The sequence below is a fragment of the Nelumbo lutea genome, chromosome 6 (genome assembly GCF_056320005.1).
Source record: "Nelumbo lutea isolate HS-2025 chromosome 6, American lotus-T2T, whole genome shotgun sequence".
NCBI lineage: Eukaryota > Viridiplantae > Streptophyta > Magnoliopsida > Proteales > Nelumbonaceae > Nelumbo > Nelumbo lutea.
The window spans coordinates 34,883,661-34,946,973 of NC_142689.1; the positions used below are offsets into that span (position 1 = coordinate 34,883,661).

Consider the following 63,313-nt stretch of genomic DNA (forward strand, 5'->3'; position numbering starts at 1 on the left):
GTTTCTTCATCCGTTCATGGATCCAAGTTTAATTGGACCCGTTTCATGCTCTTGTGTCTCTCTCAAGTGGGTAGCATGTTGGTAGCGTTTTGTGGGTAGCAGATCTTGACACTTTTGCAATAGACAATATTTGCTGCAATCATCATTGCATGTAGCGGTGAAAACGGATCGAAATTTTGAATTGAATATGGTAATATCCGATTTTGAATCGGATTAGAAAATCGGATATCCGAATTCGATTTAATATCTGACAGATATTAAAAATTAATATCTGAATTCGAATTTGATTAAATATTTGAATATTTAATCCTGATTCGAATTCAATTAATTAATTATTTTAGATAATTAATAAATATATAAAATAAATATTTTATTGATAAGGTATATAAATATATTAATTATTAATTATAAATTATATAAAATATTTCATATATTATATATAAGAATTAAATAATTGGTCGAATTCAGATATTTATCGAATCAAAGATCATATCCGAATTCGAATCCGATTAACCATTCAATAAGAATAGGATATCCGAGTTTAACTAATTAAATATTTGAATTATCTAAATTCAATTCGATTATATCAAATATCAAATTTAAAATCGGATTTTCAAACACAGTTGACACCCCTAATTGCCAAATCGACTCTATCATATTATATAGGTTATGGGTGTCATTGTATGTAATGTGACCCAATTATATAAATAGGTTTTTCTTATAAAAATTATATAAATAGGTTTATTGTCAAATTACGGGATAAAAATATAGCTGTCTATTATAATTGGGTCTTGTTGGGTAAAAATCAATAGTACCACTTACATATTTCTATATGTTATTATTTGGAATTAATAGGGTATAAACCAGACCGGATTGGCGGGTAATTTAAATCCAATAATAAAAACAGGTTTAAGGTTCGAGACTTGATTAAGCCTAAGGTCAACATGGTCAGAAGACTCAGAACTCAGAAGAGGTGAACTGAAACCCTTTCAACAGGACTAGACACTGAGACAGTGATGTTTTCATCTATCAACATTTCTAGGGTGCAATTTGGAGGCACCCAATGTATGTCTCAACCTAAAAAGTTGATACCATGATCAAGCGTCACTCAATTCGACCTCGAGTCTGTAACAATTTCTTGTTTCTAACAAGGCTTTGTCTGTAACAACACTTTATTTGCTCAATCTTTTTTCCTTTCCACAACTAACAATTCATCCTCGCTCACTTACCTCATGAATCCATCAACCTAAACTCCACTCCAGTTCTAGCAGCCTAGGTTTTGTTTTTTTTCTGGTTCTCTCTCTTAAACCACCTTTTCCATCATCTAGACCCCACCGGATCTTCATTGGGATGTAGCTACCAACCAGTCTCACATTTTCGTCACCAAGCCTGTTCTGCCACCAAACTACCTTGTTTTTGTTCTTTGCCTGCGCTCGACTGTAGTGAGATTCCATCACCTTTTACAAAACTCCCTTCTTCACGTGAGCATTTACTAAGGCTGAATATGTCTCTGAAAGGAAAAGAAGTCATAAAACACCCTGAAGACTTCGAAACCCTCTTTTTTCATGCAGTAAATGTTGTAGATGAAAATCAAATTGGTTCAAAGGAAGGGAAATCAATACAAGATTGGTTCGAAGGAAAAAGCAGGGAAAGGAAGGGAAAGACAGGGAAATCAATACAAGATTGGTAAAGGTCTCCCTACCTTTCCTTTTCCCTACATTTTCCTTCAAATCAAACATAGCATAAAGGGTCGCATTTTCCCATGTCAACATGTTACAGAAGAGTTCCTCACCAACCAAGTTCAATTAGTATCTTGGAGTTCTCTTTTGCAAACCGTAGTGATAAACCCACAACACTTGAAGGTGGGCCTTGGTTCTACCGCTCGAGCTGGATCTTACTAGAAGAATGGCAGGACTCTACCACAGGAACTGTTGACAAGATCTGGACTCAGAGAGTATGGTTTCAAATCCACATGCTTCCTCGAGCTACTGTTGAAGACAGTTGAATCTATCTCCTCGCAAGTATTGCAGGTACCTTAATTCCAAATCAGGAAAGAACTCCCACTGGCCAACTAATACGAGGCCTATATGTACGTAAGAAAATTATCATCGACCTCAAACGTCCTCTACATACAGGTCATTTCATTTTCTTTTGAGGGAAGCCAATATGGAAAAGATTCTGTTATGAACAACTTCCGCGAACATGTGCAAATTGTGGACTCATTGGGCATATTTGGACAAACTGCAAAAGATTGGATCATTCCACTCCAGGTTACAAACAATACTTGGACTCTCACACCATTGAGAAGCAGTTTAATATTCCAACATATTCTGCACAATCGTCGAATAATCAAGGAGCATGCAAATCCTCCATAACGAGCAAGGTTCTGATGAAGACTCAGAAGATGACTCAGGTGGCCGTAAGAGACAGTGCATCGAGCATTCAGGTGATCTACTGGCTTTGGTCTCCAGCAACTCACCATCACCCATGCAATGAGACCCCGCTGAGTTCAACTATTCTCATCATGACAATAGCCACCAGCAGCCACCTGTCTACCATGCGCATTCATGCGCCCTGCATATGCAAGGAAATGCCGTTCTAGCGCGCCATGCATGTGCCACGAGCAGCCACCCTCCCCATCATGACCTTAGCCCTAGCTTCCATCATGCACTTCCACCCTGATCCTAGCCCTCAACAGCCATCTGGTGATCATGCACCATCATGCAATGTACACGCCCAGCACCAACGCAACCTTGCCAAGTTGCCATGCTATGTGATGCCCATGTACAGTCCCAAAAACCAATTCTTATAGCACACTATCCCACCAAAACCGGGGGCTTGGGCACCATCGACTTGCTCATCAGTAAGAGAAGAAAGACATGGGAGGCCACAAAACTATCATATGGACTCCTCTTCAAATGTCTTGCTGACAGTTCATAAGGGGCAAATGTCTGATTTAAAACTGGTTCCTCCAGAAGATATCTTGGTCCGCACTACAATACCGTATCCGAATCCAACTGAGCCACCACCACAACCGTTACCCACTTGGACTACTCCCTCTCATCTGGACTAAGAATCCATTCCTGGATTTGGTACAGCTACGATCCCAATGATATCCGGTGTGGGAATTGACCCAACTGCAGCAACTTCACCATACCCATCATCATCACTTGCAGGTCCTATATAATAATAGATACACTTTATCATTTTCATTGTGGTTCATATATTATTATTTGCTTTTCAATATGAAAATCATTGAGCAAATGACCAGAAGAAGATTAGAGATCTTAGCAGACTAAGGAGACACGAATAGCCAAAAACATTATTTTTTTATGAAACAAAACTTTCTCCTAACAAGAGTTCTTTCCTTTCCAATATGTAAATATTCTTCAAGTGGTCAATTAGGAGGATTACTCTGCTGTTGGTCAAACTCCATATATGTAAATATTCTTCAAGTGGATAACCATCTGATCCATCTCGAGATTACAAATTATCCTCCAAACAGCAAATGGCATCTATTACTATTCTATGGTCATCTAGTTCGCCACCTTCGCAAGGATCTATGACAGCAGTTAATGTAGACACAAGCAAACACCAATCTACCTTGACTCCTAATTGGAGACATTAATGACATTTATAAACTAGATGACCACAAGTCTTTTAAAAACAGCAAGCCTTTTCTCTCCAAACACATGCAACAATTCATAAGCACCCATGATTTGATTGACTTTGATTTTGTTGGATCTCCATTCACATGGACCAATAGTCAATAGGGGGTAGACAAAGTCATGGAGAGATTGGATAGGGCCTTGGCAATGGCCATCATGGTGCCAGTTATTCCCAATCACCCAGCTTCGCCACTTTCCAGTAAATACCTCCGACCATGCTCCCATTTCCATCAATACCTCTCTAGTGAAACCTAGAAGGAAACCTCACTTTCACCTACATTTCTGGACAGATTATTCACAATGTAAGCAGATAGTTTCCGATTCTTGGAGTCAATTGGTCCAAGGCTCTCTTGCTCGTCAAGTTATCACCAAGTTGAAATACTATGAATCAGCCCTCAAATCTTGGAATAAAGACCACTTTGGTCTAATACAAAACCACATTCTCAAGCTATTGGATCGAATCTCAGCTCTCCAAATGAACACCACAGATAACCAGAGCCATGAGCAATTTCAGTCTCTCACATAACAATATCATTACTGGCTCGAGAAAGAAGAGCAATTATGGAGACTCAAGTCTCGAGAGTTGTGGCTTCAGGAGGGTGATAAAAACACAAAATACTTTCACCATCTGACAAATAAAAAAATTCAAAAAATAATATAGATTAGCTAAGAACCCCGGAAGGCTCCTAGACATCAGATCGTACACCCATTGTTCAACTATTTAAGAAATCAATATTGGATATTGGAGGACAATAGGAGACATTCAATCCAGGCATGTTATCTTCTATTCCATTTCCTGCCTTGTCTCCATCCCATAAGGAATCATTGCTGCTTCCACCCACTTTTGAATACCTGACAATGGTGATCAAACAACTGAATCCACACAAGGCTCCTAGCCCCAATGGGTTCACCCCATATTTTTATCAGCACTTTTGGGAGCAGGTTGGTCTAGATATCTTTGAAATGACATTGAAAATCTTTAACACTGAATTCTTGTCCAAAGAGATCAACAATACGAATTTGGTGTTTATAACAAGAAACAATCAGCCAATGGATACATCAAGTTCCTGCCCTATCAGCCTATGTAATGTGCTTTACAAAATAATAACAAAATGGATGGCTACATGCCTCTAACTAATCCTCCAAGAGTTGATTTCACCCTTTCAATCAGGATTTCTCAAATGAAGTCAAATCTCAGATAGTGTTCTTTTGGTCAGAGAGATTCTTCACAAAATGAAATAGCGAAAAAAGGGCAAGGGTTTCATAGCTCTCAAACTGGACATGTCCAAAGCTTTTGATCGGATGGGATGGTCATTTTTATGCCATGTTCTTCAGAAGATAGAGTTTCCAATAAAATGGTGTAACATGGTGTACCAATGCATATCCACTGCTACTTTCTCAATCAAAATAGCAGGTGAATCATATGATCACTTCAAATTGAATCGAGGAGCCTGGCAAGGTGATCCCATTTCCCCTTACCTATTTATCATAGGCATGGAAGTTCTCATACAAATGTTATGCCAAGCCTCCACATTTGGACAATTTGAAGGAGTAAAAATCAGCTGCAGTAGTTCTTCCATCACTCACCTCATCTTTGTGGATGATTGCATTATTTTTTGTAAGGCAGAAGTAGCTTAGGTTTTCTCTTGTCAATACCTTGTAGTCCTTTGAAGCCATATCTTGTCAAAAAATAAACTACTCCAAGCCAAGCATCTTTTTCAACAGGAATGTACCCCAACATCATCGGAGATTCTTCTCCCATATTCTCCATGTAAATAAACCTCTACTAGGATCCAAATATCTTGGCATCCAAGTTGGCAAATATACCCATTTCTGTGGCTCTCATAAGGAGGCTATTGAAAGGGTACAATAAAAAATCGGCTCTTAAAGTTCTAAATTATTATCACAAGCAAGTGGAACCACATTAGTTGAATTTGTTCTACAAGCTATTCTTGTATACCTCATGTCAACATCCATTTTGCCAAAGTCAACCACCTCATCTCTTGACAAAATGACAAGAGCCGTTTGGTGGGGTGATTATCACAAAACTTCTCATCATACCATTGCTTGGAGGAAGCTTTGTTAACCAAAAAATCAAGGACACCTGGGTTTTAGATCTTTTGGTACCATGAATCAAGCGATGTATTTTATAAACAGATATGGAGGCTATTAAGGTTTATGGAGCAAGCAAATCAAATCTAGGTATTCTCTAAACACCTCTATTTTCTCTGTAGAAATAGGCAAATGTGGTTCACAATGGTGGCAACAAGCATGTCGAACGGCATTATTGCTAAGATCCAATCTACTGTGGTCAATCAAGGATGGTACGACAATATCAGCTTACTATGACCCTTAGATACCTACATTGCTCAGTCAAGTACCTTCACCTCCTTTTTTAGTGCTTGTTTGCACGGGCTATTTGGTTTGGTGTACAGATTTGATTGAATCCCTCCAATATAGGCCAGGATCCGATTCACACTATCATCACTAACTGGTTTATGGGGCTGTGTGCAATGTTGGGTAAGCAACAAGCAATAGTAAGTCTAAGCAGATTTGATTTGATCATTTATCATATATGGGAAGCAAGGAATAATAAAATATTTGATAATATCTGCCCAGATCCTATGCAAGTGGTTAAATTAGCATTAACGTTCCAGTTGGAGTATCCAACAAATGGGGCTAGGCCACTTCAACACCAACCACTATCTTCTAATAATATACCATGCTTATTTACTGATGGCTCTTATGATCCAGCTTCAGGTGCTGCAGGATGAGGTTTCATCATCCAACATGTCACTGAATGATATACCATTGCAGAAGGTGGACCTTCATGGGCTCTCACAAGCTATGGCGCTAAAATTCAAACCCTGTTAAGAGGATTACAAATGGCTTTCTCTCATGGCACCAGATCGAGTTGCTCATTGGATTGAACAACTACATAGAAGCCATTTGTGCATATTGTAAGACAAAATAACTAGGCAGCACATCTTTTTGCTTACTTTTCATGTAAGGGTCAAATTAGGGTGCACTACAACTTGAGACAATCCCCTTATGTAACTTTTTCTATATGAATATATTCATTTCCTTTTGATTAAAAAAAAAAGCCTAAGGTCAAGTCGGATCTTTTCAACCTATGCCCAACTAACAGTAAAATCTCACATATTTGGATTGGGCAAAGGCCCAAGCCGGTCACCGATGTATATCTATATGTGTGTCAGTGTGTGTTTTTATTTATATGTTTAAAGAATAAGAAAATTCGAAGATTTGGGCTATCTCCAAGGACCAAAAATGGAAGGCATTCTGTATAAAAATTAGGGGCTGGGACGCTTTGGGCTCATGTTGGATCCACCCAAATTGAACCCTTAATAAGTAGTTCTGTACATTTAGTTATTGGGTTTGGATGTACCCTAACCGACATTAAACCCGACCCTTTGACAGCACTACCAATGTAACAAGCGATCCACAATAAATGGAGTTCACTTTTGTTATGACACTGCTGTAGTGCAGGACTAAAACATAAAATCATGGCTTTAAAAGCATTGGAGTGGGCCCATGCTGAAACAGTAAATCAAAGACTGATTCGTGTGGGAGAAATGAAATGAGATCGGCTTTGGTTAGGGCAAGCCCTTACTCAACACCATTCCAATATTATTGTAATCTTGCATTGAGAATATGTACCCATGAAGTAAAGCATATAAGTAGGGATATTTCCAAATCTTAATGCAAGGCTGTAAAAGTTGTTCGAACGGGCTTTGCTCTGATCAATGTCGGACTTGAATGAAATGAAAATACGTTGGTAATGAAAATTAAATTGTATTACATGAATAAAATACATTGGGAGAATGACTGTTCAGCTCATCGTCATAATTCTTAGACCGAAAGTATAGTTGGGGTAGGTGCTAATTCAAAATTGATGTCAATTCATGGGCAGGCATTGATGTATAAGGTGGGGGTATTTGGTATTTTGAATTTTTGTAGATTTGCAATGGAATTCATAATTCTGTAGTGAGCTGCATGATACCTTTTCAAAACACATTCTAACCCCCTACCAATTTGATCTAACACCATACACTTCATCCTGAGATTGAAACCCACCATAAAAGTGGGACCTACCATGTATGAGATGTGCAATGTAAGATCATTGGCCATGATGTGGTTTGTTCATGTTTCATATTCAATGGGATCGCAAGGGAGTGCATGGGAGGAAGTCACATTTGCACCCCACAACACATCCCAATCTTATACTGGAGTTGTTCCCAATTCATGGTAAGATGTGCATGTGGGGCACATATGTGAACTCGCCACTGTGGTCGTAACAGCAGATGTACAAGGTCAATTGGCCAACTTCAGGGGTGAGCATAATTTGGTTGAAACCAAAGGTTTTAATGTTTTTGGTTCGGTTATTTCGAAAAATCAGTTTAGTTTTGGTTTTAAAAATCGGTTTGCCAAATTTTAGTTTTCGGTTTTGGTTGTGAGATTTAGTAGTTTGGTTAATAAAAAAATCAAACTTTTAGGGGGTAAATTGGTAAAGAAAACTGATATAATGTTTTTGGTTCGGTTATTTCGAAAAATCGGTTTGGTTTCGGTTTTAAAAATCGGTTTGCCAAACTTTTGGGGTAACTTGGTAAACATAGTGAAGCCCAATGGTTATTAGCCTTAGGCCAAAATCCATTACTATTCTTAGCCATTTGAATCTTTAAGTACATGTATTTTTTTTTTCTATTTTTCCCTTTTAATTTTTAGTTCTTCCTCGTATTTTTGTTAGTCACCGGATTCTTTAAATTTTAATTTTTAAGTACTTTGCTTAAACTTTGTAGTGTAAATTTCAGATGCATTTGCACAAATGCATAGGAATGATAATCAAATCAACCGAAGTAACCGGAAAAAGTTTTGATTTAATTAATTGGATATTTGCAAAATTCGGTTTCTATCAAATAAGTATATCGGTTTTACAAAATTCGATTTATTCAGTTCGATTTTTAACCGAACAACCGATGATCACCCCAACATCACCCAAACAATTTTTTTTGGGTAAAGATGAGTATGAAATATGATGAGTTCTAATAATTGGCCCACTTATGATAGTGGGTTTTCTCGACGTGTATAACATATGATGCCGCTGGATATACCACTTATTTCTTATCCGTCTAAAACCGAATGGATTATTATCGGAATTCTCTAAGCCGTAGATCTTCGGAAAATTTTATCAATCTCAAAAGTAAAGGTTCTAATTCAACCGTGTTAATTGCGCGAATAGTCTTTCGCCATAGACTTCAGCCGGTGAGGATTCCACACAAAGAACCTAATACAAGATTTTTCGCAGGTCAGTAGAGCATGCAGGTTGCTTGCTGCTGCAGCAGACGAAGAAAAAACATGGAAAAATGAAAGTTGTGGATCTTCATCATTCCCGTGGATAATCTTATATTGTTATTTGAACAACGACTCGTAAGCAAGTAAAATCAGTTTCTGTAATTTGATAGCTTTTTCTTTTTTTTTTTTCTTCTTCGCTCGAATTCTTATCTCTAATTTAGTATATAAGAAATTCTGTTTTTCTTTTTCTCCTTTTCTCTAATGTTCTTGGGAAAACATCAAAATGAGCTTCCGGGAATCTCATTTTATTGAATTTTTTATTTTTGCCATTACCTGACACCTTAATTCTTTATCAAAATTTTCTGTCTTTGAGTTCCTTAAATTTCCTGTTGCTTACATATTTAGACCTTTCCAAATAGTAATGTGGGATTTCAAATTTTTAATATCTGAATCTATTTAATTTACTTTTACCTTTTGCTTTTAATTGGAATTATGGGTTCTGGGCTTTTGTCAATTGGGGGTTTTCAAACTTGATTGTTGGTTTCATCCATCTATAAATTTTTTATTTTTGCCATTACCTGACACCATAATTCTTTATCAAAAATTTCTGTCTTTGAGTTCCTTAAATTTCCTGTTGCTTACATATTTAGACATTTCCAAATAGTAATGTGGGATTTCAAATTTTGAATATTTGAATCTATTTAATTTACTTTTATCTTTTGCTTTTAATTGGAATTATGGGTTCTGGGCTTTTGTCAATTGGGGGTTTTCAAACTTGATTGTTAGTTTCATCCATCTATAAATGATATTTGTGTGCTGGTTTCATTTACCACCCGTTGTCTGCATTATTTCTGTTTTCCGTATTTAGAACTTGTGAAGAGACAAGTTTCAAGAGTTGGCATCGGAGTGAATCAGAAATATAAGTGGGTTATTGTTAAAGTATGCCATAAGCTAGTTTATTTTAAGCAAACCAGGCACTGATACTAATGTGATCTTGAAAATTTTATTCCCAACTTATTATTAAAGTAGCTTTTTTTCCTCGTGCAATTATACAAGTAGTTAAAATTTAATGTTCCTAGCGCAATTTTTCCATCAAAAAACTTGGTTCATTTGTCTTCCCGACTGCGCTAACTAATGCACTATTAGCAAAGAAAATCTCTATTTCAAAGTTTGTCTGTATGAAGTAGTTACCTTTTAAATTCACCTATCTCAGATTTGATCAAACCTGTGGTTTGTTTGTCTTTCAGGCTGCAATTCTGCAAATGAGTTCTTAACTTATGTGATACGAAAATAGATGAACTACTGAATACCAATTTAACAAATACTGGTAGAAACACAAAAATTTGCTAGAAAGAATAACCATGGATCAGAAGATGAATGTGTATATTTGGGACATGGATGAGACACTTATATTGCTGAAATCTTTGTTGAATGGGACTTATGCTGAGGCTTTCAACGGTTCAAAAGACATCAAAAGGGGCATAGAAATTGGAAAGATGTGGGAGAAATATATTCTCCAAGTGTGTGATGACTATTTCTTTTATGAACAGGTAGTTTTGATGTTTAAACTTGCCTTATTTTCCTCATTTTGGCACTTGTGCCTTTAATTTGACATTTTCATTTTCTCTACAGATCTTGTTTCTAGAATTACTTTTCTTGTAACTACTGAAGTTTCTCAATTAACTTTGGCTTCATTTTGGGACTTTATGAGGCAGATTGAGAATTACAATATGCCATGTCTTGATGCTTTGAACGAGTATGATGATGGGCTGGATCTGTCTGATTATGATTTCAGCAAGGATGGCTTTGGCCCTCCATATGATGATCCCAACAAACGGAAGTTGGCATATCGACATCGTATCATTGCTCATAAGTATGAACAGGTAGTTATAATAGATACCCTTTTAGCATTTTCTGTGACATTTCTAGATTATATTAGAAATTGTGAAAATAATTGAGATAATAATTGGTTCAAAGTCATAATTCTTGCTTCTCCTCTGCATATTTATTTACTAAATGATTTATGGAAGGCAAATAACTCTGCTCTATCTATGATTTTTTTCGGGGAAAGAATCTATGATTTAACATGGCATTTATATTCATGACTTCAATTCATATTTTTTTTTCCCATCTATATGGAGGGTAAGGAAGGCCTTCTGATAGCGTTCTTATTTCCTCCATTTAGCATTCAACTCAATCTGTCCTGTGTTTGCTTTGATACAACTTTTTATTGCAACTGTTAGAAAGCTTCTTTTTTTTTTTTTTGGATGAGTGCTACTGTTAGAAAGCATTGTAAGAGAATAGATGAGCAAATTACCGTATTCTAGAGCTAATAGACATGTGAAGCAGGTATTTTAAGGGTGGGAAACATGCACCTCTTTGTGAGCAGTCTTTGGCAATTTTCAACAGATAACTGAGGTATGTACATGGGCTGGGAATGGCACATGTCTTAGTTCCATAATCCCATTGCAGACCTTCGTAATAATTCCCAACATTAAAGACAGCTGTTGTAGTACCAGTTTTGGAAACTTAGGATATTTCTGATTTCTCGAATCACACTTTCTGCATGGTCCGGTAAAGACAGAGTAAGAAATAAAATTTCAAAAAATGAGGAAAAGGCACAGAAGCTTTCTAGGAAAGCTATAAATAGGGGCAGACCCCAAAATAACAGGAGAATGAACTCCAGCTTCCAGACTTGAGCTGAGAAACCTCAGTCTATTCCCAACTCAGATCAGATCAGTTCCAGGTCTCAGACCGCAGGCCTTGGATTTCAGGTCTGAGTTTGCCTCAATGTTCTTCCAACTTCCAAGTATTGTGCCTTAATTTTTATTTACTCATTTGTGATAATATTGTGAATCTTGTACTTTGCCCCACTCTCCAGGATTCTCTTGGATGCAGGGGTTTCTCTTGAATTTTCATCATCAGCAAAGTCCCTACGCTTGTTGCTAATGATCTAAACAAGAGACTAGTCTGCAGTGGCTTCTAGGATTTATTTTGGCTTTCTAATACATAAATGTTAAATGGTCTCTATAATAAGATATATATTTTCTTCTTGAAAAATGTGTAAATAAGATTTGACTCAGGATCTTTTGGAAACCTGGGTCCATTTGGACTAGGAGGGGTCTTTGGAGGACATGGAAGTGATATACTGTTGTTTCTTGGTGCACTAAGCAGGATTGGAGATGGTGATGGTCATAGCTGAGATGTTAACCCTTCTTGTTTAGATTGTGTTGAAAATATGGAGTTGCCTCTTGGATTTTATGTTACAGAGGTTGGTAAGAAAGTTTGTAAGTTGAAGAATGCTTTGTATGGTTTGAGACAATCTCAAAGAGCATGGTTTGATAAATATAAATTTGCTTTAGAAAAGTTTGGTTATGTTCAAGCACAATTTGATCACACTCTTTTCATTAAGAGGGAAGGCTCTGCTTTGACTCTCCTAGCTGTGTATGTTAATGACATTGTTGTGACAATGAGTGATATTAATGAAATTAATTCTCTTAAAGATTGCTTAATCAAGAATTTGAAGTAAAGGATCTGGGCAAGTTGAGGTATTTCTTAGGGATTGTAGTGGCAAGGTCCAAGCATGGCGTTTTTTTTTCCTAGAGAAAGTATGTTCTTGATCTCTTGAAAGAAACAGGAAAATTGGGGGTTAAACTTGTAGATACACCTATTGAGCCAAATCATAAGATAACTGCAGAAGATGGTGAACCCCTTGAAGATAAGGGTATGTACCAATGACTTGTGGGAAAGCTTCTCTACCAATGCCTAACCCGTCTTGGCATTTCTTATGCTGTCAATGTTGTTAGTCAATACATGCACTCTCCCAAGACAACTCACCTCCTTGCTATTGAAAGGACTTTAGCCTACTTGAAGAGGTGTCTTGGCTGAGGTATACTTTTTAAAAACAATGGCCACATGAAGATAGAAGTATACACTGATGCAGATTGGGTAGGATGTATTTATGATAGGAGATCTACCTCAGGGTATTGTACTCTTGGGGGAAATCTAGTTTTTTTGGAGAAGCAAGAAACAAAATGTTGTTGCTTGCTCCAATGCTGAAGCTGAATTCAGGTCTATGGCTAATGGTGTTGCTGAAATGTTATGGCTGATATCACTCCTTGGAATTTTGGGGCACCCTTATAGTTGTGCATTACATTAAAATCAATTCTAATAAAATATGATTAAGGGACCGAAGAGAGATACAATCAAGTTCTCTTTCTCCTCCCTCTTTTCTTCCTCTTTTCTTCCTCATTCTTCCTCTTTCTCATGAACTTCTTCTTTCTTCTTCCTTCTTTTATTTCTTCTCTAAATTTAGATTTGTTTTTTTATTGGAAACGGTAACTTCATTAATACAACTTAAGAATAACTTTCCAGAGTTAAGTACAACTGTCAACCCCTAAATAGGTGTTGAGCCCCCAGTATTCTTTATTACAAAACTGCCCAGAACATCCTCTCCCTCACAGTCTCTTGTTTAGCCAACGTGTCAGCTAAACCATTAGCTGATCTCCTTGTCCATTTGAAGCATGCACTGATCTCCCTTGTTGTGTCGAGGATTTCCCTTATGGGTTGTCTATAAATCCAGGCTCCCAACTTACCAGATTGCAGCCACTCAATCAACAATTTAGAGTCTCCCTCTATCTCAATTTGGTGTAACCCCAATTGTTTGGCATATCTTACACCTTGAAGCAAGGCCATCACCTCCGATCTCAATGAGTCCCCCACTCCTATTGGTCCTAAAAACATAGCCACAATTCTGCCATTTTCATCTCTGAGTACTCCTATACTTGAAGGGCCCGGGTTACCTCTAGAACTCTCGTCAAAGTTCAATTTCACTCTTTGTTGTGTTTGCGGGGACCACAATTCTTGCACAATAGGTTTTATGGAAGTTGTAGATGCCACCACTTCCCAATTCCTACAAATGTCTTTAGTTGAGAAGTCTTTTAAACAAATCCAAAGTTTTCAACTATTGAATAGTCATAATGATTATCCTTTCTACAATTGCCTCATTGGATTTCTCCACTCCTTTAAAGATTCTGTTGTTCCTTTCTTCTCAAACTGACCATAAGATAGCTGTTCTTGTGGCTCTTCACATTAATCTTCCACGCCTCTTCGGTTGCCTGAAAATGCATGGGTCAAAAAGGCTTGCCATGTCTGGGGGAGGTGTCCACCTGCAACCAAAGATAGAAGAGAATCAGGCCCAAATAAAGTACACAAATGGACAAGAAATTAATAGGTGTGTGATCGTCTCACCAGAGCCCAAGCAGAGGCTACAAACATGGGGTGATAGGCATAAATTTGGCATTTTTCTTTGCAACATATCTAAAGTATTTATTTTTGGGAGAACCACCTCCCAAAAAAAGCCTAAATTTTTGGGGGTACAGGCTGGCACCAAATCTCCTTTGTTTGAAAGCTCCTTGCAGGGTTTGATGATTGAATGAGGACATCAAAGAAGGAGGAACAAGTGAACACGCCAGATGGGGAGGGTTTCCAAATTCTACTGTCCAAACAAGATTGATCAAGGTAGGTTGACCCTAGAAGGTTAATTAATTCATCCACCATTGCCATTTCCAACTCCTTTAGACCTCTTCTCAAACCCAGGTCCCAAGAATTATCAGTAAAAACTGAAGAGATCACTTTTCTTTTATTTTCTAATAGTGAATAAATAGAAGGGAACCTTTCACTAAGGGTAATGTCTCCAACCCAGACATCTTCCCAAAACAACACTTTATTTCCTGTACAAGCATCAAATTTGACATAAGGAAGGATGAAAGGTAAAATACCATGAATAACTTTCTAGGGAGAGCATTGGGAAGTCCTAGGGTCGACTCCTGCATCCCAACCATTGTCTGCCAATCCATGAATGCTAATAATCACTCTATGCCAAAGTCTATCCTATTCCAACGGCAATCTCCATAACCATTTCCCCAATAATGCTATGTTTCTTAGCCTAAGTTTTCCTATTCCTAGGCCCCCTTCATCTCTATCCACTTCACTAGGTAGTCTTTTTTTTGTGTCTCCTAGTTCCCAAAGGAAGTTCCTCATAATCTTTTCTAGTTGGTTTGCCACTTTCACTGGTATCCTAAAGCGAGGTTCAAAAAATTGACACATGTCAGCCCGTATTGGCTGATACGTATCGTATCGGGAGCTTCCCGATACGCCCCTACAAAGGGTGTATCGGGGTTTTGGTCGGTTCAGGGGTGGACGGACCTTAAACTGCCCCTCCGAACTGGATTTGAAAAAAAACTAAAAAAAAACAACCGATACTGCCCGATATGCCTCTACCAGCATACCGGGTGTATCGATATTTTGTTCACGAGCGTTGGCGGGTCCTGGAGTGCCCGTCAAGGGCGCTAGCGCATACCCCCGAGGTGATCATCACCACCTGCACCTCACATCTCGGCACAGTGGAATGTGTAACCCGCCTGCTGGCCCATTTAACTACATTTGTTCCTGTAATCCTTAGCCTAATAGAACGCAACAGCGAGGGACAACCCATCCATACAACCAGCAGGGAGGATGGCACTACTGGCAAAGACCGTCTGGCGAAAACGCCACAGGGGAGGCTGGGTCATTTGACAGAAATGGAAGGCTTTTTCCAAGCGGCTCATGAATTCTTGGAAAAAGAGGGAGCGCCCTAACCTAATAGGTTAGGTTTTACACATACCCTATTTAATACATTAAAGCATGAGTGAAGGTTTTACACATACCTGTTGAAACTCTGACCTGCTGCTTCAAATTACCACAATGAGAGGTAGCTTGATTTACACCTTTCCAATTCTCAGCCTTTTCGGTTTCCTTATTCATGAAACTTCCTAATTTTCTCTGTTCTCTTCTCTTTCCAAGGTTTCATCAAGACCAGGTTTTGGCCACATGAGCTTCATGTTCTCTATTCTTTCCTTCCTTCCACCGTTGAGCTTCCACAGAGGAAGCTTTCCAAGCTTTGAACATCTGACTATCTGAGAAAACATCTACAGACCATGGGATGAGTTCTGGCTTCGCTCCATTCACCTCTATAAGCACAGCTTGGAGATCTGAAGCATCCACAGTTGAGAATTCCCCACTAGACAACTTTACGATTCTGTTAAAAATTTCATCCGACCATAGATGATAAGGCAGCCACAGAATTCTCATCTCAATGCTATCTGTTGGGTTTACAGTTTTCTCATTGCAACTTGGGGATCATCTTCCTACCACTGCCATTCCTTGCTTTTGTTACTGCCAAAACAGCTTCAAAGTTCGACCAGGGATTTCTACAAGAAATCACAGCCTTCTGCCCATCAATAGGTATAATCTGCAGCATTTCTGATACCTTCAAAATTTCACCCAGGGTTTTCCAATCTGTAACATCCTTACTCATGGATAATACTAATTTGTTCTCCCACTCTGTTTTGGATTTATTGATCCACATTCTCATTGACCCTAATCTTGCATCAATCTGAACATCCTTATCCGTATTGGTTCCCTTTTCTTGTGTTTCCTTCCAGTCTGTTAGTTCCATCTTCTCTTCAAGATTCTTTTGACCCTCTTCATTTCTGATTGGAGAACTTTGTCTTTCATATACTAACATCAGAAAATCCTGCATTGCTTGTATTAGTTTATCCCAACCCGAGGCTTCTCTCCCTTCAGGGAAGCAAGTGAACTGTTTCAGGCCCTCTCCATAATATTCGTATATATCCACAAATCTTCCTTTTTTGTTTTCTCTTCTTTCAGCAGAATACCTTCTCTCTTCCACAAGACTACACTTCCATTCTATTGTTCTCAAGGTTCTCTTTGGAATCCCTGAAACCAGGAGATTGCTTTCTCTTCAAGAATCAGCAAAGCTTTTCTCAGCTCCATACCTTCAGGGCAATTCCTCTTCTTGTCCAAACTTCTTCAAAGACAAATGTTTTTGCCTCAATCTTCTAAACTCTTCTCCATCTCCTTGCTGGTGCAAACTCCATCGCCTTATTATGAAAACTTTCTCTGGTTTATATTTCATCTGAGATCATGTATGAGGGGTCCTCATTCTGTTAAGCATTATTATGGGTCCTAAGCTTTTTATTTTTTATTTTTTAATTCTAACACTATTACCTAAAAAATGTCTAAATGATGTCTTTGTCACCAAGTAAATGATGCTTTATAGTAAAAATGATATTAATCTTGTAAATTATCTGTTCATGTAAAAGAGCATTTCCTTGATTAAATTCTGCCTTTACCATGGGGGTAGTGGAGAGCTTGTTATTTGAAGTGGCTGCCAATTCTGACCTTGTTTGTGTCAAACCTTAGGATAGTCAAACCCTTGGGTCTGCTTTTTCTATAATGGTTTGACAATTTCTGTCCTTGGCTGTCCATGTAGAATTTCTTTCTTTTATGTTTTTAGTCAGAACTGTTTTTTCTCATGGAATGGATGGTTATTAAAACTATTGTGCTATATTCTAGAAGAATAATTTTTAACTCCCCTTGACTGCAGGGTTTGCAGAATATCCTTGATCAAGAGACAATGAAGCTCTGGAGTGATCTTTATGACTTTACTGATAATTATACAGATGGATGGCTCTCCTCAGGTATATTAAAAAAATTGTGAATAGGATATCTATGCAAACTTATCTATGGTTAAAATTTAAAATTTCCTCATTAATTTCATTTTTTTGGTATGTCTCAATAAACTAAGTTACCCCCCCTGATAGACAAAATAAGCAGATGAAAATGAACTGGAAGTGTTGAGTTGTGGGCCGATTTTATTTGTTTTTATTTACAAACTTAGTTAAGTAGTTGTTGAGCCTTAGGCCCATTAGTTTATGTTTAAGTTAAGTGTGACTTTGTAGCTTCTTACAAGTAGTCGACTTACTAGGGGCATACTTGTACTTGTACACTTTTTATGAGTATATAATCTAATGAAAGGGGCAACCAGATAAGATTTTTGGCTTCTCCTCCATTCTCTTTTATCTCTCTTCTCTTTCCTTCTAGCAGAAACCCTTTCTTCTCTTCTTTCTTTTACAGATTTTATACCAAAATAGGTTATCAAAACTTTTCTACTTGGTATCAGAGCAAGGTTAAGGGTTTCTTAAGCTGCTCCATCATGCAGCCCTAGATCGGCCGATTGCATGATGAGGTAAAGGGCTGATTGAAGACTTCAGGTAAGCCCAGTTCTTGGATTTTTAGGTGGATTTGCAACCCCTTGTAGCTGGTCTAGGGTTTAACACCAAAATCGGGAAGAGCTGGTGAAAGGGGGGGAGTCTTGATTTAGTAGAGCTCTTCAGTTTTGACCCAGGAAGTGGCACTCTAGTTTTCTAGGGTTCCTTGATTTTTTCTAAAGGGGGCGGTTCAAGTCCCAACTTTTTTAGAGGCCTTTGGAGGGAGCAGCAATCTCTTCTCTCTCTTCTCCTGCTTCCATGGAAAAGGGAATCTTTGGAGGGAGGGGCTTCTAGGGTACTAGAAAGGTGTTTGAGAGATATGATTCAGACCAATAAAAAATAGTAGAATAATTTAGATTAAAGCAAAAGAAGTAGAGAAGAAGACAACAAGAAGAATAAGGAAGAATGGAGAAGAAAGGAGAAAGAAAGGAGGAGTTCGATAGTCATCTCTTTCCCCCACACTAATCTTTTATTAATCTAACTTAAGTTACATAATTTACAAGTCTGCCCTTAAGTGGGCGTCCACATCATCATCATACTTAGAAAACATAAACAAGAGCTAAAGGCCCAATAAGAAAACATAACAAGAAAGAATTAATAAGTAAGACACTAATGGGCTAGGGCCCATTCGGCCCAGTTTCTCTACATTCCCCCTCAAGCTGAGCATAGATATCAATCATGCTCAGCTTGCTTATATAATGAACCAGCTTTTCTTTAGGAAACCTTTTGTCAAAACATCAGTCAAATGTTTTTCAGAAGCAACAAATGGTAGACAAACTTCTCCTTAGGCAACTCTCTCTCGTATAAAATGGCTATCAACTTCAATGTGCTTAGTTCTGTTATGTTGAACAGGATTATGTGCAATTTTGATAGTAGCCTAGTTGTCACAGTATAACATCATTGGCTTCTCACAATCTATACCCAGTTCTTCTAAAAGTGATCTCAACCACAAAAGTTCTGAAACTCCATCTGCCATTGCCCTATACTTCGCTTCAGCTGAGGATCTAGCTAGTACAGACTGCTTCTTACTCCACCATAATACAACGTTCCTTGTTACCATAGCACAATAACTTGAAGTGGACCTCCTATCATCAATACATCCGGCCCAACCAACATCAGTGTATGCTTCCAGCTTCATGTGTCCATGCTTAGCAAACAAGATACCTTTTCCTGTAGTCCCTTTTAGATAGCATAGAACCCTCTCAGCAACTGCTAAATGTGTATCTCATGAACTGGCTAATTACACTAACTGCATAGGAAATATCTAGTCGAGTCATGCAAAGGTGTAATAACTTCCCAACTAGTCTTATAACACTCCCTTATCAGTCAAAAGTTCATCATCAGTAGCTGGCAGCTTATGATTTAGGTCTATAGGAGTAGAAGTTGGTCGAGTACCCAGTTTGTCTGTCTCTACAAGGAGATCAAGAACATACTTCCGTTGAGAAATGAAGATACCATCCTTAGATCTGGCAACTTCAATTCCCAAGAAATATCTGAGTTCTCCCAAGTCTTTAATTTCAAACTTAGTGTTAAGAAAACTTTTGAGATGAACAACTTCTTGAGTATCATTACCAGTAACCACAATATCATCAACATAGACAATTAGAAGGGTCACTAAGGAATCTCTCCTCTTAACAAACAGGGTATGATCCGACTGAGTCTATGTGTACCCAAAAGTAACAAGAGCAGTCCGAAATTTGTCAAACTAGGCTCTAGGAGATTGTTTAAGGCCATAGAGGGACTTCTTTAGCTTACAGGCCTTCCCTTGCATCTCCTTCCCATACACCCTTGGAGGTAAAGACATATTGACCTCTTCATCCCATTCAAGAAATCAGTTTTTACATTGAACCGATGAAGAGGCCAATCAAAAGTAGTAGCTAAAGATATCAAAACTCGAATTGAAGTCATCTTGGCTACAAGGGCAAAAGTTTCCAGGTAGTCAATACCATACATCTGAATGTATCATTTAGCAACCAAATGGGCTTTATATCTCTTAATAGTACCATCTGAATGATACTTAATAGTGAGCACCTACTTACAACCAATCGGTTCCTTCCCCTCTGGCAAATCCACAATTTCCTAGGTATTGTTCTTATGCAAAGCATCTAGTTCAGTCATCATAGCATCCCTCCATTTTGGTTTGGACAAGGCTTCTGGGACAGATCTGGGAGTCACATGTGTAGAAATAGAGGCAATGAAGGAATAGTAGGAAGGGGAAAGAAGGTTGTAGGACAGGTGTTTGGAAAAGCAGTGAGCTGTACATTTCCGTTTGCCTTTGCAAAGGGCAATAGGAAGATCAAGGTCTGGGAAGGTATCCGAAGTGGTAGAAGAGGGCTGAGCTGTTACCTCAGTAGTGATGGGAGGTGCAAGAGGCTCATCTGAAGGTGTGGAAACAACTTGCATGTCTTTGAGTCTTTGTCTTTGGTACCACCTTTGGATAATAGGATGAGAAGAAAATGTGGGAGGATGAGCAGGAGGAGGAGGGGGAGTAGGAACATGAGAAGAAGAGCCAATAGAGGACTCGATTGGAGGAGATTCAATAGAAGATTCAATGGGAATTGGAAGAGGGACAGATGGTGACAACGCAAACAACTCCTCTGAATGCTCCCCCTCAGGAGAAGTACCAAAGAAAGGAACAAACTACAAATGTGACATCTCTGGAAACAAAGCGAGTGCCACGAACCGGATCAAAACAGCAATATCCCTTTTGTGTGGAGGCATATCCCAAGAAGACACGCTTGTGTGCTTTAGGCTCAAACTTATGTTACTGTGAACATGAACATAGCAAGTGCACCCAAACACTTGGGGAGGAAGAGAGAAGAGACCCTCATTTGGAAATAGGAGGCTAAAGGGAGTTTTAAACTCCAAAACCCGAGAAGGCATTCGGTTTATCAAGTATGTAGTTGTAAGGAAAACATCCCCCCAAACTTAACAGGAACATGGGAAGCAAAAAGGAGGCTCCTCGCAACCTCAACCACATGTTTGTTCTTCCTTTCCGCCACTCCATATTGTTGAGGAGCGTAGGAACAAGAACTTTGATGAATAACTCCAAAGGTATCAAAGTAGGAGGAAAGAGTCTTCTCAAAATATTCCTTTGTGTTATCAGATCGGAATATTTTGATTGGAGTGTTAAACCGGGTAAGGATAAGTTCATGAAATTTTTGTACAATATTTGGTAGTTTGTCCTGGGATTTCATAAGGTAAATCTAGGTGTGACAAGAGAAATCATCAATGAAAAGAATGAAATATTTGTAACCCCCCATGGAAGATAAATGATATGGTCCCCACACATTATAGTGCACAATATGGAAAGGAGAAACTGATACTTTATTACTCACTAAAAAATATTGTCTACAATGTTTTGCAAGTTCACATGGCTCACAATGAAGACTCGATACGGATATTCCCTTAAACATTTCTGGAAACAAATGACTCAAAGCTGTAAAAGGCAAATGACCAAATCTCAAATGACATATCATGACTCTGATGAAATAGACTCCAAAGCTACTCCACTAGGTGATCTAGGACTTTGATTAGAGACATCCAACAAATATATCCCATTTGCCTAATGGCCACTCCCAATCGTCCTCTGAGATTTCAGGTCTTGAAAAACACAATAAGTAGGAAAGAAGGTTATGCTGCAGTTCTTTGATTTTGTTAAACTACTAACAGATAAAATGATAGTGCTAAGTTTAGGAAGGACAGGGGATAATATAAGGGAGTCAGAGGCTCTAATATCCCCCTTGCCAGATATGGGAGAAAGAGAACCATCGGCAAGAGAAATCTTCTCTCTAACAGAGAGGAGTTGGCATGAACAAAAAAGGTTAGGTATGCTAGTCATATGGTCTGATGCACCAGAATTTATGATCTAAGGAATTCTACGATTACATGAGGCTGTAACATGATTTGCAGAAGCATGAATACCTGAATGTGCAAAACGGATGAAGAGGGGTTGCCTGAGGAGGAAGCTGCAACAGTAGTCTCCAAGTGATTTATCAACCTCCCATATCTCTCAAAAATTGCCTTCATTGTTGCCAGTTGCTCCACAATAGATTTTTCTCCACTTTCAGATGCAATAGAAACATTTGCATTCTTGGGCGTTCTAGATTGACCACCTTTCTTAAAGTTGTTCCGAAACCTCTCTAGAAGAAGATCTGGATGAAGTTTTCAACAAGAATCCTTCGTATATTTTGGTTTCTTGCAATATTCACATATCACCTCTTTTTTCTCATTTACCCCCTTTGGTTTTATTCCATCATGTGCAAAATGTTTTGGGGGTGGTGGAGCCTGTAGTTGTACCTGCTGCCTGCTCTCTTCACTGCTCACCATTGAGTATGCCTGAGCAAGTGATACTTCATCCTTGGCTAGAATATTCTGCCTTGTAATATCAAATTCAGGATTAAGTCTTGTAAGGAATTCGAACACTGTTTCTTTCCACAAATTTCTTGAAAGTTTCTTCCCACAAATTTCTTGCCATAGTGACTTCAACATCGAATAGTAGACAACTACACTCTTCTCCCACTATTTCAAAATTTTCACATCATTCTTCAGCTTGTAGGCCCTTGTAACATTCAATTTCTGAGAGTATGTTTCTATAACACTATCCCAAATCTCCTTTGTTGAAGTCATCCAAAGATAGTGTTGACTTATGTGGGGCTGCATAGAATTTACCAACCACCCAATAACTATGTAGTTATCCTGCATCAATTTCTCATATGTAGGATTAGTTTCTTCCGGCTTCACCTTACTACCCGTGAGAAACCCTAGTTTACCTCTACTACAGACATGGATCTTAATAGACCCTGTTAGAATGGAATCTACGAGACCAACCCCCGAGACATCAGGATATGCTTCATCTCACTTCCAGATTGCTTCATCAATTAAACAAAAATTAAAAAACAATGTTTTCAACCTTTATAGACCTAACCAAGATCAGTCAAGTACTTAAAAATCCCAAAACTAGGGTTTCACTGTACCTGGCCTTCGGGGAGAAAGAGAGAAGTAGTCGCTCAAACCAGAGCTATCCAAACCACTTCCAATTGCAACCGCCCACTTTTGGAGATAAAAAGGAACCCTCCAAGCCTTGAGCGCCACACCCAAATGGTCTCTTCAACCTATAACTAGAAACTCTCTAGTCGGCTAGGGTTTTTGGTAAAAAAATCTGCGGTCACACTTTCTTGGCAATCTACGGCCATATTCTAACTGTCCAAACCCTCTACCAACTAGGCAAACAAGCTCTCTAAATGATCAGCAATTTATTACTCCATACACCTTTTGATTAGAAAAAGTGTATGGGAAAAGAAAAGAAAAAAAAAGGGAAAAGTGAAGGGAGACTTGCTCTGATACCAAGATGTGATTCGGACCAATACAAAATAGTAGAATAATTTAGATTAAAGCAAAAGAAGAGAGAAGAAGAAGAAGACAGCAAGAAGAATGAGGAAGAATGGAGAAGAAAAGAGAAAGAAATGAGGAGTTCGATAGTCACCTCTTTCCCCCATACTAATCTTTTATTAATCTAACTTAAGTTACATAATTTACAAGTCTGCCCTTAAGTGGGCGTTCACATCAGCAGCACACTTAGAAAACATAAACAAGAGCTAAAGGCCCATAAAGAAAAAGGCCCAATAAGAAAACATAACAAGAAAGAACTAATAAGTAAGACAGTAATGGGTTAGGGCCCATTCGGCCTAGTCTCTCTACAAGGTTTCTAAAGGAGATAAATACCTCTCTTTTCATCTCAAAATGATTTTCTAATCCTTCTTGGAAGTTATGGAGGGTTGTGGAGTTGCAAACAAACTTGGAAGTGAAATGGAACAAGGGGAGGAGGTGCTAGAGACCTCTTTGGGGCTGGGACCATCACTATAGTCAAGCTAGATGGTACAAACTACTTAGAGTTGTCACAATTTGCAAAGATGACCATTGCTCGTGGGAAATTGGGGTGTGTCACCGGTGAGGAAAAGAAACCTGAAACTAATTACACCTGGTAGGTACAGGAGAACTACATGGTGATGACTTGGTTGTGCAATTCTATGCTGCCCCATATAAGTAAAAACTTTTTATGGGCTAACACAACTAAGGAGATTTGGGATGGAGTTGCAGAAACCTATTTATATAATGAGAATGTTGCTAGAGCCTACCGGTTGAGAAACCAGGTGATTGCTACTAGGCAGGGAGATAAATCTGTTGCTATTTACTTTTTAGCCTTCAAAACCTTATGGCAGGAGATAGATCATTTGGAGATTGTGGTTTGGGAAAGTAGCAAGGATGTAGCAACATATCAGAAGTTGGTAGAGAAGAATAGGGCTTTTGAGTTTCTAGTTGGACTTAAACCTTGAGTATGACATTGCATGGCAACATATTCTTTCCAGAGACAGTGTAACTCTATCTCAGCCATTTGCCTTTGGGTCTGGAGAGGAGAGTAGGAGGAATGCGATGATGAGGAACCTAGGCCTTGAGCAGTCAGCTATGGTTAGCATAGTGAAGCCTAAGTCAAGTGGAGACAAGGGTGGAAATGAACCTAGGATGGAGGACAGGAAGGATCTGATCTGTGACTATTGTAAGAAGTCTAAACATACCGGAGATGCCTGCTAGAAGCTTTACCCACACTTTGTGCCTAGCTGACTTAGAAACAAGAAGGGAAATGTGAATATGGCAGTGACTGGTGACTTACAGGACCCTGTACTATAGCTTCTCTAGAGTCTGTTGCAGCAATTGCAATGAGGGCCGAATTGGAGAGATATGGGCAGTTTCTAAATCAGAGGGATACAGTCAGTTCCAACCCATTATTAGGCAGACAACAGGTTACGGGTGGATAAGGAGGTAGCCATTCTGCATTTTTTGCACATATAGGTAGTTTACATGCCACTGCAAACTATGTTTCCACTACAGGTAAGGAGGGAACTCCTTGAATTATAGACTAAGGAGCCTTAGAACATATGACCAACATGTCCACCATTTTCTCCTCATACCACCTCTACTCTGGCAAAGATAGAGTCTCCACAACTGATGGATCACATGTTCCCATTGCTGGGAAAGGATCTGTCCAGATAACCGATACCATTACCCTACCCTCTGTCCTTCATGTCCCTAGACTGAGTAATAACCTTTTATCTGTTAATAGATTGACAAAGAATTTGAATTGTTCAGTGATTTTTTCTCCTGGTCATTGTGTTTTGCAGGATTTGAAATCAAAGAGGACGATTGGGAGTGGTCGTGAGGTGAATGGAATCTATCTTCTTGATGCACTTCCTAGTCATCGGAGTCATCATGTCAATAGGGGTATTGAGTCATAGTCAGTGGGCCAGATTATGCTTTGGCATAATTGGTTAGGGCATTTGTCTTTTGCTTCTTTGCGTTTCTTGTTTTCGAAGTTGTTTGAGTCTATCAGTTTGTCCAATTTGGAGTGTGAAGGTTGTTAGCTTGGAAAGCATTGTGGACATTCCTTTAAAGCAAGTAATAAAAGATGTTCTTTTGCTTTTGATACTGTTCACACTGATGTATGAGGACCATATCATGTTTCCTCTATGGGTGGCTATTGGTATTTTCTTCTGTTTATGGATGATTATTCTCGATATTCTTGGCTATTTTTGATGAGATCCCGTGATGAGGAACCATCTTTGGTTCGACAATTTCATTAGATGGTGCTGACATAGTTTGGGGTGCGAGTGTAAGTGTTTAGATCAGACAATGCCAAGGAATATTTAAAAAAAAACTGACATCATACCTATTGGAGCATGGAGTAATCCATTAAAGCAGTTGTTCATACACTCCACAACAGAATGGTATAGCAGAAAGGAAGAACAAACATATTGTGGAGGTTGCAAGAAGCATGATGTTGAGCACTTGAGCTCTACTGTTCTAGTTCGTTTCTGGGGCGATGTAGTTCTTGCAACAATTTTCTTGATTAATCAGGTGCCTTCTCGTGTTCTTGGATATAGCACTCTGTTCAGCCTTCTTTTTCCTAAGGGGGAGATGGTCCATATTCCTCTAAGGGTGTTTGGATGTGTATGCTTTGTCCATGTTCTTGGTCCTCACCGCTCAAAGCTAGACCCTAAGGCGAAGAAGTGTGTCTTCCTTGGGTATGTAGGAAATCAGAAGGGGTACTGTTGCTATGACCCAGTCTCCAGGAGTTGATATGTTATTATGGATGTCACTTTTTTTGAGTCCACATCTTTTTTCGTAAAGGGTACTTCTTAGGGGGAGTGTTTTGGGGAAGGAAGTGAGCAATCTATACTGTTGATAGATGTTGTTGTACCCAGGTTTAGTACCGCAAGGGTACTGTTGTAATTTTCTCCTTTTTGTTGTACGACTAGACTAGTATAAATAATAACTTATGCACTCGCCTACAGTGTTCTATAGGGGCTTTCAGTCCTCTCGACTCTCCTCTCCTCTCTCCCTCTCTTCTCTCCTCTCTTCTCTTCTCTTTTCTTGCTCTTGCTCAACATGGTATCAGAGCAAGTCGTCTAGGCCTGAAGGGTGGTGTCAAGCAAACCTGTTGTTCAATGTCGAGCAGATAGTATCTTCCTCTCCCAGAGCTGTATCCATCAAACTGCTAATCTGTTGTATTCAGTTCGACCCAGAAGTTATAGAGACTTTTCATCTCCCAGAGCTGTATCCATCGAACTGCTAATCTGTTGTATTCAGTTTGACCTAAAAGTTATAGAGACTTTTCATCTTCCAGCCCAGAAGTTGTATTCATTGTCTGTTCGACTGTAGAGAGGCTATCATCTGAGGTTCGTAGAGGGAGTTCTGGTTTACAGAGAGGCTATCATCTGAAGTTAAAAGAGGTACTGTTCATCTACTGTTCGGCTGCCCTGCTGATTGACTGTTAAGCCGATTGATGGACTGTATTTCTTCAACAAAGCAGCTGTATTCAACTGAATGTTTTTTGTATTTCTTTACCCCTTTGATGGACTGTTGATGCCCTGAAGCTGATGTTGTATTGATCTCAGTCATTGACTGTTCGGCTACCAGGCCTGCTGATTAGGGGTGTGGTGAACTTCACCCTGTAATTTCCATTCTGTTGGGGGGTCATATGACCTCTGTACAATCGTAGATCATACAGACCTGTTCCAGTACTGCAACAGCAGTGTTCGATCTTTGCTCCCAGTGAAACCGTAGGTGAGAAGGACCTGCTTCTATAAAAGTCTTGTACGGCAGTACCCCTTTGGTTGTTGTATTTTTTCTTAAACCCGAAATCATGGGTAGTGAAGATTCAGCCACATATGGAGTTTCCTCAATGCTGAATGGAATGGGTGGGGGTGACCTATCCTTTCCTATGACTGTTGTCCCTTTTAATGGTTTAAATTACCTAGAGTGGTCAAGAGGGATCAAGTTATACATCACTGGAAGGGGGAAGATAGGCTATATTAATGGGAGAATCAAAGAACCACCCTCTAGGAATGCTGAATATGATAGATGGAATCAGGAGAACAGTATGGTTATGTCTTGGCTCTTGGTTTCCATGCAACCTCAAATAAGGAAGAATTTCATGTGGGCTGAAACTGCAAATGAAATTCGGGAACAAACAAAATCTACATATTCAGAATTGCGACACTATGCCAAGATTTATCAACTGCAGGCAGCATCATCTACTTGTAGATAGGGGGAGAGATGTTTATCAGTATATTACTCTGATTTGACCTCTGTCTGGAAGGAGTTGGACCATTACCAGAGTGTGGATTGGAAGTGTGATGAGGATGCCAAAATGTACAAGAAACTTGTCTCCCAGCAAAGGGTGTTTGCCTTCTTACATGGTCTGAATCCTATGTATGAATCTATCAGAGTACAAATTCTTAGCTCTAAGGATCTCCCATCAGTTCAGGAAGTCTATGCTCTTGTACAATATGAAGAGAGTAGAAGAAATCTGATGAACAACTCTAGTGGGGATGCAGTTGTGTTGGCAGCAAAAGGGGGTGTCTCTACTGGTGTGGGATCTTCTTCTAGGAAAGGAGATCTCTAGAAAAAAACAGAAGATAAGGACAAATTATGGTGTACTCATTGCCAGAAACCCCAACACACCAAAGATACCTGTTGGGATTTTCATGGGAAACCAAGATGGGCTCAAGATCTGACTAAGAAGCAAGGTTCAGACGTGAATAAGAGGTCCGAACAGCAAGGTACGAAGAAACACCACATGGCCAACATGGTTACTCGGGAGAATCAGCCCCCCATTTCTATTGTGACTTAGACAAATCTTACTGGATCTGACCCGGGGGAGGATATTATGAATTCCTTCCGTGACCATTTAGAGATCTATGGTAGAGCAATTCGTCAAATGGATGCTCCTCTCTCAACTTCATTTGCATCTACGTCAGGTAACCCTGCCACAGCTTTCCATTTGCTTCTCACACCCCTGACTTTCCATGGATCATTGATTTTGGAGCATCAAAACACATGACTGGTACGTCCGCTTACTTTGAAACCTATCACCTTCTTTTTGGAAGAGACAAGGTGAGACTAGCCGATGGATCATACACTTCCATAGCTAGTCAAGGAACCCTCTCTCTTCCTCTTGGTCTTACCCTTTCTGATGTCCTTCATGTTCCAAAGTTTCCCATTAATTTGTTCTCTGTTAGTAGTGTTACTAATTCCTTGTAGGGCTGTTCATAAGAACGCCCAACCCGACCAAACCGACTAACCCGGACCGACCCAACCCGAGTCAGCCAGGTTTTCATCAGCACGGATCGGTTTTGGGTTGTGCAAATTCCTAAACCGATAGTTCAGGTTGGTTTCGGTTTTCACACAAGAAAACCGAAGCCGACTCGAACCGAACCGACTTAGTTCCTAGTTCAAACATGAAGTTCCAAAGCTCATTAGGCCACCTAATTTTTGAATGGTTGCAAGAAACTTTGGATTAGTGAATAGTGATTAATGAACAACTTTTGTGATTAACTTTTCATTTAAATTTTATCATAGGAGATGGCTGAAATGATGTTCAATTTATGACTGTTTTTAAAATTAGCAAGATTTTATCACAGGGATGAACTTAGAACCGAAACTGACCGAAACCGACCCAACCCGACTCAAACCAACCAGGTCGGTTTTGCTTAACACTGAATCGGTTTCGGTTTCTATGTCAGGTAACCCGACTAGGTCGGGTCGGTTGGAAAAACCACAGTAAACCGACCCAACCCAACCCATGAACAACCCTAATTCCTTGAATTGCTCAGTGACTTTTTCCCTTCTCATTGTGTGATTCAGGATCTGGCCTCAGGGAGGACGATTGGTAGGGGATGTATGGTTGATGGACTTTACATGCTGGAGAATAAAGCTGGTCTTCATGTTACAGAGTTTATGAGTCAGTCCTGTAAGAGTAAAGTCTATTTATGGCATTGTCGTCTTGGTCATTTATCTTTTGAGTCTTTGAAAGTTGTATTCCCAGATCTGTTTAAGTCAATGTCTGTTTCTGATTTTTCTTGTCAAACGTGTCAGTTAAGTAAACATTGTAGAACTCATTTTCTTCAGAAAAGTAGTAAATCTGAATCTTCCTTTCACATTGTTCATTCTGATGTATGGAGCCTTGTTACTTTACCATCTGAGAGTGGCTACAAGTATTTCATTACCCTCATTGATGATTATTCTAGATATACTTGGGTATATCCGATGCGAACCAGGGAAGAAGTACCAAAAATCATTCAAGATTTCCAGCGGATGGTCTTCACTCAATTTCAAACTGAAATTCAAAATTTTCAGTCAGACAATGCAAAAGAATTTTTTCATAGTGACCTCATGGAGTTCTTTGCTTCTCGTGGTTCACCACAACAAAATGGTGTGGCCGAACGGAAGAACCGACATCTCCTTGAAGTGGCTCGGGGTTTATTACTTCATATGAATGTTCCCAAACGTTTTTGGCTTGAATCTGTTCTTTGTTCTACTTACCTTATAAACCGTATGCCCTCTCATTGGTTAGAGTACAAAGCCCCGCATCAACTTCTTTTTCCTAAGGCTCCCCTTCTTTCTATTCCTCGTGTATTTGGTTGTTGTTTTTTTGTCCAAAATCTGTCTCCCACCCGTGGAAAATTGGATTCTCGTGCTATCCCTTGCATATTTCTTGGTTACTCTTTCACTCAAAAGGGATACTGTTATTTTGATCCTGTTTCTAGGAAATTCTGTCTCCATGGATGTTTCTTTCTTTGAAGATGAGCATTTTTTTCTTGTTTCTCCTCAGGGGGAGTGTAGGCATGAGGAGAAACTGGTTCAACTCCCTTCTCTTCTTGATCCTCCGCCTTTTCGTGTTTTTTCTCGTTGGCGCAAAGGCCAACCAAATTCAAGAGCTGTGGAGAATCCGGAAGCTGTACCTCTAGTGCCACTAGACTCCTCGGGGGAGGATCATACTCACTCAGGTAACTTGGCTCCTAATGATGTTCCTGATTCTATTGAAAATGATTCCTCTGCTGTTAATGACCTTGACTGTCCTATTGCTCATAGGAAAGGTGTTAGATTGTGCACCACTAAACATCCAATTTCTATCCTTGTTTCCTATGAGAACATTTCACCCTCATTCCTTGCTTTCCTTACCTCTATCGATAGTGTCCCTATCCCCAAGAATGTGGCAGAAGCTCTTTTAGTTCCTAAATGGACAAATGCCATGAAGGAAGAAATTAATGCCCTTCATAAAAATGGCACATGGGAACTTGTTGATCTTCCTAAGGGAAATGTTCCAGTTGGATGTAAATGGGTGTTCACTGTCAAGCATAGGGCTGATGGAGCAGTGGAGAGGTATAAAGCTCGCTTAGTGGCAAAGGGGTTTACTCAAGTGTATGGAGTTGATTATGTAGAAACTTTTGCCCCTGTTGCCAAGATGAATTCCATTAGAGTTCTTTTCTCTCTTACTGTTAATCTGGATTGGGATCTACACCAGCTTGACATCAAGAATGCATTCTTGAATGGTGACATTGAAGAGGAAGTTTACATGATTCAACCCCCTGGTTTTCTGGCTCAAGGCAATGAACAGAAAGTGTGCAAGTTGAATAAGTCCTTATATGGGCTGAAACAATCACCAAGAGCTTGGTTCAGCAGATTCCATGTTGCAGTTCAGCAGAAAGGATATAAGCGATGTCAATCAAATCACACACTATTTGTGAAAAGAGGAGAAGGTAAAATTGCTGCCCTAATTGTATATGTGGATGACATAATTGTTACTGGTGACTGGGAGGATGAAATTCAGAGGTTGAAGTTTTTTCTTGCCACTCAGTTTCAAATGAAGGATCTAGGACCTGCCAGATACTTCCTTGGAATTGAAGTTGCCCGATCAAAGAGGGGTATCTTCATTTCTCAAAGGAAATATGCCCTAGATTTACTTCAGGACACTGGGAAGATGGGGGTGAAGCCAGTTGACTCTCCCATTGACCCCAACCATAAATTAGGTGACAGCCAAGGTGGACCTCTCAAGGATGTGAAACAGTTTCAGAGGCTTGTAGGGAGATTGTTATACCTTTCTATGACTCGCCCAGACATTGCATATGATGTTGGTGTCCTAAGTCAGTTCATGCATGTTTCTAGGTCTTCTCATCTTGACGCAGCAGAGAGAATCCTCCGATATCTAAAGAAGCTTCCTGGTGCTGGCCTGTTATTTCAAAAGCACGGGCATTTAAAAGTTGAAGTTTATACAGATGCAAATTGGGTTGGATCCCAAAGTGATAGAAAGTCTACTAGTGGCTACTGCACCTTTTTAGGAGGGAACATTGTTACATGGAGGAGTAAAAAGCAAAATGTGGTGGCTAGATCTAGTGCTGAAGCTGAATATCGTGCTATGGCCCATGGGGTAGCTGAAGGCATGTGGATAAAGAATTTGTTGAGTGAGTTGGGTTTCCTAGTGGACAAACCTATGACTATTCTGTGATAACAAAGCAGCTATAAGCATTGCTGCCAATCTAGTGCTACATGATAGAACAAAATACATTGAAGTTGACAAGCATTTTATCAGAGAGAAAGTCATCACAGGCGAAGTGTGTACTCCCTATGTCAACTCTGAGAACCAACTTGCAGACATCTTTACAAAGGGTCTAAATCATTCCGGACATCATGATCTGTGACAAGTTGGGCATGATTGATATCTATGCTCCAACTTGAGGGGGAGTGTTGACAGATGCTGTTGTACCCAGGTTTAGTACTGCAAGGGTACTGTTGTAATTTTCTCCTTCTTTATGTTGTACGACTAGACTAGTATAAATAATAACTTATGCACTCGCCTACAGTGTTCTGTAGGGGCTTTCAGTCCTCTCGACTCTCCTCTCTTCTCTCCTCTCCTCTTCTCTTCTCTTGCTCTTGCTCAACATATACCAAGACAGCTGGATGCAAATGGGTTTATACAGTGAAATGCAAGGCTGATGGGAGTATAGAAAGGTATAAGGCGAGGCTGGTTGCAAAACGGTACACTCAGACTTATGGCATAGATTACTTGGAAACTTTTGCACCAGTAGCAAAGATGAGCTCAGTCTGGATCCTTCTACCACTAGCAGCTACATACTCTTGGCCACTCTTCCAACTTAATGTGAAGAATGCTTTTCTCAATGGGGATTTGCAAGAGGAGGTGTATATGGATCTTTCAACTGGTTTCTATAATGATGTGGAAAAGGGAAAGCTATGCAAGTTGGAGAAGTCTCTATATGGTTTGAAGCAATCACCCGAAGCTTGGTTTGACAAGTTTAGAAGTGCATTGGCTGTATTTGGCTATATTCAAACTCAATCTGATCACACACTGTTTGTGGAGAGGAGGGGTCACTAGTGTTAGTTTTGATAGTGTATGTGGATGACATTGTAGTTACAGGACATGATTTGAGTGAGATTGATACCTTGAAGAAGAATCTGCACAAAGAGTTTGAAATTAAGGATCTTAGGGAGCTGAAGTATTTCTTGGGCATTGAGGTGGCAAGGTCCAAGCATGGGATCTTCATCTCACAGAGAAAGTATGTTCTGGATCTACTACAAGAGATAGGGAAACTTGGGGCAAAGGTAGCTGATACACCTATTGATTAGAACCACAGGATAAATGCTTCATAAGGTGAACTAGTTAGCGATGTTGGGAGGTATTAGAGATTAGTGGGGCAGTTGCTATACTTATGTATGACGCGACCAAACATCTCTTATGCAGTGAGTGTGGTGAGTCAATACATGCATGCCCCATGAGTTCAACATTGGAAGACTATTGACAGGATACTTTCCTATTTGAAGGGACACCCAGATAGAGGCATATTTTTTCTAACCATGGACAGTTGAAGTTAGATGCTAACATAGATGCTGATTGGGCAGTTGTGGCAAGGTCAGGTGCAAAAGCTGTTGTTTTAGAGCTCCTATGGATCCGTTCCTTGTTAGGGGAGATTGGGATTGAGGCAGAAGAGCCTATGATGCTATATTGTGACAATCAAGCAGCAATTTACATTGCCCACAACCTAGTTCAGCATGATAAGATGAAGCACATCAAAGTGGATAGACATTTTGTAAGGGAAAGGGTGACCTCCAGAGAAGTTTGCTTGCCATATGTTGCATCTGACTTGCAGCTTACTGATGTTCTTACAAAAGGTGTTGCAAGAAACAAGCTAGAGCATGATTCATGCAAGTTGGGTGATAGGCCCTCAACTACCTTCTCGGGCCCACAACAGGAGACCCAGGCCCAAGACACAGCAATTCAGGCCCAGAAGGCCCATGCATCAGTCCAGAACACCACACGAATCACATGGGTGGCACCACCCATTACACATATATAACCGACACCCACGTATTGAAAAAAATAATCATAGATTTTGAAAATGCTCAGAAGCGGTTACAGTTGTAGCTGGCCATTGAACAAATGCTTGAGGGGTAGGAATGAAACACTGAGATTTCTCTCTCTCTCTCTCTTTCTCTCTCTCGTCTTCTACCTCTTGTTCATTTCAGGAGGGCGAGCTCCCTCGAACCAGCTCACCGGTGACAGATAGCAGCGGTACTTATCAATTCATCTGTTATGTGCCTTAGGAGAACTCACCCCTATAAGCTAGCTGTTAGAGGGAGGGAACCCAGACACATATACACCCCACAACGGCATCCCATACTACCGATGTGGGACTAATGAATCGTAACATTGGGAATGTGTGACATTTATTCCCAACTTGAGGGGGAGTGTTGAGTTGTGGGCCGATTTTATTTGTTTTTATTTACATAACTTAGTTAGGTAGTTATTGGGCCTTAGGTCCATTAGTTTATATTCAAGTTAAGTTTGACTTTTCAGCTTCTTACAAGTAGCCGACTTACTAAGGGCATACTTGCACTTATACAATATTTATTTATGAGTATATAATCTAATGAAAGGGGCGGCCAGATAAGATTTTTGGCTTCTCCTCCATTCTCTTCTCTCTCTTCTCTTTCTTTCTAGCAGAAACCTTTTCTTCTGTTCTTTCTCTTCTTTCTTTTACAGATTTTATATCAAAACAGGTTATCAAAACTTTTCTACTAGAAGCATCTTTAAAATACAAGAAAAAAATATTGTATGAATGTGTTTTATTTGTCATTGACTTCGATATAATGACATATGGGGAATCAATATTGTATTTTACTTTTTACCTTTCTCAGCCTTTTTGCTGAGATCAAATATTGTATTTTACTATTTTTCTGGTCATAAGTTTTATCTTCTTTGTGGGGGATGAAAAGCTTATTAGAAATTGTGGTTGATCATAAATAGATATTACTTGTAAATAAGAATTTTCCATAACTAAAAGCATGGTGCATATAAAATGATTTTTCCCTGGTCCTGAGTTCCGAACAATGTAAAACTAAGATTAAATCAAATAAGATTTAGTAGGGTTGATCTTGAGCTGGACCAAGCTTAGCACCTCTATTAAGAGGCCTTAGACTGGGTCCGGGCCTAGGCCTACATGGGTCCAGGCTGGGCCTGATTCTGAGCCTAGCAAAAAGGCCAAGAAAAGCATGGTTTATCAAGCATCCCGACTTCCCTTTTATAAGTCATCTTGGTTATGCCCTTTCTCTTCCAATCCCATGTGTGGCAAAGGTCCAGTTTTAAACTTCTAATACAACTAGACTCTTACTAGGCATTAATGATTAAAACAATCCATCCAATAACTCCCTCTCAAAAACTAATTATACTTTTGAAATTTAATTTTTAAATTTTGAAAAGACATTTAAATCTTGCAAAAATTGAAAAGGCATTTAAATTTTGAAAAATTTTCAATGTACTTTGTACACCAAGTAACCAATTAGATTATAAGATTAAAATATTTGAACAAATGAAAAGACATTTCTAAATATTTGTATTATATGTTATTAATAAGATATTCTGAGTTGACATATAGTATGCTACTGTAAGGGCACACACTATGCACGTGTGCAACTAAAGGGTAAGATGTAAGTTAGCATTATATAAGCAGATTTAACTTTTATGACTTGCACCAAAACTGAGGCAACTGTCTGCTCTATAGTATAGAGTGGATAGTAATATATATGATATGATATATGATATATTATGATATATGTATATTATATTACTTAACATGCATTGCGGGTCGGGCCTGAGGTGTTGGGCCCAGGCCCAGCCCAGAAACTTGTGGGCCTGGGTCAGGTATAAACACAAAATCTAGGCTGAAGCCCAGAATTTCTGGGACAGGCTGAAAATGATCACCCCTAAATTTTAGTAGTAGTTAAAGAGAACTAGACTTTTTAGTCAAATTATGAAATTGTATTACAGAAATCCAGAGAAGAATAAAGGAAACTAGGCCAGGGCATACAACTACCTTGGAAAATGTTAGAGGGCTCTGTTATCCCAATAAGTTACATGCATGGCTTCCATGCAGTAAAGTAGATTTCCAACAGAAAGTGTTCATCCTCATCTGCACTCTAGCAAGGATCTTGGTAGTGGAGCAAGGTGCCAACCAGCGGGTTGGTAAGGTCTCCTGCTGGTCGTAGCGGAGACTTTGGCCTACCCCCATTGTGTAGCCCTTCAGAAGAAATAAAGAAAAGGATGTTGGTAGTGGACTTGGTACTTTGGAACCAATGGAAAGAGGGGTTCATCTTGGACTTGATGTTCTTCTTTAATATGGTGACTGAGTCTCCATTGGCAAATTCTCATCCACCCGATATCCATGTGAGAATTGTTCTTGAAAGTAATTCTCCCATAGCCCATAGAGAAGAAAATGAGACCTTGGAGGTTGGAAGCTTAACCCTTGAATCAAAAGATCCCAGCCTAGGAGGATTGGGTCATAGTTTTCAAGGCACCATGATGAGGCTAGGCGAGAAGGGGGCGCCTTGTCGCCTAGGTGGTGGATTTTTTTAAGTAAGAAAATTCAAAAAATATAGGGGCTGAACCTCTATTTTTGTCATAGGAAAAGAAGAAAAGTAAAGGTGAAAGAAGAAGAAGATGTGGAAGAAGAAAATGTGTTGGTCAGACAAAATTTTAAGTTCTTTCTTATTGGTTCAGGTTTTGAAGTTACACCAGTTAGCAATGTTTGTGTTGATTAAACCCTAACAAGTAAGAAGATAATAAAAAGAAATGGATATATAAACACACAACTATACGATTGCCAAGTGTTTGTGTTGGTTCATCTGCACTCTAGTTGTATGTTTGTGTTGCCAATCAACACATACGATACTGCTTGGCAATCAGGCGAGGTGAGCCTCCAAGGGTGCCTTGTCGCCTAGGCGTCACCTTGACAACTATGGATTGGGTTTCCCTAAATCTTTACTAAACCTGAGTGTTCTCAGCAAGTGTTTCTATAAGCTTATCGTATAAGGAGTTGGATGAGAATTCCCCTCTTGGACTGTCAACGGCACTCTTTTGTCGTCAAATTCTAGTTCGATCAGCTTATCCTCCATTATCCACAATAATACAACTTCCTCATTGGAAGATCTCTATATTCACTCCTCCACATAATTTTCTCTGAACTGAAAGTGCATAAGGTTCCAACTTCAAAGAGATTCTTGCACCTATTGATGATATGAAAAAGTCCTTCCCCAAGAGTGAAGCAAGAATTCCCAAGGTGTAAAACAATACTTGAGTTAGATGAATAGATGATCCATTGATTACCCATCTACAATGAACATGCATGCATGAGGAGATGTACATTGCATACCTTAGATATTAAACGGCTTCCTAATATTCTTTCAAGTTCATCTTTTCTTTAATCATTTTCAAGCTCATCTCTCCTAATTCCATTATTGCAGCATCCCTAAACTTTTCACTACAGCATCTTCACTTCTTAACTTAAACCTAAATAAACTTCAAGTTTCCTTATACATCATACCTAGGTAATGTTTTAGGAACTCTAAACCAATCTTAAAACCTTTACTCCTTAATATATTGAAAACTGACCTCCAATATTATTGATTCATAAATGCTTAGGGATCACAGCTATGGGAGACCATGTGTCCTACATCAGGGAAGTGATAGGGTTGATCTCAACCTATCCCAAGTTGCACTTTAAGTCTTTAATGAAAAGGACAACGCATTCCAGAATCTTTGCAGTCCCTGATACACTTTAGAAAAGTATCTTGAAGACCTCTTGTCGTGCAAAGGTTGGATGACCATGTTAAATTGTTGTTTCATGTGGTCACAGATGCTGGATATTCCACAGTTTCCACTTTAAGTAATCCATGTTATTATTATTGTATCTGAGATACAATCATATTTGAACCTGTGTTCGATATGTGGAGTTTCTCATAATATGTACAAATAATTCTTTTCCCTATGAAAATGCAGCACGCTTGTTCTTGGAGCAATGTTCACGAGGAAACAAAGTCACAAATCATTTTGTTGCATCTCCTACTGATGTTGCTGAATCTACCAATAGGGAATTCCAGAATGTCAATATTTTAGTTACCTCCGGATCATTGATACCCAGTCTTGTCAAGTGCATGCTTTTCCGGTTGGATGATTTAATAACACATGGAAATGGTCAGTTCATTCTTTGAGTTCTTTAAAATATATTTGCAATGTATTATCATCTTATTTCATCCTTGTTCTCTCACTCTGACTGCTTTGTTTCCAATGCCCTTTCATGGCTTATGTTTTCACTATTTTTCCTACAGTTCTGCATGTAATGTTGGCATTTTGCATTTGATGTATTATAGTCCATAATTTTGATTGATAATTATAGTCCATTATTTTTCTTATGTTGTTTGTTTTGAAAATATATTTGAATGTTAAACTAGTTGATGTCAAATCATTCTTGCGTGTAAGAATTGGTAACTGTAATTGCAAAATTTGTATTTGGTTGAGTTGGGTCCTTCATATAGGATTCATTTATATTTTCAAGTTGTCATATGATATCTTTCCAGAACAGTTGGAAATGCAGGGGAAAAAGTGTAACTAGAAGTAGCATGTAGAAATCTTTTGGTTTTACTTATTTGTTAGGTAGGCAAGAGTTTTGTGGATGAAGGAAGGAGAGGATCTAAAGTAGGGATCTTCTGTAGAATGGAAAACATAACTATATTATTGCTATCCTCTTTTGCACTTATACAAAGCCAAGTCTGTATTCATCGTTTCAAAGGGCATCTCTCTATCTATCATCTATTGTTAATCCATAATGAAGGGGATATGTGAGATGATGTTACCCATATAATAATTTGGGGCGAGAGGTGAATTTTGTTGACTCAAGGTCTGGACTTGAGATCTTTTCCAATAGTATATCTTAGATGCCTTGGTCATTAAGGTGAACAACAGTCTAAAGAGATGAAGTTTTCATATTATTAGTTTATTATTACATCTGTAACACTGATTATTTTTAAAGAATAAAAGTACTCAAGTTATAAGAAATAATACAAGGACCCACGCAGCTTGATCATTCTGAGGGAAAGTCAAATTGCATTTTACCAATTTAATGGACTAGAGGAAAACAACATAAATAGATGAAATGAAGCTAGATGCCTCTAACCTGTAGGACCGTTCCCCCACTACGAATGACTAATGCATACTCCACTGTAGGCCATACTATCTGTACAAGAATTAGTCAATCTTGGGGTCCATCTAAGCTGCGCATTCTGGGTACCAACAGGCTCAAACTTCTTTGATGTATGATGCAATTAATAAGAATCCTTGGACGAGTCTTGCATCCACTTCATAAATACTAGTGAGTTTTTGACTTGGTCAAAACTTTACAAACCCTATTTAAAGCCCTGGATGGTGATGAAAACTCGGCTCTAATATAATTGGTTGCATTTGCAGATAAATTGTATTAACTGGTCTAGCATGCTTGCTTGATTGACCTGATTAGAACCCAATCTTATCCTCCTAGAGAGATGGTGCTGCTTGTAGATCATAATAGATGACTGCACCTTCTTTTATATTTAAATCTCAGAAAGTATAACTACTGATCATTTATGCTGTTTCTTCAGTTTACAGCTCGTGGGAAGCAGGAAAGCCCCAATGTTTTTCATGGATCAAGGAGCGTTTCAGAGGACCAAATGTTCAGTTCTGTGTGATTGGTGATGGATGGGAAGAATGTGAAGCTGCACAAACCATGCAATGGCCTTTTGTTAAAATTGATCTGCGACCAGGGAGCTCTCACAGGTTTCCTGGCCTCACACTGAAAACAGTTGGGCACTATTTTTCTGTCGTGTATGGCAATCCTAATAAACAAAATGATGAAGATTAAGCCTGATACACCGTTATGGAACTGATCTTGGATCTTTTCTTCTGTCCTTTTTTAAGATGTATAGAAAAAGATGCTTATTTTGGTCCTATATACGACACAAGGGATATAAATTCATCTCTACCTGTAATCTTGGTTTAATGATTCATCAACACTAACTGTTTGATTGATGGGAACTTGATTCCATGACAGGTATGTGACATCGAATCTTTTCCTCAATATCAAAATCCACGTCGACATCGTTCGACCTTTTTGTTGTTTTAGTATCTGCATGAGTGTTTTAGTTACTGCCATCAATTGATCAATTTGTCTTCCTTCCACATGATGGAACCCTTTCAATCAATTTCATTTTTTAACAAAAGTGCTTATCGTTTGTATTAGTTTCTATAGTTTTGCCTGCCCTAGTGTTGCTATCCATCTGTTTCAGTATAATTTCTACTTCTCCTTTTTGGTTAATTTTCTGGAGTTAAAACGATATCACAAGATGCTCCATACTAGATGTTGACTCACATGTGCTCCTGGGTAGTGAGATGAACCCGACCATCTGGGCTGAAACTGAAAGGCAGCCCATCCGGGTCATGAAAGTTTTCAAATATACCCTCGGAAATTGTTTTCATGTTTAACTAGCGGAGCCCCTGCGTTGCAGTGGCTTGCAAAAGATAAATTATTGTATAGGAAAAAATGAATTTGTGAAAGGTAAAATTTTTAATTAATAGTTTTTAGGAAAAGGATTTACTTAAAATAAGTAGAAATTTATGGATAAAAATATATTTAATTTAATAAAATAAAACAATAAATAAATAAATAAAATTTTCAATTTTGAAGTCAATTTGATATAAATAAATCAATTTTGTTGTTAAATAAAGAATATGAATATTTTATTATCAATTTCTTAGCTGGGCTTTGGGCTTTATATAGGAATTGAGCTTGGGCTCAAGATCTAGGCCCGAAGGTCCGGTCATGCTCAGGCTTGGGCCTGAATATGTTACGTTGATATAAAGGCAAAGCCTGTCAACCCCAACCCCGGGCTTGGAGACAAGGGGACCCCAAGGAGCCATGGCCCCCCTATGGCCCAACAAATCCCCACTCTTCATGTATATTTTCCCACTCCCCCACTCCCTACCCCAATGACCATCATATTATTCCCCTACCTAACCTATTGATAGCCCTAAATTATTAGGCTCGGGGAGAAAGAGAAATAATTTGTTAGTAAAATAAATTATTATATAATTGAATAATTTAGTAAATTAAATAAATAGAAATCTATGGATAATAATTAACTTAATTTTGTAAATAAATAAATTAATTATTTATTGTAATAAAATAAATAAGTAACTATTCATTTATTATTGGGACATGACTAGTCCAAGTTATCGAGAATGAAACTCGACCCATTGACAACCCTAAATATTGGGTGCATGTTGAATTAAATAAATAAAAATTATGGATAATAATATATTTAATTTAACAAAATAAAATAATAAATAAATAATTAAAGCTTTCACTTTTAAAGTCAATTTAATATAAATAAATCAAATTTGTTTTTAAATAAAGAATACAAATCTTTTTCTCAATTTCTTGGTCGAACTTCGAGCTTTATATGGGAGTCAAGTTTGGGCTCAAGATCTAGGCCTGATGGGCCTGTTCATGCTCAAACTTGGACTTGAATATGTTCGATTGATGTAAATGCAAATGTTACATCCCGACGGGACCTGTGAATAGGTTTAATCCTAACCCCAGAGGTGGAGCCAAGGGGACCCAAGGAACAAATATGCCCCCCCATTCCACTTACATTTTGGCCCCCCTCATAAATATTGGGCTTAAATCTACCTATTGATAGCCCTAAATATAGGACTATCAATGGGTTGGGTTTGGGTCGGAACTAGTTGGAATCGGAATTGACCCAACATGAAATGTTGAGGACCCAAATTTGAACCTGGACACAATTATAATAAATAAAACATAAATATTTATCTATATTATATATTAAATATTATATATATATGTATTATATGTATAGTGTATATATAATTTATTTATTTAATATATTATACGTTATATATATATATATTGTATATTCTAAACCGATAGTAATTGGAACCTAGAATTAACCCATTGGTTCTAGTTCCCAGAACTAGAATCGGCCTAATCGGTTCGGGTCCATTGGGTCAGACCTCACCTATTGACAACCCTACCTAAATATTGGTCTCAAGGGGAGAGAATAATTTGTTAGTAAATTATTTATAAATAAATAAATAAATGCCTATTAAAACATTTCTCTCAATGTCAAATCTCCTTTATTTTATTAATTTATAAATAATTTATTTACTTTTATTATCTAAATAAATGCTTAGATAATAATAATAAAATAAATAAATAAATATCTATTAAAATCTTCCTCTCAATGTCAAATCTATTTTATTATTGATTTATAAATAATTTATTTTATTTTATTAAATAAATAAATGCTTAGATAATAATAAAAAATAAATTAATGAATAAATAAAATTTGAGATAGAGAATAGGAGGAGAGAGAGAGAATTAAGCGAGAGAAGAGGGATGGAATTTTATTTTGTAGAATGGCATAGTCATTATATATGGCATTGCTGTAATTTTCGAATATCATAGAGGTATTGTTGTAAAGAGAGTAAATTTGTCTTATATATGACATTCTTGTAATTTTTGAATGTGATAGTCTTGTAATTTTGAAATACCATAGAGGTGATTACAAGTTGGGAGATTTGTCTTAAATGTGATAATCATGTAAATTTCGAATAACATAGGGACAATTACAAGTCAATCACATAAGAGGGTTTGTCATTATGTGGCATTCTTATAATTTCTAAGAAAAAAAAGGCAAAAGTTACTATTAGATTCCATTTCTTGCATTCTCAGGCTTTCCTTCGTACTCATTTCAGCTTATTTATATATATTAGTGAAGTCACGGGCCATAGCTGTTTTTAGGGCCAAGGCAAGGGCGAGTTTAAATGTCCAAGTCTAAACATATGGGCTGGGAAGAGCTCCATGTCTCAGAAAGCTTTTATGAATGCCAACATGATAATTGGAGAGAGAGAGAGAGAGAGAGAGAGAGAGAGAGAGAGAGAGAAAAGAACAGATTAGGCTCCAAGTGTGGATTTGAGTCGAGCCAAGCTGAATAGTATGAGGCTCGAGCTTGACTTGCCAAGGTAGTATAAGGCTCAAGCTAGAACCTTGAGCTGAGCTTGAGTTCGACTTGAAAAAAAATGTTTTATAAAAATAAAAAATTATATATAAAAATATTTTTTATTTGATATTTAAAAAATTAAGAATTTTAGTATTTTTATTTTATATATATATATATATACTTGAGCTCGACTCGTTTATTAATCGAACCTATAATTTGGACTCGAGCTCAACTCAGCTCGATTAAAACTGAGTCAAGCCGAGTTTTTCACGAGCTGAGCTCAAATAGCTCATAAAGAGCTCGGCTCGTGGCCACCCAAGCTCCAACCCATAAAGAGCTCCTAGTCCTGTCCTCGTGGATGATGACACTGCCCCTGTTACCGTACACCTGTATGGCTATAATTGTGTTCTGGGCCCTGCAAGTACGAAGTACTCATCGTGGACGGTTCCTGTATTACTCTATACTCATAGTCTCCTATGGTTAATAGAATTGTTACCCCTGAGATGAGCCTTTTGAATTGAAAGCTGAAAGGTAGTTTATTTTGGGTCTCATAAAATGAACTTTGTACATTAATAAATGCATGTTTTGAGCTCTTAGCAGTTAGCCCATCAATAATAAAATACAATTCTCAAGTAAAACCTAGGGATGCAGGTCGGGTGGGCTGGCCAGGTTTAAGCTGAACCAGGCCTAACTTTAGAAATTGGGCCTAAGGCCAGCACCCAGTCCAAGCCCAAGGTCAGGCCCAAACATTTCAATTCAGGCCTTGCCTGAATTGGAATTTGATGTATTTTGGTTGAGCTCAGGTCCGGCCAAATTGAAATTTGATGCATCCGAGTTGAGTCCAAGCCTAAACCGGGCTCAACCCGAAAAATAAAAAAGCCCCAAAAAAATCCAAGCCAAGTCCATATAAAATTGTGAATAGGGTCAATCTGGGCACGGGTTGAGCCCCCCACCTGCCCAAGTTGCACCCCTAATAAAACCAGAAACTGCAAAACCCCCCAAGCCACCCATCTACTGCAGAATCTACTTTTTATCTTCTAGAGTGTTGTATTAGATTTGAAAGCTGTTATGGGTTTTGCTTGTGGTGTTTGTCAATGAAGAAAGAATGATGCACGGAGCCATTTAAGAGAAGCACCAAACATATGGTTCTTTGTTGCTATCTTCTACTTAGTATAAAACCAGAACAAGTTTGACAGTTCCGCGTATTGCTTGTTTTATGTCAAATGCCACTTCTTCTAGCACGCCTGTCGGCCTGTGGCCCCTTCACTGCCAACCCCAGAGAGAGAGAGAGAGTAGACAGATTTAGACCCAAACAGGGAAGCTATCCTAATCTTTCAAATATATTTAAATCGATTATCTGAACCATTTGATTATACTTTGAAAATTTCCTCCTTGCTTGAAAATCTAGGATTCAAATCCTCTTTAAACCAATTGACGACCTTTGCAAATCTGGGAGTTTGGAAGTGAAGCTGTGTGCAATGCATGACTAAACTTTTTTAAGGTCAAAGTGATCGATTCTTGTTTTGCTGATGATGGGGTCCTATTAATTGGTATAATTAATTAATGCTGACCAAGTGGGTGATGGTCATGTTGATTGGAGTATGAAAAGGCCCCTAAGATCTTGACCAGATCTCCTACAGTGACAAACCTAGCTAGGCTGCAATTTTTGTCTTTGATAACCAAGTGGGAGATGTTGATTTCTTCTCATATTTAAACCTCTCGTAGCTTCATAATACCAGCCATTTAATGGGGATAAGCATTGAACAATAACAATAACAATGACTTTGGTTCATAAAAAAACTGAAGTAGATTAAAGATAAGCGAGTCTGTGATCCCACGTCAAGCAGAGCTGGTAAGCTGTTGCTTTCAAAATCATCAGAGCCTGCGGATAAAGCTTTGGTTGCAACTTTCGGGGCAAGAATTGGATTGGGATCCTCAATACAGGTTTCTTTTTGGGAAGGTGGTCCTATGACTTAACAGTACTCCTAATGGCAGCTTCTAGCTGCTAAGTCCTTCAACCATTTCCCCCTGAAATCTCTCTCTTGATAGTGAAAATGAGAAACTACTCTGAGCACATTTCATAACAAAGGGAAATTTAGTAGAGTAGCTCATGACTCCAAGAACCTGTTTAAGATATGTGTTATCTATCGTCAATAATTAATTAATATTAGGTGAGTCTAAAAAGGTTACAAGATGTTTAATTGGTTGAAGAAAATTGAGGAAATATCACTCAAGAGTCAAGCCCACCTCATAAATTTTAAATTTACCATATATTTATAATAGTACAATTTAAAACTTCTAACACCCCCATTTATGACATCATACCTCTCCTTTGTATATTGACATCAATTCTCCCAATTGTTCCCAAACTGTGCAATGAAGTAAAAATTTATAAGGTGGAGATTAATAAAAATTCCTCTTTAAAATTTCTTTTGATCTCTTATTTTTTATTTTCGTTTTTCTATGGCTTCTCTCCATGATATCGGCCAAAACGGCACCTTCTGTTTGTTAAACGAAATACCCCTTTTGGAATTTACAGAATCTTGAAAATCTGCTGGAATAAAGTAGTGGTCAATACGTTCTTTATATCTTGAATTGGTAGCCATACGATAGAAGAGTTCATTCTAGTGAAGAAATCTGGGCCACCCATTTAAGGTAACTACTCATTTTTTGTCAAACTAAAGTTGGAGACTGCAGCAAGTGATGCATTAGTTGCAGTTTTAAGGCATGAAATTGATTACTATCCTTAGGCTACATTTGGTGATTTAAGTGGTTTGAGAAATAAGCACTTATTATACAAGTATTTATTTAAATAAGTACTTAATGTTGTTTGATGACTCCTTTTCCAAACCACTTATACTTATTTTAAGTATTTATTGGAGTGAAAATGCTTGACGAACCGCTTTCCCAATAAATATTTATTTTAATAAAAATAATATTTTCAGCCCCTATTTCACACACCTGTACTTACTCATATTATATTGTATATTTCAAATTACCTTAACTATGTATGTCAGCCCTTCACCTCTTTATGCCCTGAAATGGGAGAAATCACAAACACATTGAATCAACCGTGAAAATGTGAAGAAGAACAAGAAGATTGAGAGAAAGAGAGACAGAAACAGATACAAAAAGAGAGAGAAAGAGATTACCCTGCATCACTGCCACTATTTGCCTGTTGTGGAACGAAAAAGTGAAGAAGAAGAAGATTTTGAGGGAGGGAGAGATATCGATCTTAGCCTTCACTGCAGCAATTATAGAAGAAGATTGAGAGAAAGAGAGACAGAAACAGATACAAAAAGAAAGAGAAAGAGATTACCCTGCATCACTGCCACTATTTGCCTGTTGTGGAACGAAAAAGTGAAGAAGAAGAAGATTTTGAGGGAGGGAGAGATATCGATCTTAGCCTTCACTGCAGCAATTATAGAAGAAGATTTTGAGAGAGATCCCTTCACTTCAGTCGACTTCTCCATAGAAAGGTTCTGCAACAAGAATTTGGTTGATGGCGGGAAGCAAGAGAAGCGGGAGTCTTGAAATGGTTTTTGGCTTTTAGATCTCTCAGCAAGTTATTTTTAGACCGGTTCAAGTTCCGTCCAAGTGTAAAAAACTAAAAACTGCCATCCCAGTTATAAAGACCGCCACCCAAGTTTCGTTTTTTTTTTTCATTTTAGTTTTGTAGGCGGCGGTCTATAGAAGAACGCCACCTTATCTCTCTTTATAGCGGAGGTCACCAGGACCGCCAGATCTAGACCGCCGCCTTACATCGGAACTTGCTGCATCACTACTTCGAGACACACAAGGATCCACATGTACTGCACGTGGAGTTCTTCTACAAAGACTCTTCCTTTGCAACCACTGGTAATTAACAAAAAGCTTAAAACATTGAGCTGAACATGTTATAATCTTGCAAAAGAATATAAGCATGTATTTCTTTTTTGAAGTTTTCGACATAGTGCCTTTGTTTAGGAATTACAATGGAGCTATGAGAGAGAGAGAGAGAGGAGCCCAATATACCCACCAGCAACATGTGTTTGAAAAACTAAGGGTATAATATGAAAACTTGAAAGAAAATAAAGGGTAAAAGAGTCACAATGTATAATTAAGTCTATTTGAAAAACTTAAAGAGTCACAATGTATAATTAAGTCTATTTGAAAAACTTAAAGAGTCACAATGTTTAAGTCAATTTATAAAAACTTAGGGTATGTTCAAGTCTTTTACCCTTTTTAATATTTCACACATGTAAATGAGAGAAGGGGAGACTTTGTGTGAGCCTTGTGGAGAGACCTTTGGCCTCCACACATTGCTAGTTTATTTTATACTAGCAACTAAACCTATGCAATGTATGTGCCTAAATAGAAATAGGTTTTTATTGGGAAATTTAGGTTTTTGGCATCAATTTGGGTTTAGGCTAAGTTGGTCTTGTATTGGTCCTCAACGTGACGCAAAACATCTTATTGAGAGCCAAAAAGGAATTGGAGAGAGAGAGAGATGATCTTATTGGAGAAAATGATGATTTAATTTATTAGAGACAATTAAGACTTGAGAGGGTTTTTATTTTGACTCTTTATATTTTTAATCATTTAATTTAAAAAGAAACAACCACATGTATGAGAAATGAGAAATGAAAGAGGTTCGGACATTGTGGTGAGAGGACCCCTAATCTCCCCTCTTTCCTCTTTCTAATATTCTTGCAACTAAACCCATGCAAGCATGGGCTTAATAGAAAGGTTTTTTGGTTGGCAAATTTAGGTTTTTGACGTTAATTTGGGATTAGGCTAAGGTCTATATTTAGAGTTGCTTAGAAGTTAAGTTTTCATTAGAAAATTTAGATTTTTGGCATCAATTTGACTTTAGGCTAAGGTTCATATTTAGAGTTCAACAAAAGTTAGGCTTTGGTTGGAAAATTTAGGTTTTTTTCATAGTTTGGGTTTAGGCTAAGGTCCACATTTAGAGTTAAGCACAAGTTAGGTTTTGGTTGGAAAATTGGGTTTAGGCTAAGGTCGATATTTAGAAGTTGGTCATGGATTCAATTTAGGTTTAGGATAAGGTCCATATTTCGAGTTGGGCACAAGTAAATGTTTGGTTGGAAAATTTAGGCTTTTGTTAATAAATTCGGTTTAGGCTAAGGTCCATGTTTATATTTGGGCACAAGTTAGGTTTTGCTTGGCAAATTTACGTTTTTTATGTCAATTTGAGTTTAGGCTAAGGTTGATATTTAGAGTTGGTCATGGATTGACCCTTAAACTTACCTCATCCATCTAGTTTATTGGAAGCAAAAGAGGTTGAGAATTGAGAGAGAGAGAGAGAGAGAGTTAGTGTTAGAGGTGTAGTGTAGGTCGTGTCGGGGCTGACATGGCCCACTTTTGTGAGCTGCTTACACAATAGTGGGTCATGCTTGACTAATTGGCTTGGAATCCCTCAAAGGGAAAGCTCAGCATGGCTTGTTACATGAGCTTAGGTGGGTCCACGCCATGGTCCTGGGTTATGGGCCTAATCCTTTTTTGAGTTTTGTCTAAGTATTTTTCACTTTCTTCTTTTGCTCGGTGAAAATAACAAATATTTTGGAAAAATCAAAATTAACAAAAAAACACTTCACAAAATAGAAAATAGACAAAAAAAATTAGTATAAAATAATATAATAAAATTAAAAATAAAAAATTATAATGGCATTGAAAAAATTAGAAATAACTTTTAAATAAAATTGAAAAGAAAAATTTATAATAATTTAAAAATATTGTACAATTATTGAATATACAAAAATTATTAACTTCAATATTTTCTTTAACTTTAAGTTCCACCTCCTCCATCTCCTTGATTCTTATTTACATCATCTATATCTGGTGAACCACCATTAGTTGAAGTGCCATGCCCTTCCTTATCATGTAGTTTGTCTTCAACATCCAACCAATCCTTTAATACATGCATATTTCCAAGCTTTCATTATTCATTCAACTTCTCTTGTTGTCTAATGATTGAGTAATTGTACTAAAACAACACTTCGATGGAACTATGGATAGCAGAGGGGTTAATAAATCATGTGCCATAATGGTAGCTAATTAATTTTGTAATTCCTCAAAGCTAAGAAAATCTGTAAAATTAACTTATAAATAAAAATGAAGTTTAATAAATGAACTTGTTGATTAAGTGGCAACTAATTGTTATCTTTTATTTATCAATGAAGTGGCAATTAGTAGCTCTAGTAGTGAAGCCTGTATAAGTTTTTCTATGTCGTAATGTTTGTGATTCATATATACTATACATTTCAAATAACAAGTTTTAATTTCATTTCTTGTTTTGAACATTCTAACATACATAATATAGTTTCTAGTATTGGGTGCTTATTGTACACATAAATTTAAAATGTGACATGCACATCTAATATGAAATAATTTTCTATTAAAAATGGTCTTAATTGAGATTTTAAAATATTTATAGCTAAATCATTATTACTATCATTATCAAACTAATGGAAACAATTTTATTTTTAATACCATAAGTATGTAAAGATTTTAAAACTAATTTTCCACGGGGGACAAGGTATCCCCATCCCCGTGGAAATAAAGTATGTAAAGATTTTAAAACTAATTTTCCATTACATACTAATGGAAATAAAGTTGTTTCCATTACACACTTACTAGCATTATCAAAACTAATTTTCTATAAAAAGATCATCATCCCCGTGGAAATCCCTATCCCCACCCTTAGTAGGGGGGACAAGGTATCCCCATCTCCGTGGGGATCCCCATGATCTTTTTATGATGTTAAACATTTTGTTTTTGTTTTTTATTTCATTTAAAAATAAAATATTTAAAGTTTACAATCCCATTTAAAATGATAAAAATATATTCAAATATATTCAACCATATGTGTGTGTGTGTGTGTTTAAGAATGATCTTATATATTGAAGAGAATAATGGTTGGCTTTATTAGAGACAATCAAGACTTGAGGGCTTTTATTTTGAGTTTTTATATTTTTAATCATTTAGTTTAAAATAAATAACATCATGTTTGAGAAATGAGAGGAGGAGGTTTGGGTGAGTTATTGTTAAAAAAAATATTTTTAAGGGAAAAATGAAATAATAGTAATTTACCAAAGTTTTTATATATTTTTAGTTCTTTACATATAAAATAGTAGAAAAATAATTTTGTTTTTTAAGGGTTGGGGGATGGGCTACCCCCTGTTGTGTAGTTTTACAAAGCCAAAAAGAAAAGTGTTTAGCATGAGATCAATAACCAAATTAAGTACCTTCATATTGCATTTTATTATTGAATTAGAACAATCCATGAAACAAATCAACATTAAATTAATAAAAAAGGAGAGAAAAACCTAATAACCCATGAAAATGAGCAATGGTTTCTTTAGACTTTTATAAAAGAATATTGATTCACTCCATGTGCTGGCTAGGAAAATTTGGATTTTGACATTAGTCTAGGTCCAAACTAAAGTTCATGTATAGAGTTGGCCCTTAAGCTAATTCAATCCATCTAATTTACACTCCTACTTTATTAGAAAGAGCCAAAAGGAATCAATAGAAATTTAAGAGGAAAAGAGGGATTTAATGGGGACGGGAGATGTTACAAACATTGAAACTATTAAGGGAGAGAGAGAGAGAGAGAGATTTAAGAATGATCTTATTAGAGATTAAATATGGAGGTTATGAGAGAATGGAGATCCATGAGGGTTTTAATTTTGGCTTATGATATTCTATAGTGATTTATTTTAAAAATAAATATGCACATGTGTGAGAATAATAATAATAATAATAATAAAAGCTAGCATAGAATGGTAGTTTGGTAGCTTGCTTTAAATAAATCTATTAATTACAATTGTATATGAAAAAGAGAGATATACCCAGATCACCAAATACGTACAATACAAATACATACAACATGCTAGGTTTTGCACTCTATGTACTTCTTTCCAAATTGAGCCCAAAGAACCTTTGAAATGGAAAATTGGATTGGAACCCGAAATGGCCCTACATGACCAACATCTAGTACAGGGGAAAAATTTTCAATGAAAAAAATAGGAATGCAAATGGATCAGATTGGATTTGAATCATGGTATATTTGAATCTGAACCGAAGATCCTATTAGATCTCGTAAATGGTGGTTTGAATTTGAACCCCCTAATGATGTCAAATATCTAAATCTGATCCGATTGGATTCATATTTTGAAAATTTTAATAAATTATTAAAAAAAAAGAAATCATATCAGATTGGACTCGAATCTGACAAAAATAAGATTGGTTTCGGGTCAGATCGGATCATAATCCAATTCATTTGCACCCCTAAAAAGAAAGGCTTGTTTTGGATTTGTCACAAGGTTCTTGGAGGCTGAAATTTATTCAACAAATAAAAGGCAGAGAGAGAGAGAAAGAGAAGAGCATGACCAGTCATTTTGGGTCTCAAATTATTTAGAGCATGTTTGGCGGGAGGCCAAAACAGCAAAACTTACGGTCTATAAAATGGTGCCATTGATGCATGTGGTTATTAAGGCTCTATTTGGGAAGAGCATAGATACGAAAAGGTCATATTTGCATTTAAACATATAACACTCTTCTCAAACGGAGCCTAATGATAAGAACATTGAGTGGAATACTGGCCCATATTTGGGTGCGGAGAATAGCTAAGGAAGTACAAATTGGAGGTGGTCCCTGTCTTTGCATACTTATCTTTCGACATAGAATGTGTGTTTTGGAGATTTCTCATCCTGTGAGCCCCTCTGAATTCTCCTTCTTCTGCTGCATGTCCCTGTCTCTTTGCTTGCTGAAGGATTCCCCTTTGTATTGGGGTCAAAATTAAAGTGAATCGATGTTGAGACATGTTTGATTGATATACATGAATCATGATCATTGTATTGTCGGTGGAAAGATGAAAGGATGTATATTATGATGGTTGGCTATTGGAATGGAAGAGGGCCCACCAAACACACACATTTTGCCTTTCTCATTTGCCAAATCTCTGTCTCAATTCATTTAAATTATGTTTGTAGCCAAACCAGACACATCCTTACTCCTAGCCCTAAGGATGGACATGGACAATGTTTGTTTATGTTTGTTTTCTTTGATTTTCGTTACCGTGTGAAACGACATTCAAGGTCCAACCTATATTGGATTGACTGAATTTGCTCTATATTGTCATTAATAGAGAAATATTTCCAATATAGTTGGTGTAAAGAGCGTTCTATGAAAAACAAATCCGAATTCAGATGAGTGGGGGAGGGGATGATATTGATAAGGGAATCATCAAAATATAAATCACAATCCACTGGAAACATGTTAGATTTTGGGATTTCGGTTTCAGTGTTGATATGGATGGCACATCCTTGTATTGGGAATATCCCTCATTAAAAAAAGTATATAAGTACGAAAATATTCTCAATGCAAGGCTGAAAAAGCTTTATAATACCATCTTATGAACACTAAAAGCCGATCTCAGATTTTGGAGCGGATAAATGTGGACAAGCGGGTAAAGGTTTGGGCCTTGATCTGTGTACGAATTAAAGACACATTATCAAAGGACCAGAACCGTCTTCAAATCTGGATCAGATCCATTCTGAAAAAGGATAAGACTACAACTTCCTTGTGGCAGTGTCCAATCCAGAGCAACTTTTGTCGTTAAATCCACCATAGCATCTGTGTTTCTCTGGAGAATTAGATGATTGTTATTGTATATGTCCTTTTGCATTTGTAATTTGTTTGTTTGTTTATTTTTAGAGTGTCATTTTCTTTCTCAAACCGAAATATTTCTAAATTCTAACTACTATTTTCACCTTATTTACAGACAAAAAAGAAAAAACTTCTTTTGAACCACCTAACTTTGAAGAAGTAATTTGTTGCAAATTAATCAAAGAAAATAAAAGGATTAGATATAAATAAAAAAAGAAAAAGATGATTTAATCACTAGTAATTTAGCAATGGATATAACATTAAACAGAATAGAATGGCATTCATGTAGCTGACTCATATATTTAGATAAAGGCTTGGAAGATAATGAAGATGGTTGTATATTTTAAAAACCAACCCTAAATCAGAATCACTTTAATCACCAGTTTTTAGGTCAATGTCTGGTTCAAACAGATGACCTATTCTAACTTATAAAATAAAATAAAATAAACTTAAAATAAAAATGGTCAAAAATCATTGTTTAGGTTGAACAGGTTGATAGTTTATTAACTACCTGGGTCAACAGATCGTTAACCAAGTTAACGATTTTTTTTTTATCAAAAACCAGGTTAAGGATGAAACAGAACCGATTGCCTGAATGGTTCCCAGGCCAAATAGTTCAACCCTCTGGGTCAACAACAGTTGGAAAAGAGTGGTATAAATGAGTTTTTCTCAAGCCTGAAATTAAGTCCTCTAACTCCTTACATGGCGGTCCACCTATATGAAACAAGGTTCAAAGTATTGTTACATATCGGTCCATATCGGCCGATACGTATCATTCCGGGACCCTTCCGATACACCCCTACAGTGAATGTATCGGGAGACTGACCGGTTCAGGGGATGGAGGGGTCCTAGACCGGCTCCCCTGAATCAGTTTTGAAAAAAAAAAAAAAAAAAAAAAAAGATCAAATATGAGTATCGAAACGCCCGATATACCCCTGCCAGCATATCGGGCATATCAGTATTTTGAACAAGACCATCGATGACAGAAACCAACATTGGATAATGTCCTACATTTGTCCTTATGTAATGCTCCTTTTGTTGCATAAAAAAAGCCAAGGGCAATAAGGGGAGCAAAAATGTTGTTTATATACGGATCTACAATTCTCAGCACCACTCATGGTATGTGACTATGTTCAATTCTTTCTTTTATAAAACCCTACCATGACCAGATGGTTGAAATTGAAATGGCTACTTAGCATTATCACAGTATCAACCCCACAGACCATATAGGCTGTAAGTGGTATGGTTAGTGGGTCCTCATGAAGATCCTGTTACTAACACCAACCAATTAACCCACTAACTAGAGGTCTGCTGGCTCGCTCTTATTGGGGCCAAAGCTGAAGCTGCTGTCCACAGCCAACATAAGAAGAAGGATGGTACAGTGAGCCAACTGGAAAATCTGGTGGCCATGGGCTTTTAGACTGTCTCACTACTTTTGTGACCAAATTAATATTCTATAGCTCTATAATTTGCTGAACTCTGAATGGGTCAATTACAAACTAGAATTTGGAGTGATTCTCTAACTTGTCTTATATGTAAGTGTGAGTAATATACGTTTGGCCACGTCTTTCTGTTCCCTGTTGCACATGAATGATGAATCGAATGGACGAGGACTTTTGGTCTTGGGACCTAGATTGAACATGATGGCTAATGAATTGACTAATCACTAACGTTTATGATTTATTAGTATTTTGTTTTGATCCAGAAGAATGAGAGCTTCCTCCTGATTCCCTCCCCCACACCCAATCCAACAATAATAATAATAATAATAATAATAAATAAATAAAATTTGAAACCAAGAGTGCTTGTGAAGGTTTTATCGTTAAGCAGTTAAGGGTAGAAACCATATTGAATATAGCAGAAATTTAGAGTAAATAATTACTTCTTGTTGCATAAATACTAGGAGGTGGGGCAGAGTAGGGTATACATGAACCCTAATGCTGTGTTTGGTTTGAAAGAAAATGTAGGGTTTGTAAAGGTTTTCTACCTTTAATTTCAAACCAAACACAATATCATGGTTTTCAAAACCGGACTGGACCGGACGGTTGGACCGGAAAAATCAGGAATCGATCATCTGATTAGTTCTGTTTTTCCCCAAAACTATTGATTTTGGTCAACAAACCACTAAATCAGCCGGTTAATCGTTCGAACGGTTTTGATTGTTTTTCAATTTTTTTATTTATTTTTATTTTTTGTTAGAATGGGCCGACCATTTGACCCGATAACCAGACCCCTGACCAGTTTGATCGCCGAATTGGTTTTAAAAACCATGCACAGCATGGTTCGGACACCAGAAAGACAAGATACCAGAAAAGTTCACTATCAATCAACTGGTGTCATAAAAGAGATGAATAATCAGGTGGTATTAATCAAAATTCATGGGCCAGGGATAGGTACTCTGTTTGATCAAAATTCTTCCAATACCATCCGTGTCTTTCCAGTATCATAGATTTTCCAAAGAAAAATTTGTAACCATGTTACTTTTGTATAGCATTTGGATTTGCATTATCATCATGTGTGTTAAGGTTCATGTTTATTAAAAGTACAAATATATACAAAATGCAAAGTTTTGCCTTATATATTTGTATTTGTATTCCTTCCAAACTGAGCCCAAAGCTCAGCTTGTACAGAACCATATACTTTATATTAAGCTCAGTTCGGAAAGAGTACAAATGCAAATATGTAGGGACTCATTTGAAAAGAGTGCAAATTAATATAAATATGTATAGTACAAAGACAAGGTTTAGAAATACACATATTTGTATTTGTACTCTTTTTAAATTAAGCCTAAATAATTTTCAGATGTCAAGGGAAAAGAATGTGAATGACTTTATTTTGTCAATGAACGAAGATTTTTCATTTTAGATTTTCCGAAAATCCGAAATGTAAAAGAAAACTGAGAATAGTATAAGCATATATATGTAGGATTGAATTTGGGGTGGATAAATATTCAATCCATTTATATATATGATTAAATTCGAATTCCCTTAATTGAATCAAATTCAAATTGGAATTTAGACAAATAAACAGTTTATAGCCTTGAGTGCAATGCAGTTCTAACTATTAAAGATTTCTTTTTTCTTTTTACCAAAAGAGGAAAAAATAATACTCGTGAAGATTCTAGTTCCTGATTTTTTATTCTTTTCTTTTCTTTTTCTTTTTTAGGGTGTATTATTATTATTATTTTTTTTTGGATTTTGAGAGGGGGGAAGTTAGTCAATGGGATTTTGATTCCCATTGATCAAGAAATCCATGTTCTTTTTTTTCATATTTGTGTGGGTTAGGGAAAGTTTATTTTCCTGGGTATCACTTAGGTGATACCCATCTCTTAAGTGGATAAATAACTTTTCCACCTAGGGGGAAGTTACAAAGACTTGAATATATAGGACAAAAGTGCCCCTTTTAATAATAGATTTTTATGGCTATAATGATCATTGACTTATTTACCTGAGAAATAAAAGAACATAGATAAATGCACTTATCAAAATAAGTCTTTCTTGAAATAAATAGAAAAGTGCATTTACTCACATAAATAACTTACCGAAAAGCAAACCAAGTCTTTAGGTTAAAAATAATCTCTCTCATCTTTGCAAGCTTTATATAATGAAATGTTGTTAAATGTTTTGAACTTATTCTAATATACAAGTTCAAATTGATGCTCCATGAATATCTCCGGTACTTCTCATTGGAAAGATGTATAAGTTCATGATAAAAATAGAGATTAAAGACTAGCCTAAAGCCACTATATTCCCCAATATTATGTTATTGGGCATGGGCCATATTGGGCTTTAACAAGGGCCACAAATTTGACAATCCAAGATATATTCCCGAAACATTTACCCTGCAACAATGAGATTATGATTGGGCCCCAAAGCAAAAGGAACCAATAGAATACGAGTCATATTTTGTACTGATGTCGTACCCCACATGGTCCTCATCAGTGTTAATCATAGCCATTAAATCGGTGAAACAAATCCTTTGAGCAATGGGCCCTACACTTTTGACATAGAAAAGTACTAACGCAGATGGTAGCATGCACATTTCCTGCGACCCCCAGAAGGCAGGACAAACCCGAGACCATCCGGTGAACTTTGAACACGCTATCGTTTTAATTAAACAACATTACAACAGTTGAATGTGATATTTTGTATTTTTTTTTGGTAAATATAGATCTGGCAAAAAGTTGATCCAACCCAATTCAATCCGAAAAAATAGGGTTAGGGTCATATTTAGCTACCCGAATGTGAAAATGATCAGACCTGACCCAACCCGAAAAAAAACTGAGTTTGGTTAGGTTGAGTCATGGGTCAATTTGCTCACCCGATTGTCGGGTCTAATTGGGTTTATTTATACATTGTTAGAAGTTTCTATTCTTTAATTGTTAAATGTTTAAGTTTTTTATTTTATATTTGGAATTTTAAGGTTAATTCTTTTAATTTTGACATTTTTCATATAATTTTTCTTTATTTTTTTAAATTTCATTATTTTTTGGGATAGCCCGAATTGACCCATGGGTCAACCCTAACCTGAACATTTAGGGCTAGGGTCTAGCATTTGACAACCCAACCCAAAATTCAACCCAACCCGAAATCAACCTGAAGTACATTGACCCAACCCGAACCCGACCCACCCAACCCAATTGCCGGGTCTAGGTAAGTAACTGAAACCTCTCCATTTTTTAGTGTTGTTGAAACCTCTCCTGAAATTTGGTATTTATAATCATCTCCCCTGAACATTTTTGATATAGGGGATATTTGGAGTCGTAGCCATTTTTCAAAAAAATAGTGCCACATCGGATCCACATAGGCATTTCAACAAATGCCCATGTATCTCATTGTTTGGTTCAGCCAATTATTAAAAAATCAGGCATGTCTCGAAAATTGGAACCCCATTGAAGCAAATGCCAAATTTGGCGTTTCATGCATCGGTGAACCGTTTCCCCCAATGGTTGACTGATGTGTATCCTATGTAGTGCTTACTTATCAACACATACATGAAAAACGGTGATGAAAATCACCTTACCAAACAGCATAGTGTTTCTCACTACCTACGTGGCAGAAGTTTTTTTTTTTTTTTTTTTTTTGAGAAAAATGGGTCTTAGAAGCATGAGCATTTTTTCTCGAAAATCGGTCCCAAAAAACGCCCACACTTCCAAACACTTGCATGTTATTTTCTATCTAGTTAACATGCCTGATTTGTTTCATTAGAGCCTTGTATTAATGTGTTAGAAATGATGCTTTGTTGGTCTTTAGTGTTACATTCGATGTGTTTTTAAGATAATGTGTTTATGGCCTTCCCCTGGTTCTTCCACTAGTCCTCCACCTGTAGCCAAGGATTTTAGTCCTATACTTTATTGCTAGCCGTATATCTCTTTGTCTAGGTCACCATGTGTATGAGGGATGAAATGAAGGGGGTTTGAGTGAAAGTCTAAAAAGAGAGGGGGAAACAACTAGAATGTATAAGAAAAGGAGGGGGTGGGTTGTTCCACAAAACATAACAGGTAAACTCAATATATCTGATGTCAAGGGGCTTATGGGAAGTCTAAAAAAGAAGGGGATAGAGGAAAGCCTACAAAAAAAAGAATGGGGAACTACTAAGTAACAAGAAAAAGAGGGGGTGGGAGGTTAAGGTAAACTGAATATATATGTAGGTTGGCCATTATAAACTAAATATATCTGTAGGTTGACCATTATTCAACTAATGTCATACAAGTATCACATTTACTTCTGTAGGCTTAGATCCTTGTTAATGTATTTTGTATCTATATTGTGTATATATTGTATACATATATTGTTATATATTGTATCTTAAGGAGGGAAATAATGGGGTGATTTCCTTGTTAATAATCTCTCTTTCTCTCTCTCTCTCTCACACACCTCTTTCTCCCCTCTCCATCTCTTGTCCTCTCTTCTTTCTCTCTATCCGAATGTGTATGTTTGTGTGTTTTGGGTTTGGTATTAACATTGTTGGTGTTCCTTGTTATTGTTTCAAATGTCAGGTAAGGCATACACCATAGTGGGTTCTTTGAACATACCACCAATGATATACACAGGTGGTGATGTGTTTGTGAACCACGATGTTGATGGTGATCTTTTCTTTTATTGAGATACATATACTGGTGAAAGATCTTGGATACAATGCAATCAGTGAAGTTTTTATAGCAAGTCCAATACAGACTTAGATGATGGTTTAGTAGGGTTAAAATGTGATGCTGATATACTAGAAATGTGCAGGGTCCATGATAGGTATGGACATATCAGTATTGATGTCACTAGGTGAAATAATGCTAATAATAATTTATCAAGAGCCAAGCTATCACCAGTTGGGGTATCGCAAGATGGGATGTCAAAGGATGGGTTTTCATAGCTTAGGATGTCACAAGCCAATATGTCAATAGCTAACAAGTCACCAATTGGTTTAAACACACATGAGCCACTATCGGTTGAACTAGACCATGTAGATGGATTGGATTATGGTGGTAATGATGATTTCTTCTTTGGCAATGAGTGTAATGCAGACTATGGGTCTGATGTAGAGAGTGACCCTAAATATGAATTAAAAATCAAAGATGAAGATGATCTTGAAGCTGAATATGGTGAAGAAGAGTGTGTTGATGTTGAGGCTAGGTGTGTTGATAATGAGGTAGAGGGTGTGAATGTTAGAAGTTGTGAAGCCCCTGTTGTTGGGTTAGAAGTGTTTCCTAATAATGAGTAGCTTGATGATTTGCATAGTTTGCATGGGTCTGATGAAAATGAGGGGCCCAGGTTTGAATCTTTTGTTGAGAGATAGATGGAGAACCTATAGTCGATTATGGGCATGGTGTTCTCTAATCCAGCAACATTCAAGAAGGTATTGGTTAATTATGCAATTTTTAATGAGTTTGACTTCAGGTATGTAAAGAATGAGGGTACTAGGGCTACAACTGTTTGTAAAAAGAATAAGTTTGATTGGTGTGTCTATGCTTCATGGTTGCAAAGTAAAGAAGGTTTCCAGATAAAGTCATTCATGCCTAAGCACACATTTTAGTGTGTATATGCAAAGACAAGGGTTACATCTACATGATTGGCAGATGGGTAAAAGGACAAGTTCAGGGATGACTTTGATTGGAAGGCCAGTGCTTTGCAAAATGAAACCCTCTGGCAATATAGTGTTGAAGTGTCTAAGTCTAGAGCATACTATGCAAAGAGGAGGGCAGTTGTTGACATTAAAGGTGTCATGCTAAGTAGTACTATAGGTTGAGGGATTATTGTGAAGTCATTTTGCGAATGGATCATGGGAGTGTGATGAAGATTGGGTTTTGTGAGGATTGTATAGGTAAAGGGTGTACAAGGGAGTTCTAGAGAATCTTTGTTTCTTTAGTTGTAATGAGAAATTGTTTCAAGGGTGGATGTTGCCCTATCATAGGGTGGGATGGATGTCACTTGAAGGAACCCCATTCATGGCATATATTACTTGTTGTTGGTCTAGATGGTAACAATGGTATTTTCCCAATAGCATTTGCTATTGTGGAGGATGAGGTGAAGGATGCTTGGATCTGATTTTTGAAATTATTACATACTAAATAAATGTCCACTTTCTTTTTCTTGTAGGGGTTGGTGGAGTGTTTTCAAACTCTAATGCCAAGAGCTGATCACAGGTTTTGTGTTAGACACATGTATGCTAAGTTCAATACTCGGTTCAAGGGAAAAGACCTTAGGGATTGTCTTTGGGGTGCTTCTATGGCATACAATACCCCCGAGTTTCTGTGGCATATGGATAAGTTGAAAAGCTTGAACAATGATGCCTATGAGTGGTTAAGGGATGTACCTTCTAACCTATGTATGGTTTAGATATGATTTTGGACCTAGGGCTAAGAATGATGATATCTACAACAATTTTTTAGAGTCTTTCAACAAATGGATTTTAGATTGTAGAGACAAGCCCATAATCACTCTTGTTGACACCATTAGAAGGCAAATGATGAAAACAATGCAGTCAAGACAAGATAAGTTGAGGAAGGACAAGGGCCAATATGTCCTAATGTCTGGAATAAATTAGACATTGCTTAGGCACATGCTAGAAATTGTTTCTCTGTAATGCAATTATATGCATTCAATTACAACAAGACAACATATATGACTATGTTGATTCATTGTACAAAAATGATAGATGTTTGAAGGCATATAGTCATTATGTGTCGCCTGTGCCTGATGAATCATAATGGTAGAGGATAGAAGGTATCCTAATCAAGTCACCACCCTTTAGAAAGCAACCTAGTAGACCAAAGAAGGTTAGGGAGGAAGGGACCAAATGAAGTCACTTTTGGGGGTCACATGTCGAGGTTTAGGAAGATGAGGTGTATAATTTGTGGGGTTGAAGGGCATAATGTAGAAGATGCAAGGGTCAGGGTAGAGGTAGAAATCAGGTCAATAATAATCAACACTAGGTAAACCATGTCATAGGTTTTTTTTTTTGTTTTGATGAATTTGTCTGCCTTCATTATGATTTATATTCTTTATTTGGTGTCTTCTAACATTTTTTCTAAGTTCTTATGTGTGCATTTTTTTTTTCATTTAGAGAAGTATACTTAATTTATTAAGTTAATTTGTTCAGTTTCTTTCCTTATGGTATGTATTTTCTAAGTCTTATGTGCCTACAATGGGGGTTGAAATGTTTTTTTTTTTCTTTGTTGTATGTACAAATTAGACAATCAAGTAATTGTGTGCTAGAAATGGGTAGGGGCATGAGTGTGGGTGGGGCATAATAGGTTCTTTCACAAATTTCTTCAGAACAAGTTAATTAATCTACTTCTTCATGGCATGGTATAGATAGGGGCATGTAGCTGCAAATACAGTCTCAAGCACAACACATTCCCTCACAAGTAAATGGAGTCCTTGGTGTGCTTTGTTTTAATATTTCTTGGCACAAACTAATTAAACAATATTTGTTTTGCATGGGCTAGTGAAAATATCATAGTGTGAGTTTTGGGAAGCTCATGGCCAGCTTAAAAGTATGGAGTCCCCACCCATTTTTTAGAGAAAATGGGCCATCATTTTCAGATTCGAAAATTTGACTTATTTGCTTTTATAGTGACCACTTTCTCCATGGAAAAAAACATTGAATTGAGAGATTCTAAATCCAGAAGGATTGGGAGAGGAAAAGTGTTAGGCATCCCTCTCTCCAAGCTAATATGGAAACCCAATACAAGAATCATTCAGGTTTAATTTTTAATGAAAAACAATAGGAATGATTGCAGGAATTTCCCAAATATGGAGAAATATGCCCACAACTTCTCTTGAGACCGATTTTGAGATGATGTTATCGTGTCTTAGGTACTGATTTCCCTAAAACCCTAGCCTCTTTGCCTCTATTCTCAGTTTAGAAGGAGTTGAGAATAATAGTTCTCCAAGGTTTCAAAACTTCAAGCAACCAAGAAAATACAAACTTAAGCTACAAAAGGGGTGAGAGGCTTACCTCCTGTAAATGTAACATTGTTATTGAGATTCCCGTAGTTGAACTGAACAAAGAGAGGGCTTGAATGAGCTTGGGAGAGCTTTCAAATAGTTGAAAGTTTGGATATGTTCTGCAAGTTTTAGATCTGAAACATGGTGAATGAATTTTGAATTTTAGGTTCAAATGCTTGGGGGTTTTCTTGCGAATGGGGCACCTACAGGAGTTGGGAATTAATGCTTCTTTGGATCTTTCTTTTATCCTTCATTTCTCTAGATCTGCCCCCAAGGTCTTCCCAAGGTCCTCCTTCTAGCTCGAGTTGGGGTTGTATTTATAGAGAAAAAGAGGGAAAGAGTTTTGAAATTCGGCCAATCAAAGAGTTTGGGCTTCAAGAGAGTTTTTACAAGAAAATTGATAAGGTTTTTTAGAGAAAATGATGCTCAGTCAAACTTTCCTCTTTGGTGAAAGATTTTCTTCAACTTGGGGAATGGTTTTCATGGGTTTTGTATGTCTAATGGGAGCATAGGGCGTGCTTGTCATGATAGTCTCATATTTGGGGCTGTTAGTGGTAGAAAATGTAAATTTGACCCACATAAAATATGTTATTTTGTCTTTTCTTAGTCTTAAGTGGAGATATCTTTAAGTTTTGGGGATTTTGGGGTCTATTAGGTTCAATTTCATTGGTCTAGGTGTTTGAACAAGTCAATAATGGGTCTGACATCAGGCATCACCCCCTTGTAAGGTTTCAGGTTGGAACAAATGATGTGGTGATTTAATCTAGTGCGTTAAAATGGTATATTTCTAATTTAATGGTTAAACATGTGAATTGGGTTGTGAAATTTGACGTGTTGGGGGTTTTTGGGTCTTTGAACATAGTGGTGAGGTCTGATTAGCCAATTAGGCTCAGGATGATGGAGATCTAAGGTTGATAATCTTGGACTAATGAGATTTTTTGAAATATAATCTTTGCTTGATAAAGGGTCAAACAAGGGAATTTTGGGAATAAATTTGATGGATAAGTACTTTTGAATGTCATGAATCTAATAGATCTTTGATTAGAAATGTAGATTTACAGATTTAGTTTGAGTCTGAGTTTTAGCCAATGTTTTATCAGTTAACGAGAGGGCTTGAAATGGAATATCACTTTTTTAATCATCAAATGGAGGAGTGTGTTCATGAAATTTTACGTGTTGGGTTTTTTTTTTTGAGATTCAAGAAATACCTTAACCCATCCTTGCCCCGTCCCCAGTATTAGGGCAAAGATTCAACCCCCATTCCCGGCCCCATCGGGTATGGAGAATCCCTGACATATCCCCAGCCCACAACTATTGAAATTGGGGATGGGTAATCCCTGACATATCCCTGCTCCGTTGACTAGAACTT

The 63,313-nt window shown here is 37.5% G+C and overlaps 1 protein-coding gene and 1 long non-coding RNA gene across 3 annotated transcripts; one reads left to right on the top strand and one right to left on the bottom strand.

Annotated features, from left to right (window-relative positions):
- Window positions 1-965: 965 nt before the first annotated feature.
- Window positions 966-2,646, bottom strand: LOC148848499 (uncharacterized). Its single transcript, XR_016101342.1, has 2 exons — window positions 1,793-2,646; window positions 966-1,510 (listed from the first exon to the last, which is right to left on the bottom strand). It is a non-coding gene; the product is annotated as an uncharacterized LOC148848499 (long non-coding RNA).
- A 6,156-nt stretch (window positions 2,647-8,802) lies between these two features.
- On the top strand, window positions 8,803-39,932 carry EYA (eyes absent-like protein). 2 transcript variants are annotated; one of them, XM_088949096.1, is made up of 6 exons: window positions 8,803-9,113; window positions 10,226-10,528; window positions 10,694-10,861; window positions 17,428-17,521; window positions 37,776-37,970; window positions 39,410-39,932. In XM_088949096.1, exons 2-6 carry the CDS (start codon window positions 10,340-10,342, stop codon window positions 39,667-39,669), a joined length of 906 nt encoding a protein of 301 aa, XP_088805222.1. In that variant the 5' UTR covers window positions 8,803-9,113; window positions 10,226-10,339; the 3' UTR covers window positions 39,670-39,932. The 2 variants fall into 2 exon arrangements, with proteins under 2 accessions (XP_088805222.1, XP_088805221.1); XM_088949095.1 differs by having other exon boundaries at window positions 8,864-9,121.
- Window positions 39,933-63,313: the final 23,381 nt, after the last annotated feature.

Coding starts and splice junctions, on each gene's coding strand:
- EYA (XM_088949096.1), top strand. CDS start 10,340: ATGGATCAGAAGATGAATGTGTATATTTGGGACATGGATGAGACACTT. Junction 17,522..37,775: donor AGATGGATGGCTCTCCTCAG/GTATATTAAAAA, acceptor ATGAAAATGCAG/CACGCTTGTTCTTGGAGCAA. Junction 37,971..39,409: donor TTTAATAACACATGGAAATG/GTCAGTTCATTC, acceptor CTGTTTCTTCAG/TTTACAGCTCGTGGGAAGCA.